General features: G+C 35.6%; 1 protein-coding gene across 2 annotated transcripts; it reads right to left on the bottom strand.

Moving 5' to 3' along the window:
- Positions 1-21,142: 21,142 nt before the first annotated feature.
- Positions 21,143-53,868, bottom strand: LOC149532562 (uncharacterized). Of its 2 annotated transcripts, none has more exons than XM_089806411.1 (3): positions 53,479-53,868; positions 50,971-51,025; positions 21,143-21,503 (listed from the first exon to the last, which is right to left on the bottom strand). In XM_089806411.1, the coding sequence occupies exons 1-3, from the start codon at positions 53,786-53,788 to the stop codon at positions 21,341-21,343; spliced, it is 528 nt and encodes a 175-aa protein (XP_089662537.1). In that variant the 5' UTR covers positions 53,789-53,868; the 3' UTR covers positions 21,143-21,340. The 2 variants fall into 2 exon arrangements, with proteins under 2 accessions (XP_089662537.1, XP_089662538.1); XM_089806412.1 differs by lacking the exon at positions 21,143-21,503 and adding an exon at positions 44,673-45,274.
- Between the last annotated feature and the right edge of the window lie 18,221 nt (positions 53,869-72,089).

Consider the following 72,089-nt stretch of genomic DNA (forward strand, 5'->3'; position numbering starts at 1 on the left):
AAGGAGATTTTTCTTTATTAAAGCAGTCAAAGGTATCGCACATCTTTATGGGAGATGATAAAAAAATGGAAGTTGAAGGGAAAGGAAATATGGAGATGAAAAATTGAGAGTTTAAAGATGTTCTCTATGTTTCCAACCTAAGTTATAATCTCCTCTCAATTTACCAAATCACTCACCTTGGAGAAGGTCATAAAGTTGAGTTCCTTCCTGAATCAGTAAAGGTGCACAGTCTAAAAGATGACTCATTAGTTGCAGTGGGGAAATTTAATCATGACAAAAGGTTGTATTCTTTCTCCCACTTTGTACCCAAGTCTCATTCACAAGATTTTTTGACTCAATCCAATTCACAATCCAATTATGGCATGAGCAGTTTGGTCATCTTGCCTTCCGCTATCTTTAGCAACTTTGCTCAAACAATATGGTCAAAGGTCTACCTACAATCAACTCTTCCCAAGGTGATTATTCAACAAGTTAAGTGGATATGCATCTAGAGGAGAAATTACATTAAGGGAAGTCTTCAAGAGCACCAATTGTTCTTTAGTTGGTTCACATGGTACTAGCAGGTCCTTTTGTAGTGACATCAGTCAGCCAAAGTCCCTACATACTTTCATTGATGACTTTTCATGATATACTTGGGTCTACTTTCTTCATCACAATAATAAGTGTTGGACAATTTTCTAGCCTTCAAGACTCAAGTTGAACAGAAATTAGAGAAAGCCATCAAAGTTCTAAGAATGGACAATGAAAGCCAATATGTGAACAAAAGACTTAAAGAAATTTGCAAACTTGAGGGTATTGATCTTTAGAATCCACCAGCATTTAGTCCACATAAGACAGATGTTGCAGCACGGAAGATACAAACTCTTAAGTCTATAGCAAGTTGCATGATACAATCCAAGTCTCTAGATCCATCACTTGAAGTCAAAGCAATCAGTAGACCCAATCACATACTTATTAGGTCTCATCATCCTACCTTAGATAGAAAGACTCCTTTTGAGGTATGGTATGGCAAAAAACTAGTTGTGACACACTTCAGAGTCTTTGGTTGTCTAGCATGGGCAAACATATCTTCCAAGGGATGTAAGGCACTACCACCTAGGTCTTGTACTTTCATCAGATACGAAGATGGTGTGAAGGCATAGAGCTTTATGGATCTTGAGACACATGAGATCTTTTTGGAGAAGGATGTACACTTTGAGGAAAGTTCACCTAGCTTATCCTCTAATCCTCTTCGCACTTCATACATTGTAGAAACTGATAGTGACACCAGGGATAGTGCTTCAACAAATTCAGATATGTGGGGTTCTATCAACAATTGCAATGAGAGGTCATGACATCAACATATTCCACATGCATACATTGCCATAGTGATAGGACTAGCATAGTAGGGTGCACCTATTCTTCCAACTCCAGCATCAAAGGATGACTACATAGCAGATATTTTAGGTTTGTTTGTGGAGTCATACATGGTGGATTTGGGGGACATCATTGATGATATACATCTTCTCTTTGATGGAGAAGATCCTTCTTCAATTGTTGTGAGGGCTCACTCTAACCCTCATGTGCATTCTCTACATGATTGATCTTCATAGGTTGATGTGATTGTGGATACTTACATGTACAATGGTTGCAGGAGGTCTCTTTATCAGTTGAGGAGATAATATGTTCTTTGGGATAGGTTCTACATTCTTACTTCACATGGATAGTTGAGCAGGTTTCAAAGACATCATCAATGATCAGGATTCTTTCCACACATAGCAGAAGCATCTCTTTTGTACCTATGGTATTGTTTCTTCCAAAGGGGAGGAACACTATTTAGCAGTTCTAGATTAGTTTCTACATCAGAGCAACTATCACTGTTCAACACTCTTCATTTGGGGGGGAGACTACCTTGTCTCTCTTCTTCTTCTCTCTTGTAAAGGGGACTTTTTCCTCTTTTGGGATAGTGTTCTTCTCACATTTCTTTATTGTATATACTTGATGTATGTCATCATGGGGGGTTTTGATTACTCCATCCATCTATGCATTTAATCTTTTCATCTTTCTTTTTGGGGGAGAGTTTTTCCCATGAGGTTTTCCCTCTTTCTTCACTTTATGAGAGATTGCATTTCATTATGTATATGGGTACCTAACATGGTCTAGTAGTCAGGACCCATCATGCATTTCATTATAGCTTTTGTAAGCTTAAGTGCATTCCCCTAAGTTACACTTAAGGGGGGGTGTTGGTGTAAATAATTATTTACTATTTGCACTTTACTTAAGTTTACTTAGGTTAATGCATTATTTTATTATATTCTATTATTTTATTTTATTTTGGGTGAGACACTTAGGATTTTGCGTACTCTTATGAGTTTTTATGTTGACAACATTGGAGTAAGCAACTCTAATTCAGCACATGGTGTCTAGAACATTGGAGTTTGCATAATTAACTGAGTTGTCATGTAGACAACACAGTTATTCGCACTCCTAACTTAGCACATGTTGTCTACAACATTATTTTACATGCTACACCTTTGTAGGCTTATCCTCTCATCATCGCACTTAATCATGTGCTTAATGGAGTATAACCCATATCTAGTGGACATGTGCCTAGTTGTATGACTTATCATGTTACTAACTTCTATGCATTCTAGAAGCTTTCCAGAGGCCTTTATATATAGGCACTCCTAGTGTACTTTCAATCAATATTGAATGAATATTATATTGTCATTTTGATCATACTCTCTTTGGTCTACTATTGTGCTTGTGTTTGAGTTCCTTGGTCTTGGGTGAATTCTACCCTAAGGAAAATTCTTATAGAAAGAAATATTGAAAACTTTTGGATTAGAAGATTTCAAACTAGTTCGCACACCTACGGTGATAGGACAAAAGTTGTCAAAGAATGATGATTCAGTTGATGTGAATCAAACATTGTACAGATCTATGATTGGAAAATTGCAATATGTGGTACATAGAAGACCTTCCATTGCATTATCTGTTGGGATTGTTGCAAGATTCTCTACTAATCCAAAGGAGAATCATTTGATGTTTGTTAAGAGAATTAGGAGATATCTGAAAGGAACATAAGACTATGGTCTATACTACAAGAAAAATAAAAAATTTGAGTTGAGAGCCTACACTAATGTTGATTGGGTTGGAAACATTGATGATAGAAAGAGCACAAGTGGAGAAGAGTTTTTCTTAGCAAAGAGGTTGGTTACCTAGACCAACAAGAAACAAAATTGCATACCTCAATCTAATCCGAAAGCTGAATATGTGGCTATTGCAGTAAATTGTACAAACATTGTATGGACCAAACAGCTACTCAAAGGTATGAAGGAAGAAATCATTGAACCTGTGGTACTTATTGTGATAATACAAGTGCTATAAATATATCAAAGAACCCTGTGATGCACAAAAATACTAAGCACATTGCAATTAAGTATCATTACTTAAGAGAGTTAGTTCAAGACAAAGAAATGAGGATGGAATATGTGAATACTAAAGAGATAATAGTTGATATCTTCAAAATAGATTTACCTAAGGATGCTCATGAGTATCTAAGAGGTAAAATAGGGGAGATAACCCTATCCAAAGCTACTTAAGAAGCATGAGAAGTGCCCTACATCAAATAAGATGAATGACATATGTTACAACTTGATACAATGGATCTTACTTTAGGAGCTACTTAAAGTAATCAAAGAGTTGGAATAGAAGATCAGTCACGTGAAAGGTAATAGAGGGAGAAACTCAAATTGTTAACCTCTGCATGTTGAGATGACAAGTCTTTGACATTTTTGTCAAAGAGGGAGGTAGTGTACCTGAGTTTTTGTAAAGAGGGAAGATATATGCCATATTGAGGGAGAAATGACAAATAAATGCATCTACCTATTAAGAGGGAGAAAGTACTGGGGGAGATATAAGAACAGAGCAGAGAGAGAGAGAGAGAGAGAGACCTAGATATTAGAAAGAGGGAGTGATAAGAGAAAGTTAGAAGGAGAAGCCTTGCAAGATGACAAATGAAGGGAGTCATAAGGAAGAGTTGATTATCTATTGATTAGAACATAATTTTGTAGTCTATACAAAATATGAAAGTTATTGATAGAGGGAGAGATTTTAATATAAGGAATTATTTTCTTTTTGGTATTGTTATTGGTATTAGTTTTCCATCAATGCCAAAGAGGGAGATTGTTGAGAAAAGATTGATAAAACTATGAGGATGTGTTTCAATCATTATTTTTTCACTGATGTCAAACTTGCTACTTGAAGGTAAGACAACTACTTAGTCAATTTGAGTATTATCATTTGTTTGATTGATGAAGAGGATTTGATCAAGTGAGATAACAAGAGCACCAAGAGGAAAGGTTGAGTAATGGTATGAAAAAGGATTACAAAAATTAGTTAATACATTGATAATATAGTGTATCATTTATCTACTTAAGGCTACAAAGGTTGGATACACTGATTAAGTCTAGAAGAACAAGTAAGAAGAATTGTGTCTGCCAAGCTTGACCAAATGCACAATAGGTGTCAAACAAAGTTGATACAAGCAGAGAAGAAAATCAGTTGGAGCCAAGAAAAGTGAAGATTCAATGTATACTAAGTAAACATAGTGTAAGTCAAGTACATTTTAGTTGATGTCAAGCATCAGTAAACTTTAGTGTTCACTAAGTAAACTAGTTCAGGTACTAATGTTCATGTTAAATCATAGATTTGAAGAATCTGAGCTAACTATTTTGTTTTCTTGAATTATGTGAAGTGTGTGGAAGATAACTATGATGAGTTGGTGGCACAAAATTCAAGGTAAACTATTTTGTGGAAAATTTAAGGAGTGTAGAAGTTTCTAGAGGAATCAAATGGAAAAGTGGGTGGATTCATTGTATCCTACCTAATCCTACCTAACCCTAAAATAGACAATTGTGATTAAGAAAAAAAAGATCTTAAATCTCTATTTATAAAGAGATCTAGTTAGAAGCAAAGTTTTTCATGTGCAAGAACCTAAGGAAAACAAGGAATCTAGGGTATTGCTTCATTAAGTAGCTGAACAGAAGAGACTACAATTGGCATGCAAAGCAAGGAGGCATAACAGTATGAATTCTTGAAGGGTGAACAAGATATTAGAGTTAAAGTGTGTGAAAGCCAAGTAGAATGGAGGATTGAAACAAAGATATGTTATCTCTGCAAGTGAGTTGTAATTTGTTATCAGATCAATCCTTGTTGTTACTTTCTAATCATTGTATCATTCTAGGATAAATCCTTTCGATTAAGGTTGACCTAGAAATTATTTGTAAATCCTTTAACCAGGTGACATTCCAAGTGAATGATCTAAAGTCCTCTAACAAGGCTCACTCCTAACAGGGTGATTGAAATCCTCTAACCAGGTCACATCTAATAGTGTGTATTGTAATATTTAATAGGGTTGGTCTTTCACAGGGCATCACTTGAGAAGTGTGAGAATTAGTAGCATATTACTGGTGATTTTTCCAAATTGGGTTTCCACGTAAATTCGTTGGCTCAAATGTGTTATTGAAGCTGTTATGTTTCATGTTTACATTTCTTCAAAATTGTTTTGACCTAGAACAGTATGCTACAAAGTTTAAGAGTTGTATGATCTAATGGATGCATGCATAATAAGGTTTTATGGATATGGGTCTACTAAGCATTGAAAAGTTTTATTTGTACATCTAGATCTTGATAATTGATTCAACCACCCTCCCACAACCCCTCTCAGTTATTCTAAAGAATTCCAACATATGTGTGCACCAAATGGAGATTAAAATTTTTAATAAAAATTTTAATAGATACCTCCAAAGGAACATTAAGAAAAGAAAATCATGTATAAAAATAAAACATTGACAAGAAGAACAATAATAGTAGTTCATGTTGGGAATTGACAAGTGGAAAATATACTTCTGAGAGGGGGGGTGAATCAGAAGTAGTAAACTTTAACCAATAAAAATTTTAACTTTAAAGAATTGCATGCATAAACATATATAAAGTAAATGCATCCACATAAACACTTGACACCAAATATGATTATCCAGAAACCCTCCAATGAGAAGGTAAAACTGGGGTGGGGATGACACCCACAACTCTTCACTACTATAGCAATAAAGTTCACCTATTAAGGTTACATATTTTGACCATTCTCATGATCTGCCCTGTGAAAGGCCTGCCCTATTAAAAGCTTACAAGAATTGTTAGATCCTACCCTATTAAAGAATTTTAACACTTTATCAAAAGTATACCTGGCTAAAGGATTTACAAACATTCACTTGGACTGTCACCATGTTAAAGGCTTTATACAATGGTTGTTAGACCAACCTATCTCCATAGGATTTCTTTTTGCTAATACAATTGTTAGAAAGTATAGTAGAATGTTTGACCTGATTAATTGCAATCTACTATTTTTGATTTTAGATCCTTGTTCCATCCTATCTGATCCTCACTGATCTCGTTTAAAACTGCTATGACCTTGATTCTCTGTTCTACTAATTGATTTTGCAATGATGTCCTTCTTCTAAGTCAATTCACCCCTTTCACTTCGTTCAAAATTTGCTAGCATTATCTCCTTGCATGCATTCTCTTTTCACACAATCTATCTCTCATTGAATTGTGGGGCTTCGACCTCCTTAAAAGGATTTCGTAACTTAGGGTTAGGTATGAATCTATGATTGAGATTCATTCATCTTTTCCACTCAAATCTTTCCATTTTTCTAATTGGTTACATGTTGATTGCATAGGAAATCAAATAAATTCATTCTTATCTTTTAATTCTTTGAGATTTATCCATATGTTAGCTCAAAAATGGTTTGCATCTTAGTTTGTGAAGGCACAAACTCTTATGTTGATTCTATGTTACTCAGCACTTACTAATTATTGATGCTCAACACATACTAAATTTTGTCTTTCTCAACGCTTGAACTTTACTTGGCATCTATTAGTCACTCAGCATCTGAAACTTGCTCGGCACTATCTGTTTGCTCGGCATCTAAATGACTTAGCACTTGTTGAATTTCTAGCTCGGCACATATTGTAACTTGGCATCTATATTATACTCAGCATCAACTTAAAAAATTTCTTAAGTGTGTTGACACTCAATTGTCAAAATCAATTTGAGATCAACAATCTCCCCCTTTGACATGAGTGTCAAAACCACTTAACTATACATAATGAAACTAATCTCCTCAAGCATAATATACATTCTGTTAGGCATATATACAAAACATCAAAAAAAATCAAAATTTTGTGAAGGACTATATACCTCAAAATTTTGTATCTCCCCCTAAGTTGATGTGTCATATCCTTGTAACCAAAATATCTCTAAATAGATTGATGTGCCTCAGCTAATACTCCTTGTCTTCAGTTCTGATACTCTTTATCTGATGTGTTCTATTATGCCCTATTTTGCTCTATTTGCTCTCCTCCTTTCTCTGTTTATTACTCCCCCTTTTATTTTAGCTCCCCCTTTCACATGTTCCCCTTGCAGTTTAAGTGTCCTTCTAGCTTTACAATTTCTCCTAATGTGCCTTTAATTTCTCCATTACTCCTTTTTTTAAGCTCTTTCTTTTTTAATTTCTCCCCCTTTTTGACACTTATGTCAAAGGGTCTCAAATACTGATTGAATATTTAACCAAGAATTTCTTGTTCACTTCCATTACAACTCTCAGCACAGCATCCCAGTTTTGTATTGCAACTTCTGGGGATTTATTTTGAATGGTTATCTCTGCTGCAAGGTGAACTAAGCCATCTAATGTGGAAAGCTTGGGATCTTTCTTTATCACATTTGCTGCATAGGCTAGTTCCTTTTGCAAAATTTCCATGTGAGGGGTTAGGGAGGCTTGTATTTGTACCAACTTGGCTCTTGTGTTAGCCTCTTCTACTATTAATATAGCTAGTTCCTTTTGAGTGTGAAGCGTTGTATTAAAGTGCTTCTCACTTTGAGCTGGATCTTTGGGTAGTTGTATGCTTCATATCTTTAAGTTCCTCTCCAAGCTCATGATTCTCTGGCTAGTTTCCTATGTGAAGATAGAATGATCACACAATTTTGAGTACAATGAGATATTCTCAAGTACTGTCTTCACCTTTTCAATTTTCTTGGCCAGTTTTACCTGTGATAGTGATATCTCACTAGATATTCTTTCATTTACCTTTGTTTGAAACTTCCTTTCTGAACATTCCATTAGCTTTGCATTAGTATCATGGTCTTCACTTTGCACCTGGTCCACTATGTTTGAAAGTTGCTCCAAAATGGGTTTTGTTTTATCAGGTTTTTGCAAGCTAAATGCATCTAGAAAGATGTCCTTTATTTCAATTAATGCTTGTCTCTGTTTATACTCATTCCTAAGTATCTCCTACTTCTTCTTCCTCTCTAGTGCCTCTTGCACTTCATTGATCTAATCAATGTTCATGGTTTCATAGTCATACATAGGAATGACTATTTCTTCATCTAGTGCAGGGTCTCCATAGTGAAGTACCCTTGCAACCTTTGTAGAGCTCAAGCCTAGTGTTGAAACTTGAAGTGGTATTGCTTCAATGCTCGGCTTTTGTGGCATTTTTGTTGGAGTCCCAGAGGTTGGTAGATTAACCAAAGTTTGAATTTCTAGTTGCTCCTTCTCCTTTTGGGTCTCCTTATCCTCCTATGATCTGTCTTTATCAATAACTATAATCTAAGGTGGTGCACCTTGCACTTGTGCAATAGGAATAGAAGTATCCATCTATCCTATTTGGTCCTTTGTTGGCTTCTTGGCAGTTGTAGTGACTTCGACTGTGCAGTCAACCTTAGCTGATGTATCTTGTATAGCTTGCTCTTTGGGTTGTCCACTTGTAGCTGTAGGGATGATAGAAGATGTTTCTTGTGTTGCCATCTTATCCCTAGACAATTCAGCTACTACTTTGCAACTCATCGACATTGACCAATGTTGGATTGTTGCATAATTGGGCTTGTAGAGTTGTCTGGTCAAGGATTTTTTTGAGATCCTCTACAGTCAATGGGTTTATATTCTAACCAGAATTGTCAGGAACATCCTTTACTTTTATTGTTTCTATAGGTGTAGAAGTGTCATTTAGAGGACTTGGAGTTGGCAATTGTGTGTCTTGCACACTCTATTCTGTTTGCTTCTCTTCAGTAGTTGCCATGTCATCCTTTTGTGTTTCCTTCTCCACTGTATCATCTCCCTTTTATTTTTCTCCTTCACCTTCCTTTTCATTTTCATCCTCTTCTCCATTGTTTCTCCCCTCAAAGGGATCTTGTTCTCCTTCTTTTACAATTGTGAGACCATAGATTAATTTCCACATTTGAGTGGACTTTTTCACAACATCCTCAATCTTATTTTGAAGAATACTAAATGCTCTATATTTGGGTACAAATTTTCTCCCATGCTTCTTATTTGCCTTGCTTATTTTCTCTTTTGTGAGTTCAAGCATTATGTGAGCCAATGTTGACTCTCTCATTTCTTTCTCCATGTTAAGGTAGTAATGCCATTTATTTTCAATAATAGAATACAACTCTTTGGGCATTGAATTTTCAATTTCAAGTGTAGTGTTCTTGAACTTTGCCATCATAGTGTAGACTAATTCTTCAACTATGTTATGTTCTTGTCTACTTGACTTATTAAAATCAATGCTTTTCAAGTCAGATAAGTCTACATTATCTCTAATATTATCACATATATTTTCTAAATCTGACTTGGTGGTGTGACTTACCACTCTAAATTGGTTAGTGTCTTTAGATTCAATCCTTTCCTCATTTGATTCAAGAGGTGCAACATATTTTCTTCTCAGCTTCTTCTTTGTTGGACCTTCCTGCTCAATAGCCTTCTTCTTCTCTTGCTCCTTAGCCTCCTTTTTTGTAGCTCTTTTACTTTTCCTTGTAGTAGGCTTAGTTGTCCTTGGCTTGGCTATCTTTTTACCTTTGGGCTGAGCTGTAGGTTATTTTTGAGTTTTTATTTTCTTTGCCTCTAGCTTGGCAGGTGCTTCCTCGGCTTGCTCTTCCTCCTCAACACCTTCTTCCTCTTTAGCATCTTCACCCATGCCTTGTGTCAAGGCAAGTTTCCCTTGGCCTTGTTCTTCTTCTTCTTTTTCTGTTGTCCCTTCACCAAATTTGGCCTTTATCTTTTTGGCCAGTTTATCCTTCTTCTTTAGGGTTGAAGCAATCTTCAACTCCATCTCTATCTTGGATTTCACAACATCAGAAGTGCCAAAGTGTTTTGCACTTTTATCAATGTCTTTTGCAACCAATGTTGTGATTGTTGTCGATGCCTCATCAATGTTAATTTCATATCCAAGTGGCCTTAGCCATCTTACCCTTGGTACTGCTACTTGGATATATCTATAATCAATGTCAACTAAGAAAAAAATGTCATTGATGTGTTGATCCTCTAGAGAAATTGGTATTCTAAGCCTTTGCTTCATAGACTTTTTAAAGTCCTCAAAATAGCTTGTCATTAAGGTTTCAAAATTGGCTCACATCTGTTCTATATACTCATTAATTTGTACTGCTATAGACCTATTTGTTTTCCAACTTATTTTACCAAAAGAGGGGAATTCATTCTAAACATAGAAAAATATGCATATCAAAACTGATCCAAACTTACACTGAGAACTCTTGGATCTCCTTATTGCTCCCAAATTCTCCATAATCTATTGCAGTTAATGTTCTGCTAGATCATATGTATGATCCTTATTGACAAGTTATTATCCCACATCAACTACAATGCATGGTACATTGTTTAGTTGGCTTGATTGGTAGAATTAATGGGATATAACCCTAATAGCAAATTCTACAAGTGGATCTCTTTGTCATGCCCCTTTTGTTCCACTTTGCCCCAGTGTACTTCTCTATGGCTTCTTTTGAATCACTCCTCAGGGTCTTTTTTCATTCTAGGGTTGGGTACCATGTTACCCTATGTATGATTCTCTTTGATAACTTTATGGATCCATCCTCCAATCATAGGCATCCTTCATGAATTCTACTCAACACTATTCTTATCCATTCAGTTTTGAAAACTACGAGGAAATCTAGGGCATGGGTTAAGCCCTTTCTTTCAACAATCTGGAATTCATCCTTTAATACCCCATTCTCACAAAGTTTATCATAGGCTTACCGAATCTCCATGTCAACTATTTCTCCAACTTTACAATTGTAACATTTTTTGACATCTTGCACCATAACAACCTTAGGTGGAATAATAGACAAAGTGCCAGCAGGGTCATTTTTGTAAGCGACTTCAAGAATTGGCCTAAAATCTGGTTGTTTGACTTCATTGCTGACCAACTGAACCTCAAATGATTCCTTATCCTTGGGATTCCTAGAGCTAGATGTCATTTCTGAAAACTAGGGTTTCAAGATATAGAAATTGTGTAATTGTGTAGCTTAGCACTTGAGTAAATACCTTAGATCAACAAAATAATGTTGAATCTTAATTGGAATCTTTGCAAAAGTGTCAATCTCTACTTGGAAATTGTTCCTATGCTCTTCTTTCTCTTGCTCTATGTTTGCAATGATGAGAAATGATCGAAAACTCAACCTTATACCCTTTATTACATAGCATTTAATGCTTAGTGCATATACAGCTGTCCACTTGGCTCCTTATGCAATTATGCTTTACTCGGCCTCCACTACTAACTCGACTTCTACTGACTTTGGCAGACAACTCGGCATATGCTAAGATTCCACTCGACATCTAAAGGAAACTTTCCTTACTCGACAACAATGTGAAAACTTTTGAAGATTTAACCTTGCATCTTTATTCATGTTGATGTATCTTTTTTAGTGCTAACTCGTTCTAGGAACTGATGTATGATAAAGCATTTAAATATCAGTTCCACATACCTTCTTGCTTAGTTTGATGAAGTATGACCACTTGACCCTTTAGTTGAAGTGATTCCTTCATTTGATATGTCACATCCATCTTTCTTCGTCCATGTCTTATTCATCTTTCCTCTAACATGCTCAACATCTACCTTGCCTTTTCCCTTGTTTGACTCTGAGTTAGGTGCCTTTGATCTTGTTGGATAGTGTTTGCTACTATGACCAATCTTCAAAAAACTAAAGCATATACTTTGGCTCAACCATCTACTGTAGCTTCCACCGAAATGTGTTCTTATGCAATTCTCAGGGATGTATCCATACTCTTGACAGTATTGACAGCTATGTATTGTGTTGTAATCCCAATTATAAGAATTTTCATGGCTTCTTCACTTGTTTGATGACCATGTAGACTTGGATTTGCATTCAAAGGCTTTATATCCAAACTTCTAACAATTGTAGCAGCATCCTTCAAATCTTGGTGCATGCATGGTTCTAGTTCTAGATTCATGTGCCTAATGACCTTGTTTGTTGCACTTGTAACAATATGTCATGTTCTTTGGCTTAGCATTCTGACTAGCATTCTTATTCCTGCAAACATTAGTTGTATGTCCTTTCTTACTACAATGATGACAAGTGGGTTTGGAATTCTTATCTTTGTCATTCCTTTGTTCAGCAGTCTTGGATGACTATCCTTCTTTAGTGCTTATGTATCCTAAGCCTGATGTGTCTTTATTGGATCTAGGAGATTTCAGTAGTTGCTCAAAGTACTTGATGGCTTCATTTGGCTTGTTGAAGCTTTCAGCAAACTCCTTCTCTCTTTTTAGGTCATTCTACAGTTACTCATTTTACAATTTCAATGTAGTTATTTCAATATCCTTGACATTCAACTCATGATGGGCATTCATCATTTGGCTCAAGGTATCCAACTGCATGTTTGAGATCCTAGACAACTCTGTTGATTTTTTCCAATTTGTTTGACAAAATTCTTTTATCTTCTTCAATCATGACCTTATCCTCAATGGCTTTCTTCTTTTTTTTAGTTACTTCACATAGCAGTATTGCTTGTGATTCTTGCTCCAATTTGAGATTTCTAATCTCTTCAGCTCTATTCTTGTCCATGAGATCTACAATTGCTGCATCAAACTCACATGAGTTACCGTCTGCAAATAACTTTGTGGTGTCAATCTCCTTGTATTGAGTGTCATTCTCAACTATGGAAATCTATTTCCTTCTCTTTAGCGAACTCCTCAAGGCATTTCTAGCTTCATCCAATTGTTGCAGTAGGAGGTGTATCTCAATCTCCTGATTCTCAATGGTTTTTTGCAACTTGTAGACTTCCATCTCAAGATCTTTTCTCCAAGCTATAAGACTTCTCCTAATGAGAGCTTACCTCTGATGCCAATTGTTGGGAATTAACACGTGGGAAATATACTTCTGAGAGGGGGGGTGAATCAAAAGTAATAAACTTTAACCAATAAAACTTTTAACTTTAAAACATTGCATGCATAAACATATGTAAAGTAAATGCATCCACATACACACTTGACACCAGATATGATTACCCAGAAACCCTTCAATGAGAAGGTAAAACTAGGGTGCGGATGACACCCACAACTCTTCACTACTACAGCAATAAAGTTCACCTGTTAAAATTGCATATTTTGACCATTCTCATGGCCTATCCTGTTAAAAGCTTAGAAGGATTGTTAGATCCTACCCTGTTAAGGATTTTAACACTCTATCAAAAGTGTACCTAGCTAAAGGATTTACAAACATTCACTTGGAATGTCACCCTGTTAAAGGCTTTATACAATGGTTGTTAGACCAACCTATCTCCGTAGGATTTCATTCTGCTAATACAATTGTTAGAAAGTATAGTAGAATGTTTGACCTAATTACTTGGAGTCTGCTATTGCTGATTTCAGATCCTTGTTTTGTCCAATCTGATCCTCACTAATCTGGTATGAAACTATTGTGACCTTGATTCTCTATTCTGCTAACTGATTCTGCAATGTTGTCCTCCTAAGTCAATTCACCCCTTTCACTTCCTTCACACTTCGCTAGCATTATCTCCTTGCATGCATTCTCTTTTTGCACACTCTATCTCTCACTGAATTGTGGGGCTTCGACCTCCTTAAAAGGATTTCGTAACTTAAGGTTAGGTATGAATCTACGATTGAGATTCATTCATCTTTCTCGCTCAAATCTTTCCATTTTTATGAATGGTTGCATGTTGATTGCATAGGAAATCAAATAGATAATTATCTTTTAATCCTTTGAGATTTATCCATATGTCAGCTCAAAAACGGTTTACATCTTAGTTTGTGAAGGCACAAACTCTTATGTTGATTATGTGTTACTTGGTACTTACTGATTACTGATGCTCAGCACATACTAAATTTTGTCTTGCTCAACATCTATTAGTCACTTGGCATCTGAAACTTGCTTGGCACTGTCTGTTTGCTCGGCATCTGAATGACCCCGCACTTGTTGAATTTCTGGCTCGGCACATATTGTAACTCAACATTTATATTATACTCGGCATCAACTTAGAAAATTTCTTAAGTGTGTTGACACTCAATTGTCAAAACCAATCTAAGATCAACAGTTCAATCCCTCTTATTTGGGATGAATCTACTCAAGCTTAATAAATAATAATAATTAATCAAAAACATATAATAAGTAATCTTATCTTTGGCCTCTTACCAATCAAAAAAATAGTAATTCAATCAATAAGCAAAAGCAACTTTAGTCAACATAGATAAAATTGTGCTAAACTTTAGTCAACATAGATAACATTGAGTAAAACACTCGCAGTGATTTGCATCATCCCTCATACGAAAACAAAAATGAGGTCATGTAATGGAACTTCTTCATTCATTTAAGAAGGTACCTCTAATTAAACCATATCTGAATCAAAGCGAACACATGGAGTAGACAAATAAAAAGTCTATCATATGAAGAAAAAAAAACATTTGATAATGTATATATCCCCATGTAAAGTAGGTCACTCAAAATATGTGTGCTAGAGAAGCAATCTTATATTTTAGGCTAGCACACACCCTCATGTTTAGTTTCATTCTTTGTTTGATAATTCTATGTTGTGAAAGCCCATAAATTATCTATGCATTCTTGTTGAGAAACAATGCACATGTATGAGACAATATAATAATCATGTGAATTAAAGATGTTATTATAGTCCTCTAAAGATTAAGCACCATGAAACATTAGAACTAACGACGAAGATGCTCTCTAGGAGAGAGAAAAGTACTCAATGATACTCTAAATGAGGTACTTTTTCTTGTTATCTGAGATATGGAAAGTGTGTTTGAGAGTGGTATCCATCTTGTGAGTAGAGTTTTTGAGATGCAAACAAAAGTGAAACTAGCATTCTATGCAAATGGGGTTGTAGTAATCATAGATTCTTACTCTTGCTCATCAGTTTAGACTTATGGTGTTATTAGTTGAAACTGATAGGAATATTATATTTTTGCCAAAATATATGAACTTTGACTCTTTACCTTATAAATAAGAATATGTTACCCCTTTTTTTTTACTTCAATTCAAGTTTTTATGCCCCATGACAAATGACTAGTATTGCCCAGAAGCCACCACAATTTGAATATCAAATTTGTATAATAGATTATCGAATCTCTATGTTAGAATATCGAATCTACATGTTGTAATGTTGCTAAAATTTGTTAGATTGGTAAATTGTAATCACTTTCCCTTTAAGGTTTTAATTATGGGAAATCAACTATGTCTGATTCCACTTTTGTGGCATAGTAGTATGTACTTGTATATTTGTTTGTTAAAAGCTATCCAAGAAATCTTTGGATACTGAATGTGCATAGTAATCTCAAGTAACTTTCTAGGATGCTCTCATTTCCCTTCAATTGGTATCAGAGCTCAGTTTTTTGAATTACATGTTGCTTATATGTGACGATTCACAGTGTTCTGGTTTTGGATATTTCTTTTGTTAAGATTTTTTAGCTTGCATTGCTTGAAGGAATTTGTTTTGAAGAAATTAGCTAATAATTAATTCTTTGATGAGTGGGAGTCTTGCGTATGGTTTAGGTTTTCAGGAGACAACTAACATTTCTTGAAGGATGGTGAAGTCGAACAAAATTTAGTTGGTCATGTTTAAATGACATTGATTTGGAGCTCTTCATTGATAGGTGAATAATTCATGATGCATGTGTATTGTAAGACATCTCTTTTGTTACTTGAAATACATAGAGGCTATGGAGTTGATCATTAGATTATCTAGAAACTCCTGGATAACCTATCTTTCTTGGATGCATGTACCAATGATGGTTGTGGACTTGGTCTGCAAGTGGACTTAGAGTTCTTGTACTATGTTTTCCTCTTGGATGCTTGTACTTACATGGCTTGGATTCTTGTTTGTTGGATCTGAGGGGTTTTTAGATTTTCCTTTAAAATCTATGATGATGCTCATTTGTGAAAATCCATAATTTTGGGTTCAATTGTTTGGTGCTTTTTAGACTTTTGAGTCTTCCAGATGAGAAGTGGATGTGGGTGTTTATGATTGTTCTTAAACAAAATATTTTTACAAGTTTTGCATGCTAAAATAAAAACTTGTGGTTTTTTGGGGATGTATTGAAGAGTTATTTTCTAAACTCTAGTTCTTTTAGGGTGTTACTAAATAAGATAGTTATAGTTTTGCATACATGCATGCTTTGTGCATGGTGAGAGTAGGTGGATTTCTTTCTCTTCATGGAAATGTCGGTACCTAACCAGTCACTCAACATGTTTGTGGTGATGCTTTTTTGGATCCCTAGACTATGGTGCTCGATGAGGACATAACTGGCAAAACAGAGTTGTATTTGATCTAGTGTTTGAGTCATTTTGTCTACATGATTACTCTCTTTGATCACATTTGTACATGTCACTAATGTGATAGTGGGTTTGCGTATTGCAATGATTGGATCTACAAGTTATGTAGTCAGGTGGGTAGGCCACCCATTTAATTGCAGTGGGATAACTTGGATGTGGACTGTTTATATCCACCAGATTTGATTCAGTGTTGGTACAGACTTGTTAGTTGGCCTTGTCTATGGTCACTTATGCATTGGTGTGGTTGCTTTGGGATAAGAGGATAAGTGATAAGTGAGTACTTGGATAGTCGGTTATGGTGTCCTATAGCATGGTGAATTTCCTTAGTTTGGAAATCTTGGTGTGGCTTGGTGTAATGTGCAAGCTTGGATGATTTTTAGATAAAGGAGATGGTGTGTCATATGCTTGGAGAGCTTGGTATCACATTTCAGTGAGAGCTTCAATAGTGACTGTATATTCATCACATGGTGATGGATGATCTTCTTTAGTGTTGCAGATGTTGGAGAATGCCTTAAATCTTATTGTTGCAAAAGGGTCTTTCACATTTGTCAATTCACTAGTTGGAGATGGTATCTTCATTTGATTAGAGATGTTGACATCTTTGGGATTCAAGAAGTCCTTGGTAAAGATGTGGTTTATGCTTTCATTTGATATGTTATCATGATGGCTTTTATATCATGGTTTTATCTCAATTACCAATTTAGAGTTGTGACATGATACAGTTGTTTGATATGATCACATGGAGCATGTTATCTCTTTGGAGGAGATAGTTTAGATCATGGTATCATGTTTATGTTCCTAATTTCAATGTTGGAGCTTTGACATTGATTTTGGTTTAGTTTCTCACCATTGAGTACTTTGATTATTTGTTTGATACTTCATAATAGTGTTATGCTGCAACAGTGGAGTTTCGCATAGAGTGATCAATTACAAATGCTCATGAATACTTGGAGACTTAGGTGAGGCTAGAGTTCTCTTGATATGAGAGACATGTTGAAATTTATACTCTTGATGAGATTTCAGCAGAAAGACGAAGGAGCCTACACCTTGGTTGGGCGTAAGTTCAATAGAGTCCTATGAGGAGATTGTTCTTGGATAAGTCACGATGACTTGCATATCTTGGAGGAGCATTCTCATCCCCTACTCTTGGTCTGCTTGGCATTTTATCACTTGAGAGGTATTGTCCAATGTTACTTTCAGGTGCTTTATATTTTCATTCATAGTCATGGATCTTGAGCTACAATTAGATGGTACTAGAGGATTCATTGTGAGAGATGGATAACATGGTTATCTCTTTGCGGTATTTTTTTTTCATTTATGATAGTAGGAGATGGTAGTCAGTTGATTTCTTGAAAATGAAATGGAGTTGTTTGATCTTCTTTGAGAGGCTTGCATCCATGTAGATTCATAATATCATGCTATGTTTGATCTCTTGAGGTTGAATGGTTTTGGATGTTGTGATAACTTTTCTCTTAGGGTTGTGAAGGAGATCATACTTTGCACAGTTGACATTTAGAAGTGTTTATGGAAGGATGTACTACATGCTTATGATTTGCAAATTCTCTTTGGTCTTATTTATCTTCTTGAATGTTTGTGTTCACATAACATTATTTTTTGAGATCTGTTGGAGCTAAGTGGTCATATGTTTTCACTTGTACTTACAGTATTTTTTGGTGATGACATGGTTCGTTTATCTCTTTTCTTTGTTGGATGTGAAAAACGAGGGAGTTGTGGAGATTGGATGAGAGAGATGTTTATTGCAACGTTTTTGCTATAAGATTTGCATATCTTGGTGGATGGTCCTTGGTACTACATAGTTACGCTTTCTTAGTGTTGTTATCAATCGACTCAATATACCTTTGATCTTTCAGATTTGACATTACCCATGCAATGGGAGTTCTTGTATGTGTTTGGTCTTCATCAACTGGTTTGCACATGGAACTTGAGGTTGTAGGTTATGGGTTGGTCATGTTGCTAGCATGATTTTTCTAATGGTGGATATTTTAGAGGTATGAATGATTGGATGGGTTGGCATTTGTTGTGGATGTTATTTTCCCATCCTGTGGGTTTATCAGTTGGATTGGAGCAATCAGTTTCGTTATTGTTTTGGCTGATGTTTTATCCTATTTTTAGAGGATTACTTTGCAGCGATGTTGTGCTAAGAAGTTGATGTTTTTTCTATGCTTTGTAGCTCATGAGCAAAGTGAAGTGGTGGCAATTATCTACAACCTTGGTGGCAATATTCTATAACCTTAGTTATCATTGGGATCTTATGCTTGTGCTTTTTGGACAAGTGTCTAGTAGAAACACGAGAGCATATGTTAAGAGTTATGCGGTTTCACTAATAGTTTGCGATGATATAATTTCATCAGTTCGACTCATTGTCAAGTGGGAGATTGTTGAATAAAGTTGACTCAACCTTATGATGCTTTACTTGATTTTTATTTATGCATTTTTGAAAGATGCTCAATGAGACCAAAACTTCCACAAGGATAGGCAAGGAGCAAAAAATAGAAAGTAGCTTTCTCTGTGCTTTATTTTTATGCAAGAGTTGTGCATAGAGGAAGTTTCTAATTAAGTTGTAGATACATAAAATATAGTCATTTTGAAAACTGCTTCTTTTTTATGAAAACTAGATAAATACAATGAGTTATTGAAGAGATGTATAAAAGATGAAAAGTTCTTTGCAACTAGAATGGAGCAAGACGTAAATCTCCATGTGAAGGCTGAAAATATATTGTTCTTGTAGCTTGCTACATTAGCTTATGGTTTGGGCGGATGGGGATTTTACGTGGAAAGGCTTTACTTTGTCTCATTCTTTCGGTTTCATGATTGTAAATAGAAAGTAGCTTTCTCTGTGCTTTATTTTTATGCAAGAGTTGTGCATAGAGGAAGTTTCTAATTAAGTTGTAGATACATAGAATATAGTCATTTTGAAAACTGCTTCTTTTTTATGAAAACTAGATAAATACAATGAGTTATTGAAGAGATGTATAAAAGATGAAAAGTTCTTTGCAACTAGAATGGAGCAAGATGTAAATCTCCATGTGAAGGCTGAAAATATATTGTTCTTGTAGCTTGTTACATTAGCTTATGGTTTGGCGGATGGGGATTTTACGTGGAAAGGTTTTACTTTGTCTCATTCTTTCGGTTTCATGATTGTAGAATATTGAATTTGTATGTTGTAATGCTGCTCAAATCTGTTTGATTGATAAATTATAATCGCTTTCCTTTAAGTGTGACAAATTCACTATATGTTTGATTCCACTTTTGTGGCATAGTAGTATGTGCTTGTATATTTGCTCATTAAAGGCTATTGAAGAAATCTTTGGATATTGGATATGCATACTGATCTCAGATAGCTTCTTTCTGGGATGTGCTAAATATGCTTTCTTCCCAATCTCAATTCCTGCGTGTCCTGTGTCAGACTTCTCAGCTACACCATTTGGAAAATAAATTATTATTACCAGCGTGAAAATAAAACTAGGCATCTTTTCATAGAACGATACCCTTGTTATTATATACACATGGAATGGAAAAGGAAAGCTTTGACCACATTTCGGGTCCACCAGCCATCAGACTCAACAAGATTGGCTCCAGAACCAGTGTGCCTTGGTGACTAAGCACCCCAAACACATTCAATGTTCACGCCACTTCAAAACCGTTTTCATAATCAACATTAGGTAAGAATTCACATTCCATGGTAAACAAAGTCGCAGCGTGCCACTTTCTCGTCAAAATCTCTTGCCAATAATTCAACCTCGTCGCTAACCACACCACCAATCTGTATATTTATTGCAATGTAAACCCATTGATAGCAAAAACCAGTATTAACATGCTTATTTCGATAAATAGATTACACCCTCAGTAACTAAACTATTCAGCTATAATGACAATTTTTGCCATTAATATTTAGCATGCAACAAAATGTAAATCCTGGGCTGTAAAATGAAAATAATCAACAAAACGAGCTGAGCACATCTACCAGAACTTAAATACATAAGAACACCTTCCACGGAAGTACAAGCACCAAAGCTCCAAGAGAGACTAATAGATATTTCAATCATAAGAACACCTTCCATGCAAGTACAAGCACCAATAGCTCCAAGAGAGACTAATAGATATTCAAATCAAAGGTCACTGCCTCCTGCATATAAAAATTTGTATAGCGACACTTGTCAACACAGAACTTCTATGGCTATCCCTAACATGTTAGATAAGATTCTCTTTCAGCCTTTGACAGAAACTGGTAGGGAAAAAAATACGTAGCTAATCAAATATTATTTAGGTAAAGTTAACTAACTAGGTCACAAACCAATGAAAGCAAGTCACAATGTAATAGCAATTTAGTACAATTTGTAAAGTTACCTAACTTGGTCATAAACCAATGAAAGCAAGTCACAATGTAACAGCAATTTAGTACAATTCGTAAGGAGACAACTTCTATACAATAACTTTGAAAAACTTCTAAGCAGACAACTTCTATACAATAACTTTCAAAAACTTGTATAGTTTTCATAGACTTCAAACATAGTTTATATGGTAAATAGACTGCAGTGAGTATTGCTTGCCAAGCGGAGTTATTAACAGTCTCTCAACATGGACATGTTGATAATTTTAAAAATTATCATTTTAAACGGTGCTTATTACATAGCAGCTGACAACACCAAACTATTGGCCTAAATAACTGCATCAAGCTGTGCCTGCTATTTGCTCGTTCTGATGGACCTCAGCTTGCCCATTTCTCTTGGCTCTTTTTGCCTCATAATCCTTAACAGCAGCCTTAATAGCATCCTCTGCAAGCATGCTACAATGCAACTTCACTGGTGGAAGAGATAGATGCTTTGCTATATCACTGGAAGCACAGACAAATCGGCATTAGTAATTACAAACCAAAAGCTTTTTAACTAATACTGTGCCTGTTCTGCAAGACACATCAACAATCTCTATCCTGCTACAACAGAAATAGACATTTTTACTAAGGATCCCAAAAAAAGCGGATGTTTAAAGTCATAAAAGATTTTGGCTTATTTAAACAAATCCATATTTTACATCATTATTCTCTCCGAATGAGAAATTTAGTTGTTGCTTATTGTCATACACTATAAATAGAAAATTATGACTTTATTTTGTTTATCCTCAGGCCAAATTGAATCTACTTTCAGATTATTAAGTGCTATATTTATCCCAGGGTCAAATTGAATCTAGTTTGAGGTGAAGAAATACTATAAATACCAAAGGGCAAATCCATTTTGGTGACTTGGCAACTCAGGTCCATAGTGAGTGCAGATGAAGCATAAAATAAAAAGTACACGAGGAAAATACTGGTATAGATAAAAATGCACTCACAAGAGCAGTTGTGTATAAGCAAGCTACTGATTGTTGGATAACCGGTGATTCAGCTATTAATAATATTGCACAAATAACAACAGGTGTTGCAGAGACAAAATACAAAGAGGTACACACATTAAGGAAATAGTTGAGAGCAAATATAGATACACAAACAGGCAGAGGAATTCACATAGGGATACAATAAGTGAGAATCTTAGACGATAGTGCTTCGTTGAAGCTGATTGTGCGTGTGAAGTGAAGTGAACCAACATTCTTAAAAAAATAGTTCTCCTTGGTAGATGTTGCAAAGACACGATAAATGGTGTAACAGATGTTCACAACAAGATTAAACTCTCAAAATGCAAACCTTGTTTTGTAATCTGGCAACCCGGGGTCATGGTGAATTATACATGAGCAGCACAAAAATAAGGTAAGAGTGACAGATGCATGTGTAGATAGAAAATGGAAAAAACAATTGAGTCAAATCAATAACTGACTAGCAGGCAACTAAAGGTTTTTAAAGTAATCTACAAAAGATTGCACCTACATAGAAGGCTAAATTGAACAAGAGATGAGAAATGGGCTGCATCACAAAGTCTACTGATGAATGGTGACCAAAAGGACAAGAGTCAAAGGAAAAAGCATATTGCAAAATATACACAAAACAACAAAGATGTTGTGTCCTGATTTACCACCTAGTGCTAGTTACATCTCTCAGCACTCATGGACATATAAGATCTCCCTACTTTAGGGGAAATATTTTCAACTGATGAGGTAATCTATCTTTTCTATGATTAGCGTAGCATGTATATTTATTTTCAGAGCTGATCTTCTAATAAATTTGGAAATTTGGCATAGTAGTTTTGACTTATATCAATTGAGCAACAGAAAATCACTGGATGCATACAGAATAAAATCGGTGTAAGTGCTAACAGTATAAGAAAAAACCACAGTGTACTAAACACTAATTCTAGAAAAAAAAATCATACAATAAAATTTGCAGCAGGATGAAAAATAAAAATAGAAAAAGCTTTTGAAAAAATAGTATTACTAATACTAAAGTCCTCTGAAAAGCGAATTCTATATCATATGGTGAAGCCTTGAAGAAACCTTGAAGCACATCAATTTTTACAATTCTGAGAGCTTTAGGCAAAGCCAAGATTTACATGCTTCAAGCAGGAGAAACCGTAGCCCTGAGACTTTAATCTGCACCAAATAAATGACCTCAAAAATAAGCTTTTAAAATCCTATATACAAATTGAGGGGTGAAAGTTGCAAGGGAAACACGAGGCAGCGAGTGAAGAATTCAAAAGCAAACATAATAATCTCTAAAATCCACAAAAGCATTTTCTCATTCAATAGACTACTACAAATACCTTATAAATCTCACATTTCCTTTGTTCTGTGCACCAACTTTTAGCTTATTGAAATTGGCAGATGAAAAGATGCTAGTTTTTTGCATGTCCTCTTTATAAATGTAAATCTAGATTAAATTTCTATCAGATTTAGAGTAATGGATATCATTTATATTTCAGAATTGAGTGATTACTAATCTTTGATTTGTTATATGCAGATAATCAGAAAATATGTATCTTGATATTACACCAAATGTGGAAGTGATGCAAGTTCAATATTTACAAATACTGAATATTTTCAAGTCTGATATGATTCTGATAATGCTCAATCTGGTCTAGATAAAACATTTATGAATTTCAATTTTATCTAGGCAGATCGTTTCAAGTATATCTTATTTTGAATGGACATGTCCTTGAATGGACATGACAAGACCATTCAGGAAATGTCATCTAATATGCACCGATTCATTGCAAAGGAGAGATCCGATCATTTAATCGGGATTAGTCAAGACTTCATTTTTAACTAAATAATATATATTTGACATGGAGAGATGATCAGACTTAATCTGATTCAATATTATCTACAATCAATCATAAAGATAGAACATGACATACTCATAGTTGATCTGTATGAACAGATTTGACAATATACTTGGAATTTCAATTATGATCTGATACGTGAATGCTGAATAAATTTTCAAACTGTGTAATTTTTCAATCAATCTCAGTGTGTCTCAATTTGACCCAACAAAGTACCATCAGTGATTCTGCATAAAACTCGTATTGCATTGGCCCTGTACATAAGACCATAGCTATCATACTTTTTAACACTCCCTCTTAGCTAAGGGAAATAAAGATTTAACCAAGTATATACATCACAATAGGCTCATCTATTGTGAAAAGAGATATCACATAACTTGTGATATCCGAGGATATAATATGTTAAAGAATATAAAGTCACATGACATTCTTCTTATATATATCCATATCATGGTATGTGCACTGACATCACGTCTCATGATGTCTATCACAACAAATCATGGTATCTCACAAAGAACATAATGATCTACAACTGATATCAAGTATTATTATATCTATCAAAATGCTCAAAAGATACTATCATGTCATGTCCACGAATATCAAGTCACACAATATTCACCATGATAGAGAACTAATAGTTGTAGTCGTCACCTTACAATGTTAGATACAAGTATTCGTCCTCTAAAAGATCGTCACCTTTCTATAATGTACATAGGGGGGCTCATAAAGTTATAGAAGCCCACACACAACAAAAAGATTTTACACATTAAACATCCTATATATATAGAGTACAAATAAACAACTTGAGATTCAATCCCAATAGCTTACATTTCAACCATACCAAGTTTCTTCCTGAAGTGTTCAACTCTAACTCTCGAGAGGCTTGGTGAGAATGTCTATTGTTTGATCACTTGTACTAATATAGTCCAACTAGATCACATCCTTTCCACCATGTCTCTCACATAATGGTAAAGAATCTCTATATGCTTTAATCGAACACAAAATACTTGATTCACTAAAAACTTAATACAACTCCGATTATCGTAGTGGATAGTAGTAGGTTTCAGGGATTCGCCAAATAATCCCACAATCAAATTCCAAAGTCATCATGCTTCTCTTGCTCCCATAGAGGCTACAATGTTTTCAACTTCTATTGAACTTTGTACCATTGAAAACTATTTCTTGCTTATCCAAGAGATCATGGCTGATCCCAAACTGAAACAACATAAAGATGTGCTCTTCTAATCAATTACACTTCCAACCCAATCTGAATTAGAGTATCCATGTAGATCTAGGTCAACATTTTCATATTTAAGACCGTGTCCAATAGTACCTTGAAGACACCTCAATGTATGCTTTGCAATAACAAGGTGTATCTCTCGTGGTTCGCACATAAACTAGCTCAGGGTATTCATTGCATAACAAAAATATCTGGTCTAGTGTTAACCAGGTACATTAATGATCCAATTATTTTATAAATAGTAGGATCTGCAAATCTAGATTATGTTCCTACTTCTTTCAACTTATGGAATTTGTTTCCATGGGTGCAGACATCAATCTACAATTTAGCATCCCAAATCTCTTTAGAATATCAATAGTATATTTTCCTTGAATCAAAAGAATACCATCAAATTTATGCCAAACTTCCAATCCAAGGAAATAATGTAAAATGTCGAAGTCCTTCATATTGAATTCTGACACCAGGTCCTTACATTGGACAATAAGATGATCTTCCTCTATAATTAGTAGATCATCAACATATAGGATTAGTATTAACATATCACCTTTAATAACTTTCAAATAGAAATTTGGGCCTGCATCATTCTTTCAAAACCCTAGTCCCATAAGATAGTTGTCAATCCTTTCATACCATGCTCTGGAGCCTATTTAAGTGCATATAAGGCTTTCTTCAATTTGCACATATGTGAAACTGCATTATGAATCACAAAATCTTTGGGTTGTTCTACATAGACTTCTTCAATAGTCTCATTCAAGAATGCAATTTTCACATCCATTTAGTGGATTTTCCACCCTTTAGCTGCTACAATAGCTATGACTGCTCTAATAGAAGTATATCGGACAACAGGTGCAAACGTCTCTTCATAATTAATACCTTCCTTCTGTGAGAACTCTCTCACAACAAAACATGCTTTGTATTTCTCTATACTACCATCTGCAACATGTTTAATTTTGAAGAGCCCTTTAGAAGAGACAACATGTTTCTCTTTAGATCTAGGTACTATATCCCATACGTCATTTTTAAAATGGTTTGATACTCTTGTGTCATGGCATCTTTCCATACTTGATGCTTGAGAGCCTCTGTTACACTAGTAAGCTCTAAGTTAATGATTTCAATCATAAAAGGAACATTACTTGAGAATTTGTTGGGTCTCTTACTTTCTCTGAAGGTTTTGTTGATGTCAGTTTTGTATCACTACATAACATATAGCAATTGAACACTTGATATGGAATATCAAACACTCAACCCTCTCTTGAAAAGTAAATACTCATGAAGAACATGAGAAAACTCCAAGGTTCCTTGCACCTGTGGATACTAACTCAGTTATATTAATGTGATTTGTTGGTTAATCACGTAGGCGGGATTACATTATTCATTCAAAAGATAACTTGGTGGTGCTTCGCTTTGCTTGACTTGTTCCTTTTCTGATTGATAACTTTCACTTTTCAACTACTCCTACCACTAATTGCTTATTGCTCCACTACTACTCCTATGAATGAAGAAAGCGCTACCTCCATTGGTGCAATGATTCTAAGGGATACTCTTAGGATTTTCGCACTAACACCTATCTTCCAACCCAACTTGAAGTACAAGCGGAAAAATGAAATGCAAGTAGAACCTTGGGAGCGATTGGACTAGATTACCACAAAAGGCTTCCTAACAAACCGCTAGGATGCTTGTGGCCTAGTATATAGATCCCTATCAAACATTCACTAACATCAACATAGAACTAGTCATCCACTTCTACTCTAACAACATGAAATGAAATCCTACTTTAATTTGAGAAATGAGAAGAAACATACAAATACACCAAAATGATCATGTATATCCACCATGCAAGCCACAACAATGAATAAAGAACAATTTTGATAGTATTTTGGCAACAATTCTCCAATATAACTCTCCTTGCAAATGAGAACAAAATGTCCTTATATAGAGGCTCAAAATTACGAGTGGCCAAGATTAAACCTTACAAACCCTAATTAGGATTACCATCATTCAACCAATTACATGAGGGCACCAACTTTTTGGGCCAATGAGAAAATTACAACAATTCAACCAATGAGAATATAGGACACTTGGCATGATTTGATAGCATGCACCAGAAATTGCCGCCTCATCAACCTTATCTTATAAATTTATTTAATCTTTGAGATGAGGTGAAGCCTTGGATGCTTGAGCTCATCCTTAGAACTTCATCATCACCACTTGAACTTGCTTGTACCTGATGTCCTGACCTTGAAAGGGTGAGGTCTCCATGCACTTGGAGTAATCTTGCCTTGGCCTCGATGGCTTGCCCAGACGTGAACATCCTTGCAATTTGAGAGTCTTGAACTTGGCCACCACCTTGAAATCGAACTTGATCTCTTTCAACCTTTTGTCTCGCTTTCCTCCTTCATTATCCTTGCCTCCCTTAACCTTCCTAGTCTTTTCTAACCTTCCTATTCGAATTTGGTTTGCATGAGTAGCTAAGCCTTGCCTAGCCTCAAATATTTTCAAATAATTTCCTCCAAATTTGCTCTTCCTTGAAATTCACTCTTCTTTGAGATTCACTTTTCAATTTTCACCGCCTCTAAATCAAATAAAAGAGGTAGGACCCCATATGGAATTGTTTTTTACTTTGCACTGTCCTAAGTTGCAAGTCTAAATTTTCACTTATAATTCTAGCCCAATCAAATTTTTCTCTTTCCATTTTCAATTTCATCAATAAAATAGTATATCCAGTTCTCGAATTGCATACCTTGAGCCATGCCCATGATCTGGTTGAGAAGCACAATAAGGTCGCCATACTTCGACTTGAAATCTGATTGAGTGAACTTTAAAAGCCTGGTAACTCCCCTCTTGCCTTCGTGTAACCAATTCTGCCTTAGATGAATGAAGTAAGCATCCTAATTATCATGAAAGAACTTGGCCGACTGATCCATCATTACCACTATCATGCCTTTCAACCATACCATGTTCACTGTTGCGATTGTTGGTGTCACTCACTCGCCTCACTTTCAAAAAGAAGGTGGTCTTTGGCATTATGTCTTCCTTGTCGTTTTTTATATTTGTTCCCTTTGGGTTCTTGCTTGTACTAACATCCACCATCCTAAACACTTATTTCTACCTCTTCGTTCTAGATGATATGGACTACACTTATCAATCTCTAAACTTTTTCCGATCAATGGAATCTAGCGTATTTCTGCCTCTCCAAATCCTATCTCTGAACTTATCAATCTCCAAACTTCAATCCTAGGGGTGGGACTACCACTTATTTCTACCTCTTCGTTATCTTACGATGGACTACACTTATATCTCCCAACTCAATCCTAGGATGGTCTAGCTTATATTTGCCTATTCAAGTGTCCTATCATGAAATATACATTTATATCTCTCAATTTCAATCCTAGGGTGGTCTAGCTTATTTTTGCCTCTTCAAGTGTCCTATCATAAAATCTACTCTTATATCTCCTATCAATAGAGATGATGAAATGGTGGATGAATTTCACCTCTAAAGATAAACGAAAATCTTACCCTAAGTCTACCTTCTACCAACAATCGGGGCCTCTTCAAGTTCAAATCTGATCTCAGAAAATTTAGTCCTTGCTAATAATGAAATCTCTAGTGAAAATCAGAATTCACCAACCTTGTCTCTCTTGAAAATTCTCGAATATGCAAAATCAGATCTCATACAAATTCTGCCCCCTTGTGAAATTTGCCCAGCTCTACAAAAATCAGACTTTCCAAGACAACCTTGCTGCCCTTTAACCAATTTCAGATCTTCAAAATCGCCCAACTAGAGCAGAAAATCATTGCCCTAAGAAGAAAATGCAATCCCCCTAAGCAAAAATCGCCAACCTCCAAAATTCTGCCCTCAAAAAATTGCAGCTTTGTTGCAAATTCAGGTCTGCACTTTAAAACTCTGCCATACTGCAAATTTCGGCCAACTAGGGCAGAAAATTGCCCCCTAAAAATCAGAATTGCTGCCAAAAATCGGAAAATCGGACCTCACAATCAATCATGCTCCCCCTCCAAACAAATTCACTGCTCCACATAATGGAAGAAGTTGGAATGAGAAATGAAGAGGTGCCTTTTATACCAAACTTTTGCCTCCTTAAATAGGGCCTACCTACATTGGAGGGAAATAAAATTAATTAAGAGGTTTAAATTAGCCAAATCTGAAATTATCATAAGCCCTAAAATTGAAATTTAAAAAAAAAAGTCATGTAGGCCTCTAATATAGCTTTTAAATTTACCTTGAATTTCACACCTCTTAGGCCTTAAAATACATTCAACACACAAAGGGGGCCAAATTAAATTTCCAAATAACAAACACTCAGCCCAAAAAGATGATTTTAATTTCAATTTCACTTCTAAAATTTTGAAATCCCCCTCTAGGCAATTTAATATCAACTTAATCAAATTTTGCACTTCAATCCAATTTCATTTTTTTGCTATACAATTTCAATTTGCAATTAAAATAAATCCTTATTTGGCAATTCAATTTCATTCAAAATTCAATTCCACCATAAAAAAATACTTTTCACCATCAAAATTTTTTTACGATTTTCAAAACAACTAAGTCCACAAATTCATTTTGAAAATGCTCAAGCTTATACAATTATATCAAATTTTAAAAAATCCATCTAAGTCCAAAATTAGCAAATTTGTCCTGCCAGATATTATTTTAACCATAGATGGAAAACTCGCAGATTAGTCGGCGAGTTTTAAAAACTTGCCGAGTATTTAAGCTGGGCGAGTAAATCCCAAAAAAACTCGCAGTTGGAAAAACTCGGCAGTGAGGCAAAAACTCGCTGATTACTTGGCGATTACTCGTCAAAAATTTACTGGCCCACGGCCTGTGACAGCTAAAATGGGCAAAAAGTGATTTGTATAGTTTAGCACCTATACACTGTATGCTTATTTGTTGGGGTTAGCACCAAGAAGCCCTGATTGTAAAGTTGAGTCATTCTTCACTCAGAATAGAAGTCGTTCAGTGAAGGAGGCATTGTACTTTGCACTCACTATTCCCTTATTCTCTTGTGTCTAAAAGTTTGAAGAAATGTTTTTTTTAAGGTATTTTTGTCCTGAATCTACCACATACCATCTAGTGTTCCTCACGAAGCCTAACTCTTTCATAATATAAATAACATCATTTAATGCACCTACAAGAGGTCTCATTCTTTCACAGCTGTAATGGTTTCAAAACCCCATGCTTTGTACCCAGTTGTAAATGTGGTATCATAAATACCCATCTGCCCACTGGATCATGGTCAGTGAAGAGGGACCCGCTGCAACTAAAGTTGGTTTTTATAGATATTATGCAAATTAAGGAATTTGGCCTAATTTTGTACTTGATCAAAGCTCAGTGTTGGTTTTAATAAATACATGCTTTAAACTTAAGCAATAAATTCTGCCAAACCTTTAAGTTAGGTGTTACATCATTAGAAAAGACACAGGCTTCATTGCTCATAAATTCTTCTTCCTTGTGATTGGTGACTTTGCAATCTACAGGGTGCAAAGTCCCCAACATGTAGCGTACTCACCAATCTACCACTAATTAACTTGGGTTCTCTAAACTATGCTCGTTTCTTTTTTATTGTCTTTAATTAACTTATTAGATGCATCTTCTCATTAAATTTTGCAAAATAAATGTATTTTTAATAAAATTTCAGCGGTTTTTTAGGTTTCCGAGTTTTTCCCGAGTTTTTTTTTTAAATCGCCGAGTTTTTTCCGATTAAACTTTTGGGAGGCTTGGCGAGTTGTTGCCTTTGGCGAGTTTTCCAACTATGATTTTAACCATTGGAAAAATGTTGTTGTTGAATTTTGATTGGCCTAAGGACAAAAATACATATTCCGGAAAATCAAGTTTAACACCAGGTGAAAATAAATTGAATCCCTCCTAGAGACCAAGACGTCCAAGGTGTAAAATTACCAATTTGAAACCTCTAGACAACTTTGAAAACTCACCAAGGCAAACAAAGACTTACAACACCCGCAAAAATTGCCAAGGCTTGCTCGAAAAAAGGGGGTCCCCAAAGTTTTGGGGCAATGGTGTGAAAACCTCACAACAAGTTTGTTCTGATCCTAGTGGGCAGCCTTCGCTAGCACCTCGTGTTTTTGGTGCAATGGTTCGTACCATGTGGTATCAGACCCTCCACCCAAGTTCAAGTCTCAGAGCGGGTGGCAACACCGACATTGCAATGTTCGTCTAGGGCTCATACGGCCAAGGGAGGGCCCACTATATGGGCGCACATCCAGCCCAAAGTTTGGATTGCGGAGCATGGTGGGATGTTATGATCCTAATGGGCGACTTTCACTAGCACCTCGAGGTTTTGGTGCAACAGTTCGTACCAAGGTTCCTATGGGTGTTGCAAAATTTTCAGCTTCCTCAATCATCCTTCTAGCTCAAAGTGGTCTCTTTTTGTTGTTGTTACTGGAATTCTCTTCTTGATACTCCCTCTAAACTTCATGATCAATTTGTTTTCGTTTAAGGTTTCTTCTAATAACTCCCTCTGAAACTCAGAAATAGGATCATCCTCCATATTCTTAAGTGAATCCTGAATTTCTATTTTAGTAGAACTCTTTGCCCTCTTAAAGGCAATGTCATCCTCAAACATGACATCTTTGCTCAGTTCTATTTGTCTTTATCCAAATATGTATATTTGTATGCCTTTGACATTTCACTATAGCCTACAAAAACTCCTTTCTTTCTAAAAAGCTCTAGCTTTGACCTCTTCTCTTTAGGCACATGGATGTAAACAGAGCAACCAAATATTCTTAGGTGACTTATGCCAAGTTTTGCACCGGTAAAAACCTCTTCGGAGGTTTTGTTATCAAGGTGTGAATGGGTATATTTATTTTGAATTTAAGTTGTTCTAGATGCTTCTGCCCAAAATGAGGTTTCTATGACTTGGTCATATAACATTGCTCTGGCAGCCTCTACAATAGTTATGTTTTTCCTCTCAACAACAACATTGTATTGTGGATTATAGGGTACAATAAAAATCCCTCTTAATCCCAGCATTGACACAAAATTCCTTAAAAGTTTCTAAGGTGTATTCTTTCTCATTATTAGTTCTTAGTATTTTATTTTTATTTTTTAAAGAGCTTTTTGTTAAGGCTTTGAACTCCTTGAACCTTCTAAAGATTTCTTCTAACTCATTACTCTTAAGGAAATGTATTCAGGTCTTTCTGGAAAGGTCACCCAGAAAAATTACATAATATAGGAATCTTCCCATGGAGGGTATAGACATGGGTCCACATTAGTCAAAGTGGACTAATTCTAATATATTTTTTGTTCTACTTAGACTATTTTGAAAAGTTTCTTTTTTTCCCCCAAGACACACCCTTTACATGCCAAAGTATGAGTTTGATTTAGTTTGGGTAGTCTAGTTACCAATTTTTCCATTGAAGTTAGAGCACGAAAATGAATATGTCTCAATCTTTGATGCCAAATCTCATTTGAGTCGGAAGTTTCATGGATGAGCACTTGATTTGTCTCAGTACAAAGTTTGTATAAATATCCTTGTCTTATTATGATTTGAGCTTTCTTTATGGTGGTGTTCTTTGGCGATGCTATAAAGGTAACCCTATATCCATTGTTTTCAAGGGTAGATTTGGATACTAAATTTCTCTAAACTCCTAGTACATATAGTACTCCAATTAGTTGGATAGAGGTCCCTAATTTCAATTTGATGGTGCAAATTTCAATCCCTTTTATTGGATGTGCATAATCATCCCCAATTGTTACTTCATCAAATCCTATGATGTGCCTTGATGAGCCACTATCAATTACCCAAGTGTTAAGTTTGTTTGACACTTGAATTGATATTGTTTGAGCAGAGAACAAATTTCTCAGAATCTTGTTTAATATTTGTTTTTGCAACCTTAGCAAATGATGCTTGTTTCTTTGTTTTGTCGGGACATGTTACTACGTAGTGTCCATATTGATCACATCTGAAACACTAGATTTGAGAAACATCTTTCCTCTACTTGGATGAACCCTTTCCATTAAAATTTCTTTTTCAACTTCTTGCAAACAGTCGGATCTTAATCTATCAAATCTTGGGAGTTTTGATCTTGCACTTATTCCTTGAACAAATGACGCCCGTGAATTTGGTAAGGCCACCTAAGGCTATTAGTATTAACTCTTTGCCATCAATTTTATATCCCACTGTTGATAGTTGATCCCTTTTAGCTCAGTGATTCTCATAAGTATGCATTGATGGATTCTTCTTTTTTCATGCTTATATGGTTAATTTTTCCTTCTTAGAGAAGGGTTTTTCCAGTGTTATTTATTTCAAATGTACTTTCAAGGATCTGAACATGAGGTATGCAGTCTCATGTTTTGACAATATAGGTACTATATGATCCTTAACTACAACTAGTATAAATTTCATGGCCTTTTCCCTCACTGCATCTACTGTAAGTTTCATGGCCTTTTCATTGTTCACAATCTATTGAGTTTTCTTTGGTTCATTCTCAGGTTCTCTTCTTTTCTTTTACAAATGAGTCTAACGTATTATCTTTATGTATCATCATAATTCTAAGTTCAATGATGTGAAGTTGTTTGCACCTTCGAAACAATCCTCAAGTCTGATTACACTTGACATTCTGAAGAGTGATATATGATTGTAATATCATATGAGGGAGTAATTTGATATCTCAAATTTAATCGGATCTTCCTTAGCAAGGCTCTGATATCATGTAAATGTAGATTAAAATTCTATCAGATTTAGAGCAATGGATATCTTTTATATTTCAGAATTTAATGATTACTAATCTCTGATTTGTTATATGCAGATTTAAATCAAAAAATATGGATCTTGATATTAAACCAAATGTAGAAGTGATGCAAATTCAATATTTACAAATACTGAATATTTTCAAGTCTGATATTATGAATTTTAATGCATCTAGGCAAATCGTTTCAAGTGTATATATATATATATATATATATATATATATATATAATTTTGAATGAGCATGTCACTAAATGGACATGTCTCCACACAATAAAGACAAGTCCATTCAGGACATGTTTTCTAATATGCATTGATTCATGGATTAGTCAAGACTTCATTCTTACCAAATAATATATATATGAGATAGCTGAATATAGAGTAATCGGACTTAATCTGATTCAATATTATCTGCAATCAATCATAAAGATAGAACATGAACTACTCGGTGTTAATCTGTACAAACAGATTTGACAATATACTTGGAATTTCATTTATGATCTAGTGTGTGAATGATGAGTAATTTTTCAATCTCTATATGTGTGTGTGTGTGTGTGTGAGTAATTTTTCAAGTCTGATATTATGAATTTCAATGTATCTAGGCAGATCGTTTCAAGTATATATATATATATATAATTTTGAATGAGCAAGTCACTAAATGGACATGTCTCCACACAATAAAGACAAGTCCATTCAGGACATGTTCTCTAATATGCATCGATTCATGGATTAGTCAAGACTTCATTCTTACTAAATAATATATATATGAGATAGCTGAATATAGAGTAATCGGACTTAATCTGATTCAATATTATCTGCAATCAATCATAAAGATAGAACATGGACTACTCAGTGTTAATCTGTACAAACAGACTTGACAATATACTTGGAATTTCAATTATGATCTAGTGTGTGAATGATGAGTAATTTTTCAATCTCTATATGTGTGTGTGTGTGTGCATGTATATATATGTGTGTGTGTGTGATCCGATATATATATATATATAGGTCAGTGCATAGAGTATATACTGATGTATTTATATGTATGCATATCAATATCAGTCATATATCTGACCATAGCTATATTACTTTAACAATAAATGTTTTTAGTCAAATGCTTTAAAGAAATAAAATCTAAACCAACATAGAGGAAAGCTTTCTCAAAATAACAGAGGAATTCAATATGAATGAGGACCATTGACTTCAGTTACGATCCCAATAATGTTAAAACTTTGGGCACTGAAGATAGCTTATTAAATCTTTTAGAAGGGCAGGTGGCTTGTACATGACAGAGTATCGGCCATTCAACTTGCCTTGAAACAACTGAAAAAAGCAGAGATAACAATGCAAAAAGCTTTGGGTCAAAGCCAACTGAAAACAATGCTGTATCAAGTTTCTGATAGGACTGTCAAGGTTGTGTTTTCAAAGTTTTAGAGTTTGTGAAGAACAGGAAAGTGCTAGCTGTTGAAACTTGATATAGCTTTCATCAGAAGGGTTAGTGTTTGTCCATTTCTGACATCTCATAAATCTCTGAAGCAAGATTAAAAGAAGGCACTTAGCTTCTAGTGAGATTGAAAAGTCAATGCTGTCCTTCAAAGCTTGTGTGTTGGAAAAATATTCCAAATGATGCATCAATAAGAGTTCAAAAACAAGCATCAGTCATGTGTACCACCAAGACCTATAATAAAAGCAGTCAATGTGGGCCACCAAAACCTAAAATGTCTCATTGCCTCCCGTTCCAAAGATTGGAAGCCCAGAGGGCTCTATTGAGGCAAGCATCTTCATCACTTGGCCCTTGGCAAGTTGACCTCTCTTTTTAAGCTCTCGAGTTTGGTAGAAATAACAACTAGATGTTAGATAAATTTAGACTGACGGTCCCCTTCAGATATCTTAATCCAAAAACAGCCAAAATGGTATAACTAAGAAGCTTTCTCTTGTTTACTAAACATTTTATTGCTCCTTGCTACAATATAGGTGGATAAGATAAACGAGATAAATTAGTCTGATCTCTAAGATACCATAATAAACATTTTTCCTATTCAACCTTTTTCCATGCATCCATGTAAATGATGCACCCTGCTATTACTCAGCAAACTGTTTAATCAAGCCTCTAGACAAACTGCAGATGCAGAAAATCAAAACAGAAATTCTATTTAATCTTCTCTTGTTTAACAGCCTATCGGGCATTGCCAATAATGTTTCAACTGCTATCTTCCTCAACTAAAAACTCATACTTGTTAACATATTACAGAACCAGGGAAAAAATAATCAAATCACAGCATGCGTTTGAAGAGGTTTTGATTAAATTGTTAACTGTGTTCTCACTGTAGAGACAAAGATTAAAAATTCCCCAAAGTAACATCTAAACTGAAATACTAAGTGGCAGCTCTCTTGAGCTCCAATTTGGCTTTTAGTAGTAAATTACCAGATATAAATTTATAATCTAAGTGTCAACTCTTAACGAGCTAGGTATCATATTGCTTGAACACAACTTAGAATTATTATCAACGAGCTTGAATGCTCTTTTGAGCTATATATTTGTAAATTATTAAATAAAAAAAATTGAAAAACACTAAATATAAAATACCCCATGGTAATTGGTGCCTTTGGTTGACCACATTTTCAAACCACTATCATATCACTGTTTTCTTCTGAATATATTTGAATATTAGCTCATGAAGAGGACCAACACTATGAAGGATCATATCTCAACTTCATCAAAATTTTACAATTTAAGGCATTCGTAAAAAAAAATACAAGAATGAGAACAAATGACCTAATTTTTTTAAATGGCAGATTTTTAAAGCAACAACACATGCAAGAGAGCTAGAGGATGTTGACGATTTCGCAAAAGTGATATGTTAGGGTTGTCATTTATGGCAACATATAACCACTTTGAGAAGGCGAAATGAAAGAAGTCTGAAGGCATAATAATTAAGAAAATTGTCTAAGTACATATCAGCAGAACAGTGTACAGTTAGCCTATTTTGTCTACCGCAGTTCATGGGAGGCACTTGGGAATGTGTGCGCTTACAAAAGGGAAGAACATAGTGTATATGACACGTGGGTAAAAGCATTAAAAGGTCTGGCTATGTACAGACAGTGTTATTGCAGATTTACCAGTAACAGTTTAACAAGACAGAACAAAGATTAAGCCAGGATAGAGGCATTTTGGGTAAGGAATTGTTTGGGTTTTACCAAAACACACACTTGACAATGTTGGGACGACATCCTAGATGTTAAGCCCCACATGGAAAAAGTTAAATCGGAAGATTTAGCAAAGTATCAAGCAGCAAGGCCAACAAAGCAAAGAACTTGGTATAAAGGAAGAAAATTTTGGTTTAGAGAAGTGTGGCATTGCATTGTAATGTTTGAATGCACAATCTTTATGATCAGTAGAGATGCGAATTTGATGCTTGTCCAGAGAAGAACTATTGTATGATCCAATATGAAGAAGGAACCAAAAGGACAGATCAGATATTAAAGATATCGGCACTGTGTAAAGGTTTTGTATCCATCTCTACTAATAGCATTGCAAAACTATATTTGCATGTTTGAGCAGTGGGCTCTTCTTGCATACTATTGTATTGTAATACCAACTCCTAACAAGGACAGGTACACCATACGGATGTAATAGACTCCTAATAGAGTCAGAATCTTTCACAAGATGCTTATGATTAGTGGATCATTTTGGTGGTACCATCCCCACAAGGGTTTCCCTATTTAACAAATAATGGTGTTATAATTTGCATTTGTTATGGTTATGTTTACTTTTTAGTTTGATCACATATGCAAGTTAAAGATTGTTAATAATATTCACAGTCAGGCAAAAGTTTTGTGGAACACTGTCCCAATCCCCGTGCCCCCCCACCCCCGCCCCCCCACAATAATTAAACACACTCATTATACACATGCTGCATGCCAGTTATAAGAAACAGGGCTTTTTATGGTTGCCCACAGGGTTTATGTGTGTGCATAAGAAAACAGGACAAGTAGTTTGTATTCGATTTAACTTGTATAACAAATTGTTACAAATATGGAAAATCTTATCTTATCCAAGATGAATGCTTGTTAAGAGTGATAAAAATGGGGCTTCGTAGGAGGAAGACTGGCCAACAATTGCTTAGCAGTATAAGCATAAAGAAATGCCATGCATGCAAGGTCCGTTCTCACTACAGTTGCAAACATCATAAGTCTAGGGTGCTACCATCACTCCTAGCCCAAGAAGACAGTGCAGATCTTACTCATGAAACCCATACAGCAAGTTGAGCAAGTATGTCCTTTAAGCGCCAAGGAATGCGATATTAAAAACATGAGCTATCCTAGTGGGTTACTACCCAATGAATAGCCCTTTATCCTGCCTGTGTTCGCCCCTGTCTGATCTGTGCATTTTGAAGATAATTTGGGACAGGGCACATATGATTGTGGTGCATGTTGGGGTCACAAGGCTAGGAAATATTTGTTGTGAAAAGTGGCCAAGATTTTGATGGATAAAGAACCAGGTTATGCACAACTGCACGGTGCATCAAAAGGCTGGACAAAAAAACACTGTCAAGAAGATAAAATACCGAGAAATAATTAGACATGTTTATAACTATGTAGGATGGAGTGCCACTCTTATTTAAGACAAGCAAAGAAGACAACGATCAGCAGACACAGTTAATAAAATTTCATCAGAAATGTTGACCAATAAAGGCCTTCAGCAATAAGCTAAAGCAATTCTGTAAAAACACAAAGATCATTGCGTAGCATACACAAAACCAATTCAGGAGACAATGCATTTGAAAGGTGCAATAGAGTTAATGGAATAGTGTTCCCCAGCTACAGATTCCTGGGAGTTTTAAACTATTACCCAATTTAGGAATGTTTGTCAAACTTTTGATACAGAACTGACAAATCCTACCCCTTCCAAAAAAAAGTGAAATGTTGTGATGTCCTAGGATAGCCATTGTCTCAAGGTGCCCCACCCATCCAAGTGATGCCAGGCAGTCATCAATACTGTTTAAAGTTACAAAGAAAGAGCCAGAGACTTCAAAGATGGCTCCCACAACCGCCCTCAATTCGTATAGCTTCAATTTTAAGGCTGTTAAAGCATTTCAAAGAAGCGCAGCTTCCCAGTTCACAAACGTTGCTTCTCAATCTCTAACTGCCGTTGCTTTCATTTATTTATGAGCATGGTCAAACTTATCCCCTGATAAGAATAGGGGAATAGATTTAAATAGAGTTGACAAAACATTAAAGTTTTTAACCTAACAAGTCGATTGGCAGATAGATGTCATTGTTGTAAAGCTCTAGCCTTGGCATGTAGTTGGTGAAAACATTTCATATGATTTATTTGATTGATGAGCACTGTCATGCTTGCAGTCCTTCAATTATGCATATAGATCATGTAAATCAGAACCTAAATAGTGTCTACTAAAGACAATCATTAGTGTGAGGCTTTCACAAAGCTTGTCTACATTAAATCTAACTAAACATTTTATTGGTGTAGAAACTGAAATTGTAAGTATAATAGATTTTAATGAAAATATGTTTTCCTTTCGCAGAATTTTAACCAGTCATTTCCATGTATTATGGGAGAACATTTCTCCATATGTGGAATTGAAGTAATGGAATGGCATTAAGAAGTTAGCACATTGTATATACTATATACCGTAAATTTTAGCTTCTAGGATTATTTTTTATTGGCTACTTTAATTGCCTTCCACCACCATACCCAAAATGTAATTTTAAAAAACATATCAAATACCCTATTTCCCCATCCCTGAAATATGAACATCAACTTAAAGCTATAAACTAGAAGGTAAAATATGATTTCAAGGAACGATTACTTTTTTGATAAACAAATAAAGCAAGGTCACCGGGAGATGGGGAGACTTTGAGGTCTCCGGTACTGGTACTGGTACCAGTACGGCAATTTTTCAAATAGGAGACGAGGGTACTTGGAGACGGCAAATTTTTTTATTTTTAAATTTTTTTAATAGTTTAAAGAGTCTAATACTAAAAGTAAATACAAAATTTGAAAATAGCAAGGTCACCGAGAGACGGGGAGACTTTGAGGTCTCCGGTACTGGTACTGGTACCGGTACGGCAATTTTTCAAATAGGAGACGGGGGTACTTGGAGACGGCAAATTTTTTTATTTTTAAATTTTTTTAATAGTTTAAAGAGTCTAATACTAAAAGTAAATACAAAATTGAAAATAGTAATACTGAAAGACTAAAGTAAATAATAATAGTAATGTCACATTAAAAATTAAAATAGACTCATAGAGTCAAAGATTTCAAAACTCACGTGATCACAATATTGTATCTCATAGACATATTTTTTTTTCGAATATTGCATATGATCACCATCATATCAGATTGATAATCGCTGAGATTATTATTACATATTCAAATTTTAAATTCAAAAAAGTATAGTTTGATGCTGAATCGTTGATATGCAAACAAAAATGAACACTTTGTACAGTAAACAAAAAACAGAAATATATCTAGTATTAGTATGTCGATGGTACTATCATCTACTCCACAAGGTTGTGATCATCCATCTCAAGGTCTTCAGCTATCATACTCTCCAAAAATATTTTAAATGATTTAATCATTTAAATTGTTGACTAAAAATAATTTTTTTAAAGTGTTTCTAATGTTTTTAAAGTTATTAATTTATTAAATAAAATATTTTAAATGATTTAATCATTTAAATTGTCAGTGGTCTTAATTTTTGTATTAAAAACATTAAAATGAGGGCTAAAATATATAAAATTATTTAATATTATATTTTACATATATATTTTACTAGGAGACTTCGGGGAGACTTCACTTTTTGGATTAGGAGACGGGGAGACTTCAGGAGACTTAGTCACGAAGTCTCCAACCTTTTTTGAGGTCTCCGGAGATGCGAAAAGTCTCCGAGACGTGTCTCGGTCTCCAAGACGCGACTTTTAGGGGGGAGACGGGTCTCCCGGTAACCATGAAATAAAGCAATGTCCCATACTGATAATAAATCATAAACTATGACAATATCAAACTTTGATAGCTGCAGATTTCAGGCCTTCCTCAACCGTAAGCCTACTGGATTGCTAAAAGATAGGCGCCATAGAAATGGCGCGATAGAAAGATGTCTCAATTTTATCACTTCTCTAAAGGTAGCACTGGGGGATACACTAAACAGTGAATTGAACTGAGGATGTAATCTAAAATGGCATCCTCCCGATCTGAGAATGCCGCCCAAGTACTAAAGTTGCCTCCAATGCCTATGAGCTGGAAGACTGCACAGTATTGTTAAGTAACCTACAAATCCCCCCATGAAACAAATGCAACACCTAGGTACTTGAGTATGATAAATTGATCTGGTTCAAACCCGCCCCCTGTGAGCTGGACCCAACAACCCTATTACTAGGTGTTTCAGCTTTATCACATCTCTAAGGCCTATTTGGTTGCTAAAATTGAACAGAAATTGGCGTTACCTAATTCCTAAAATTTCTAATCTGCAGTTTGGATGCGCCAAATCCAAATTAACATTTAGGTTTCATATTCCCATTTACCCCCAAAACCTGGATTTCAATCTTCCACCTCAATAGGTGGAATTGGAAAATCAATTCCAATTCCACTAAAATAAGAATTGGGAGATAAAATAAAATGTAAATTTTTTGAAGTCCGCCTTATCTCTAGGCCTATTTCATCTTTTTGGGTTTCATTTTTGTCAAATTCAAGGGTCTGAGGATTGCCAAAGATTTCTGATTTTTTGGGGATGTTATGTTACTAGATCTGGGAACCAGTGAGCTTGAACAAGAATTGACAGGCTGTTATTGAACAGAGAACATGACTGGTTTACCTTAAATTAGTTGATGCTATGAAAGCACCTGTTGACGAACTTGACCCAATGAGGCAATGAGAAGCGACAGAGGTGCAATGTGGGAGCGTGTCCAATTGATGGCACCATCAGTGGATGCAGAAATAAACCACTTCCAGTTCCAAGGAATGTGATCCCATGGATTGCCATGATTATTGATATACATTAAATAGATTCATTGAAATCAATGAAATGATTGTGTAAATCTGGATTCGACCTCTGCCAGTGTGTATTCCCTACTACACGCTAGACTCAGAAGCACGCAATGGAGCGTGAGAAGTTTGACAGAATGCCTTAAAGAGATGACACCCAGTAACAGGGCTGCCATGATTGTAGGATGCTCACAATATGGATATATTAAAAATATTTTAAACAATTTTAAACAAATGCACTAGCAGAACTAAAAGTTGCACCCGAAATGAGTGTTAAAAAAGTCTATATGGGATGGGGAATTTTGTCAAATGTTATAGCTGCAAAAATTTTAAGTGCAAACTGAGGAATCATAGGAAACATAGAGAAAACAAGAAATGAAATTGCAGATTCCTTGCTAGCAATTCAAGCATACTGATTTTTTCTTTCCTTGTCCAGGAAAAGCAAGCATGATGATATAGGAGAGGAAGTAGAGAGTACTGTAAAACTACACACATACAACTTTCCAAAATACAGAGTAAGCATGATGATATAGGAGAGGAAATAGAGTGCACTGTAAAACTACACACATACACCTTTCCAAAATACAGAGTATTAAACGTCCTGCAATAATGTGCATTGATCTCAATCCATGGAATCATTGTACTATTTGCAAATTAATGTGATATTTTTTATTTTTGTTTTTTTGGGGGGGTGGTTATTAATTGTCCTTTCTACCACAGTATTAATCACAATAAATAAATCACATTTAAATCATGTAACATAAGCCACATTTAGATCACGTAACAAAAATAACATTTAAATCAAATTAAAAAATTATCTTTAAAAAAGACTTTAAGAGTTTTAACCCACATAAAAATCAGATTTCAATCATATTAAAAACCACATTAAACATAAAATTAAATGAGATTAAGAAATAAGATTTAAATAATAATAAAAATATATTTAAATCACACTTCAGTCATGTTAAAAATTTAAAAAATTACAATATGTGTAATCAGGTGGTATTCCACTTCCAGAAATATGGAACCAAACACAGAAAATGTATCTTCTCACTATGAATTCTAAGTGAACTAAACAATCCCAAACATATTCCAAAAACTGGTTTCCAGATTTGAAATTCCAGAATTGTTTGAATTCCGGATTTGAGCAATTCTGGCTTTACCTAGTTACAGTAACCAAACAGTGTGTAAAGGTAGCTCTAGGGGATACACTAAACAGTGCATTGAACTGACGATGCAATCTGATATGAAATCCCTGCAACCTGAGAATGCCGCCCAAGTACTGAGTTGCATCCAATGCCTATGAGTTGGAAGACTCCACAGTGCTGTCAAATAACCTCTGAACCCTTGACGAAACAAAAGCAACACCTAGAATATCACATTACAATTGCTTATGATGAATTGATCTGGTCCGAACCAGCCCCCTGTGGGTCAGACCCTGTCCAGACCAACAGGTGGACCAGACCAGAACCACAGACCAGTTCCAACCATGGCTGTTCAGGGGAAATAGGGGGCGAACTGGACATCTTATTATTTATTATGTTGTGGTTGAAAAGCTCACTAAATATGCTCACTTTTGTTGATGTCTTTCCAGTTTTAAGCAACACAAGTTGCCGGTCTGTTTTTTGAACAAAGTGTTTCGACTTCATAGTGTACCAAAAAGATTTGAAAGTGATAGAGGTCACATATTCATCAGTATTTTTTGGCAAGAATTGATGAATCTCGATGGAACAGAACTCAATCATAGCACTAGCTATCATCCTCAAATAGATGGTCAAACAGAAATTAACAAATGGCTAGAAATTAGGTTCCAGGTCCTTGTAAAACCTGGGTGTGTTTGGTTAATGTTTGGTTAAAACTTGCAGTTTCAGGTCCTTGTAAAACCTGGTTTTTTGTGTTTTTTGCTTTACTCAAAGTTTTAGGTCCTTGTAAAACCTGGCTGGTTCTTAATGCTGATCTTTAGCTTTTGTTAAAGGGTTTCGGGTCCCTTCAAAACCTGTTTTTACCTTAATCTAAAACAAATGGCTAGAAATGGTTAGAAGGCTACTTGAGAAACGATGTTTCAGAGCAGTGTACCAAAAAGAATTGTAAGTGATAGAGATCACATATTCATTGGCATTTTTTGGCAAGAATTGATTAATCTCAATGGAACAGAACTCAATCATAGCACTAGCTATCATCCTCAATAGATGGTCAAACAGAAATTAACAAATGGCTAGAAATGGCTAGAAGGCTAATTGAGATTTAAATGTTGTTTCAGAGCACCAAAAGGCATGGGTAAGGAGGTTACATGTGGCTAAATTCTATTGGGACACTAGGTATCACATGAGCACAGGTCGACCCCCTTCAAATCTTTGTATGGTTATGAATGTTCTACAGTTGTGGACTTGGTATTTTCTGATTCTAGAGCTCCAAAAGCTCTGGAGTGAACTAAAAGAAAAACATTTTCATTATCAACATTAGGTGGAAATTCACATCCCAAACAAAGTCGCACCATACCACTTTCCCATCACAATCTCTAGGCAAAATTTCAACCTCATCGCTAACCAAACCACCAAAGGCATAACTCTCGAAAATTTATTGGAGTGTAAACCATTAGTAACAAAAACCGGTACAAACATGCTTATTTTGATAGATAGATTACTCCTACAGTAACTAACAATATTAACTGTAATGACAATTTTTTCGATTACCATCTAACATGCAACAAAATGGAATCCTACGCTGTAAAATGAAAATAATGAACAAAAAGAGCTGATCACATCTACCAGAACTTAGATATGTTCCATGTAAGTACAAGCACCTATAGCTCCAAGAAAGACTAATAGATATCAAAATCAAAGGTCACTTCCTGGTGCATATAAAATTAGTAGAGCAACACTAGTCAACACAGAAGTTCTATGGCTATCCCTAACATGATAGAAAAGATTATCTTTCAGGGTGATGTCTATGCCGGCATCAAAACAGCAGTTTTTTCTGTTTTTAATAATTAAATTTAAATTTACAATGCAGTTCAAAATTAATTTTTTGTTTTATTATTAAAAACAGGAAACTGCCATTTTGATGCTGAAATAGACATTGGCCTCTTTCAGCCTTTGTTAGATAAGATTCCCTTCTATGGCTATCCTAATGTTACATAAGATTCTCTTTAATCAAATATTATTTAGATAAGTTGCCTAACTTTGCTAATTTTGAAAATTGTCATTTTATACAGTGCTTATTGCATAGCAGCTGACGACACCAAACTATTGGCCGAAATAACTGTATCAAGCTGTCCCTGCTATTTCCCCGTTCTGTTGGACCTCAGCTTGCCCATTCCTCTTGGCTCTTCTTGCCTTAAAATCCATAACAGCAGCCTTAATAGCATCCTCTGCAAGCATGCTACAATGCAACTTAACTGGTGGAAGAGATAGATGCTTTGCTATATCACTGGAAGCACAGACAAATCAGCATTAGCAATTACAAACCAAAAGTTTTTTAACTAATACTGTGCATGATCTGCAAGACACATCGACAATCTCTACTCCGTCACAACAGAAAGAGCAATTTTTACAAAGGATCCCAAAAAATAAATACGGATGTTTAAAGCCATAAAAGATTTTGGCTTGTTTAAACAAATCCATATTTTACATCATTCTTCTCTCCGAGTGAGAAATTTAGTTGTTGCCTATTGTCATACACTATAAATAGAAAATTATGATTTTATTTTGTTTTTATTTATCCTTGGGCCAAACTGAATCTACTTTGAGATGAAGAAGTGCTATATTTATCCCAGGCCAAATTGAATCTGGTTTGAGATGAAGAAACACTATAAGCACCGGAGGGCAAATCCATTTTGGTGACTTGGCAACTCAGGTGCATAGCAAGTGCACATGAAGCATAAAATAAAAAGTACACAAGGAAGATGCTGGCATAGATAAACATGCACTCACAAGAGCAGTTGTGGATAAGCAAGCTACCGATTGTTGCATAACTGGTGATTCAGCTATTAATAAGATTGCAAAAATAACAACAGGTGTTGCAGAGTCAAAATACAAAGAGGCCCACACGTTAAGGAGACAGTTAAGTGCAAATATAGATACACAAACAGGCAGAGCAATGCACAGAGTGAGAATCTTAGAAGATGGTCCTTCATTGAGGCTTCTCATGGAAGATTGTGCATGTGACGTGAACCAACATTCTTAAATAAATTATCGTGTCCTTGGTAGATGTTGCAAAGACACGATAAATGGTGTAACAGATGTTCACAACAAGATTAAACTCTCAAAATGCAAACCTTATTTTGTGATCTGGCAACCCAGGGTCATGGTGAATACAAGAGGAGCAGAAAAATAAGATAAGTGTGAGAGATGCACATGTATATAGAAAATGGAAGAAAAGGGAAGGAATATTCAGTTTGCACAGTAACAATAAAAGAAATATGCCGATCACCATCGAGAGTTCTTCTGTGACAGGCAACATGGTATTTTTGCAACCTTGTAGACAATCCCCATTCCAGGTAGTATAGCACAAAGCCTAAACAAAAGTTTTATGAGCCTTCCAAGGTAATAAAACAAATTGGTGAAGCAGCATATGAGATGGAGCTTCCATCTACAAGCAAAATCGACAATGTGTTTCATGTGTCATGATCAAAAGAGCTCTTAGACAGGAAGTGATTCAATCCATGGAATGACCTCCTATGTGTTAAATTTAAAACCAGAATACTAGAAATGCAATAATCAGAAACTTTAAAACACAAGACAAACTAACACAGGATATTTATCCTCGGAAAACCCTCCAGCCAGGCTCAAAAATAGTTCCTTTATTAAAAATCAAGAGATTCAATATAAAGTTCCGCAAGCTTATACAGAACAATGACTTCTTCAACAGTCTATTATCACATAGCAATTGCTAGTAGAATATCCTTATAGGATTAGATATTTTAAGCATATACACTTCTCTTTTGAATCACAAATCACCAAGGTTGCACGGGTACGTGGGTACGGGAACGGGTACGGGTACGCATATTTTTCAAAATAGGGGACGGGGGTACGTGTGTATGCCTATTTTTTCTATATAATTAATATTTTATAGAAAATATAAAAATCAAAATATATGTCATGGGTCATGACATTGAGCATTCAAAACAAGAAATTTGAAATATATATATATGCTATTGCTGAATGTTTAATGTTTAAAGTATTGTTCATAATAGGGGACAGAGGTACTTGGGTATGTCAAACTTATTTAAAAATTATACCTTTATATTTATAAAACATCTGAAATTATGAGTCATGACAATGGTTTTTCAAAACAAGAACAGTGATAAAGTTTGCAAATGTAATGTATTGTTTTCAGTTTCAGATTTGCTATATGTTTGAAATAATAATACATGATAAATGCTTAAGTGCATAACAAAGAAGGCAGACTTTAAACATGAACAAAAGGATCCTAAATCATATAACAATGACACATTGTAAATGATAAACTTATGACTTGAACAGTGATAAAGTTTATTGTTAATGAGTATCAAAGTTTCAAACTGATTTGGTATTGAATTACATTTGATAAACAACAAGCTAATACAAAAATAAACAACCAAAAAAAAATCAGAATCTTAATCAAGGTCCTTAGCTATGATGCTCTCCACCGAGTACCCGGTACGTGGGATACGTGTACCCGGTACTTAGGTACGTGGGTACTCGGTGGGTACGAGTACCAGGGGTGTGGGTACGAGTACCCATGCAACCTTGCAAATCACACATAAAAAACTGATGATTCTATAATAACACAGAACGTTATATCGCTGACCAATAAACATCCATTGCACGACACAGCAATGTATCACCAAATCGATTCAACCACTTCAGACGATACCCACTAGTCTTTTTCACCTGCTAAACACAACACAAAACTAGCTGCTCATTTTACAATGATATCACCCAACTTACACTTGAAACAACACCAGCATCCAACATCTGCCAATGCTCGACACCGCCCAGAAAGATTAAACTAAAGGTAGACAAAGAGATACCACATGAGGCATGATAAACACTTGGCAGCAGTTACATCCCATGATGATTTTTATGCCATCATCCATGCAGTCTCAATCTTTATTTGACCTCTAGCAAGATAAAATAACATCCGAAGATAAAGGAAGACGAACACAACTGTTGCCAGCGGGCACAGTAAACTCAACAGGGCATAATACACAATGATACTTCATTATCAATAGTGACAATTATGAAAGAGCCGTTTCACCTTCATAGTCTACAAAGATCCAAATACAACGATCACCATGATGAGAAGATGAACAATAGAGGCAAATGATCTGGCAATAATAAGCTAGCCTTTCCACACAGTCACAATGACAAAAGTAATACGCAAGAAAACAGAGGTGGTCAAGCTCAAAGCAACGAGAAAAGAACCGCATAATGAAAGAACCGAACAGCAAGGCTCACAAATGTAACAGAAGAAAGAAGCAACCATTCCAATTGGACTTCAGAGCAATAGATCAACAAAGGAGATAACATGCCCCTCACAAGTACAGACAATGTCTCCTGTTGCTACCAAACATTCTGGAAACAATCTTGCAACACAAAAGAAACTGAGAAGAGAAGCAATTTTTAATATTTCATCAAGTGGAAAAACTAGTATTTAGGGGACGTGGGAAGGAGAGGACAATCTTAACCATCCTGATCCACAAATGCTTCAGAACAGGTAATTTTGGGTGAGGACTGTAATGTTAAAGTTGTCCTTTCCTTGGAATACCCCAGAGGAAGAGGACTTGGAGCATCATTGAGTAAGTGTTTAGAGTCTTCAATTTTCTCCCTATTCTATTCTTCAGTTGAGGCACATCTATTTATGCAACTTAAGTGATCTTAACTTGTAGACACATTTTTTTACACAACTTAAGTGATCCTTAGCTTAAAGACTTGTTATTTCAGCTTTGGTGCATAATCAGTTAAGGGGCATGTGATTTAACTAATTTTTCATTTTTCATTTTTCATTTTTCACACACAAATGGGCAAAAGAGGGTGTTGGAAGGGAAGGAGCTTATTGGCTCAGTTGTTGAGGGTCTATTTTGAGCACTGGAGAGGACTTGCAACGAATCTCTGACTGAGATTAGATCATTCTTTTGGGAGTCATATAACATGTTAGCGTTCTCTCAGTGCTCATTATGCGATTATACTTTTCACTATTGCTGCTGCAATATCTTGGCTTGAGGCTTGAAACCCTTCAGTCAATGTGCTTTGGAGGAAGGGCTTTGGTCTTTGATTCCCGAGCACCTAATTTTTATTATTTAATGACTATTGTGGAGGAGAAGTTCAGAGATATCAGAATCACATTCCTATTTTTATCAGTTTTACTGTTTTAGAGACCATTTCGGAGGAGCAACTCAGAGATATCAGAATCACATCTGGACAATTTACAGCAAAAATCTAACATCTCCCTCAGCATCCTTGGCTAACATCAACAAGAGCAAGGGTGACATCATTGTCAGACCGGACACATCTTCTAAGGGTTCTGCAAGGGCGGCTAGGCTTTTGAAGGCATTTTTTGAGGTAATTGGGCATCAACCTATATACTGCTGGTTACATTCATCTCAGAATATAATATAATATTAAAAAATAAAATAGTAGAGATGAAAGTTGTTCCTGAAATTTCTAGAAAGTTTTAGTATTCTTCTATAACTTTTTTATATTCAAGAATTTATATAAAATCATAGAAAAATCTGAAAAATATTCTCAAGCATAGATTTGAGTTTTCTGGAGGGCTTTCTATTTGTGAAAAAAATATCTGAATTTTCTAATGTATATTTGTGGAGATATTGTAGTTTTCCCATTATCCCTATTTGGGGATCTTACACTGACACAAATTTTTGAGCTGCCAATTTGCTGTCTGAGTTTCTCAAAATATAGGATAGAGGACATAATGAAATGTAAAGGCATTAGAAAGATAAGATAAACATGTGCCCAATAAACAAAATGCAGACAAAACGGAATAGATACTTGTCTACCAAGAGTTATCATGCCTAAGCTACATATTCTGTGAACCGAGAGAATCTTTTACCCTAGTTATTGGGGTAGATTTCACAACATCACTGATCCAAGAATTGTGGACACTCGACATCATCATGAAATGTACAGATACAAAGAAGCATCAAATCAAGCTTACAATGTCAGCCTCATACCATCCTCATTAATATTTCTATTGATCAGGTGTCACTGTTAATATTTGCATCAAGACATGGATAGTTAAGTTTAACCTTTATGCTATAAATAACTGAACATGGAAGGTTGGCCCTAAGTATTCACCAAACTCACTGTCATCTGGAAGAACAGATGATGAAACAATAAATTGCAATCTCTAGTATTTCAATTGCCATATACAACTGTTACATCCAACCCCAGTCATTATAACTATTTGCACAGGACTTCTCAAAATCGACATAAAGTTTCTTTTAAAAATAACGAACTTAACAACCCACTTCCATAAATGCAAAAAAGTATAAAATCAGAAACCCACAGGCACAAAACTCAAATCGGAGTAAAGATTCTAAAAACAGCAACCCACAACTGCAAGGTGATTAAGATTTTAGGCTGGGATCAAATGTAAAATGATTATACAAGCTTTTTGTGTAAAGTCTATAGAATTGTCTCTTGACAAACCATAAAAGATGGAACATTCTGATTGTTTAACCAAAGACATACAGTCGAACTACTGCAGTCAAGCATTTCACTGAATAATGGATGAATAGAAATCAACAAAAATATGTCACAGAAGCTGCTATCCACTTTGTAATGAATAAAAAGAATTAATTTCCTGAATGGCCCAAATTGCAAATGATGTAAATTATCATTAAAGCGAAATGATTCAATGATTATATAACACACAATAACAACTGTTCAATTGTAAAAAGATGTGAACAATTAGTCCCAGTCGCTATTTCCATTTTACATCAAATCTTCTATAAAGGCAGGAGACCAGAGCATACTGGTAACATTATTAGAAGAAATTCTACAGTAATAACTCCTACAAAAGGAAAAATTTTATAATGTAAATTGTAACAGAGAATCAACATAACTTCTGCAGCAAAGACCAAGAAATATAGAACGAAAAAAATCTGAATATTACTAACTGACCTGTTTTTGATAGACACAGCTTCTTCCATCTTCTTCCCTTTTATCCATTCACTTGCTGACAATGACCAAATCAAGTATATCATAAGCAAATGATCTGAGGTATATCGATGAGTATAGGGAGATTGAAGTAAAAGAGTAAATTGGGAAAAAGAATCATATCACTACAAGTCAAAAATGGCTGATTATATTTACAAGTCAGTGCAGTTTCAAACTAGTAATACAGTACTAATCATTTGAACTTTTGAACTAAATTATATTTCAACTCAAATTCCACATTTAATTTTTATAAACATCCAAAGAGGTACCTCAGCTGTAAATCCTTAAGCATTTTAAACTACCATAGGCTTCCACCTTTTCAATAGATAAAATAAACTTTCACTAAGCCACTACAGAACTACGTTTGCAGTCTATGCTGGGTCAGGGAAGAGGCTTCAAAGTTAGAGATTCACTGTCTCTCTTGGAACCAAGGTACGATACCAGCTTGGTCATGCCATCTAGAACAGGGGGTCTTAACTAAAAACCATCTAATCTAATCTAGCAGCTAACACATCATTCAGAGTATCCAAACACAAAATAGAAGCTACAAAGCAAACCCCAATAAAATACTAAAGCCCCTCTTGTGGATTTGAAGTTGCTTACAGAATTACACAGTCCTACAAATAATGACAACAATTCTTGAAGCCTATCTCTACCATCACTTCAGGCTTCTTCAAAGGCCATTCAGTGTTTCTTTTGGAACCAAGGTATGATGCCAGCTTGGTGGTGCAATCTAGAACAGGGAGTCTTAACTAAAAAGCACCTAATCTAATCTAGCAGCCAACACATCATTCACAGTATCCGAACACAAAATAGAAGCTACAAAGAAAACCAAAATAAATTACTAAAGTCCCTCTTGTGGATTTGAACTTGCTTACAGAGTTACACTGTCCTACAAATACTACAAACCTATCTCTACCATCACTTCAGGCTTCTTCAAAGGCAGAGATTCACTGTTTCTTTTGGAACCAAGGTATGATGCCAGCTTGATGATGCAATCCAGAACAGGGAGTCTTAACTAAAGACCGCCTAATCTACTCTAGCAGCCAACACCTCATTCACAGTATCCAAACACAAAATAGAAGCAACAAAACAAACCACAATAAATTACTAAAGCCCCTCTTGTGGATTTGAATTTTGAACTTGCTTACAGAATTACACTGTCCTACAAATAACTACTACAATTCTTGAAGCCTGTCTCTACCATCACTTCAGACTCTCATAGCCTTAATCTCATCGCAATCCCCTTCTTGATCTTGAGGGATCTACACACTTTTCTTTACTATGCTAAACAGTCTCATTTATTTTCCCTTTCTATTCCAACTTCATCTAAGGTCCAGTCCTCCCCTCATGCTAGGGATCAATACACACCAGGTAGATAATAATATATAAATATTAATTCCCTGGCCAAGAAATTATTTCAAATCCTGTTGCCATCCAATAAAAATATTAGCCACACGTCCAAAAGTAACCATGCCTCCAAAACTGAAAGAATTGATCCAACGAAACGAAACAAACAACCAAAAAGAGTTACCCAAAGTCACGTTACAGCTAAAGAAGAGCCTGGAAGCCAAGGAAATGGCCAGCCATAGTAAGCAGAAAATAGAACAGGCACTAGAAAGAAGAAAACGCAACCCACCAAACAAGGAAAAAGGCTCTAAGCCAACAGAATCCATAGCAACTCAACGTTCTAACCGCCTAAAGAAGAGAAAACAACCACCCACCAAACATAAAAGGAACCAGATGTTGTTTGCTAACAGTGGTTGATGACTGACAATTTTATGATGTTGAAAGCGTTGCTGAGGCAACAAACTAATGAAGATTTCTACAGATCGAGAAAGGTAGAACAAGAAGACTTTCTTGTATTTGGATTCTACGATCATAAATTAGTATAATTGTTATCTCCATCTTGATGTTGGGCTATTTTCTGAAAATATTTCCCAGATTATACCTTCTGTCTCTTGTATTTTATGATCTAATGTCAATCTTTTGTTGTTTCATATTATTTTGCCGGATGAATTTGTGAAGGTCAAGCTTAACTCTCTAAATTGGTTCACATATTATAAGTTCACGACAACATTGCCCGTTTGAAGATTAATTTGCATCGCTGCTGTGTCTATTGTAAGAAGAGCAATTGCCATGATTGCCAGGGTTTTTTAAAATAAAAATAAAAAAATTTCCAACTTTGGGGTTTCACTTCCTATGACGTCAATTCAAAACACCTTCAATTTGATGTCAGTCTACAGAATGCCAGCCTCGTGACCCTGAGACTCGACCTTGGGATAATTGCCCAGGGATTTTCCGAACAGAAAAAATAAACCCTTACACATGCCAGCTAAACACACACAAAAACATAAAGCTAATTGTGCCCTCCTTAAATTTCTCATCGTATGATGTCATAGGAGGTCTGTAAATCACATAAAATGAAAACAATGAAAATGAATTGACAATGGAGGGCATTGTTGTACATACCAAGAGAGGAGGAGGCAATAGCAGAGCCACAACCAAAGGTTTTGAAGCAAGCATCTGTCACTTCCCCTGTTTTCTCATCCACTTTAATCTGCAATTTCATGACATCCCCACAGGCGGGAGCACCCACCAAGCCTGTGCCTACGTCTGGATCATTTTTGTCGAAAGATCCCACGTTGCGGGGATTATTGTAATGATCGACCACTCTCTCGTGGTATACTCGAACGCCGGCAGCCAGAGGTCCTCCGCTCAATGCCCCTTCACCGCCTCCACGAACAATCCTTCCCACGTTACGAACAACGCTGCTCAACATGATTGATGATTTGCCAATCACAGATTACAAAATATAATGGGCTGCCAAAGAAACTTAATAGAGTGCTAGAAATGCAGGATTATGTCAAATGCACAAAGGGTGTATTTATAGAGCAACGAACGGACTGAACTCTAGCGATAAAACATACAGGTCGGGCTTTTGACGCTAAAAAATAACATGGACACGTGGTAGACTTTGTAGTAAACATGAACACGAAATGACCTAATTAATATGATCGTGTGGGGTCAATACAGGGCAACCTTCTAGAACTTTTTTTAATTTTATTTGTAATTGAAGAAGATTTGAACTCAACACCATTTAGGTGCTTACAACATGGCAACCTTCTAGATGCGTAACAAAGTTCATACATTAGGAAATTTTTTATTATTATGCAATTAGACATTTTTATTAGATCAAATATGTTAAAGAATTTTCTGAATCTATAATAAATATGCATAAGTTTGAAAAAATCTTTAACATGATTGGCCTAATAAAAATGTCTAATTGCATTTGGAACTAATAATAATTAGCTGATAGGCTACTTCTCTGGGGATCCTTCATCAGGAAGTGTCTTGTTTAGTCTGACAAATGGTTCACCTTGGGATTTAGACCTGTAGAGGCTTGACATGAAGCTTCTTAGATTGTCTTCCCGACAACTCTTTCAGCGACAACAAATGCACGAGCCAACAAGTTGTTTCAGTTTTTACTATTGTTGCTATGATAATAGGGCTTTTGCTATTGTGAAGCCATGTGACATATCTTGCTTAAAATTTAGTTAAACAAGTACCCAAGCACAAATTACCCATGATTCTCTCAAGAGTAGATGAAATAAGAGCAGGATGGCCTTAACGACCATAGATCTCTCCAGTATCGACCTCACCAAGTCAGCATCTTTGTTAAGATAGGTGTTTTATTGTTCATAGTTTTAGTTATCCATTTCATACTATTACATAAATTGATATACTTGAGCTTGTTGCAAGCTTGCTTAGATAGTGGGTTTTTATATTTGATAAATCATTGCGTCTCCCAAGAGCTTTTTGATGACCTATTCCATCAGTCCCGCAAATCTTTTGAGCTTCCATTGGAAGAAAAGATGAAAGTATTGAGGGACCAAAATTTCAGAGGGTACACATCGTTGGAAGACAAGAAGCTTGACCCTTCCAAACAAACTGAAGGTTTGTTGGTTGTTTAGCTTTTTATTAGGTACCAAATTGAGGCATTGATTGAATGATTTAAGGCTAGAATTGTGTAGATAACGGTTCAATCAAATAAAGATTGGCTATTGAAGCTTGAACTTTTTAATTTAGGTATGTCTCTGAAGTTTCCAAACAAATTGGAAGCTTTCTTGGCAATTGCTCGCTTTCTTCTTTTACTAGTTTGTTACATTTAACAATCTTTTTATTTTTGCAAACGTGGCTTTTAGGAACTCAAATTTTATAATGCATCTTGATTCAAAATATTATTCTTAACATTGCCTACAGATGGCATGGAGGCGAGATATATGTGAATGCTCTATTTGGCAAACACGACTGAGGCATAGGGGCATTAAGACCATGTATGAGGGTACTATTGGAAGAAATTTTAAGGTGAAACTCAATTCTTGTTGTAGATTTCCTGCTTGTAGAAAATTTTGAAAAGAAAGGCAAGATCCCTTACTTGGAATTATGTAAGTTCGACAACATAGAGTCCAAGGTGATCAAATAGAAGATAGTTGTGATTTCTTCACCAAGATTATATACATGAGCAGTAGCAATTCCATTGCTTCAGAATATATATTTTAAGATTTCCATACAATACTATGAAAAATTGAAGAGTTGTTTTGAAGAATTCCTTTAAAATTAACTATTGGCAAATAATTTCTCCAGAGCTTGTAAATATCCTTTGGGTTTTGCAAAAACTATAGGGGCTTGAATATGGGTACAAAGCAAAACAATGGGAAGCTTCGGCCAACATCACTGCCTAAGCAACCTTTGGAGGAGGACAAGTTTTTTCTACTCTGTATTAATGCTACTATAAACTAGTTCACATGAACAGGGATAGGAGGCAAGGGCTCGCAAAAATGCATAAAAATTAAATAAGGCACTGGGCTAGATAGAATACTAGGAAACTCTAGAAAGAAAATCAGAAAACACTAAAAAGCACAATCCACATATTGTGTGTAGTCATAAATCCATTTTATCTCGCAAAGGATGAAGAGTTATGGGGACCTTAATACATTATGTATGTCCTCTTTTGTAGTGTAGTGTAATAATAAATAACAATGATAAATTAAATATAATATAATTAAAATTTAATTAATTCTAATGCATGGTTGAAAGGCTACGACACCCTCAAACATGAGATGTAAAAGGGAGATGATTTCATTTATCGGGGACATTCATGGATCATCATCACTAAATGAATCAACAATATGCAATAAAAGAAACAATCGATTCAAAAATAAATTATTATTCTCAAAGGCAGGTATGAGAGGTGGTGACTCATTTCTTGTAAAGGGTAGTAACTCCCTCAAGAAATAGATATAAGGGGCGAATCATTTCATTGAAAGAATTATGGAATAAATCATCTGTTCATAAAGGAAACAAGAATTCAATCAATCAATTAGATATATAACATTATGTGACTTTGCGAGTAAAAATTATGTTTTCAAGAGTAGTGATGGTGTGAGCAAGGGTGTGACTCTTCCATAAAGAATGTGTGTCTATGTGTGAGAAGATCATTTGAAGCAAACTGCAATATGGCATCATCCTTTAGTGCATCAAGAAATCAAGCAATCTATCAATCAACAAACATCAAATCGACAAAGATAAACACAATCAAATTATCATCAATAATCGATTCATCTTGAACTCAACAAATCAATTGGAGCATAAATCACCTTAGAAATTGTAGTCATCATATAGACCTTATACATGGGGATCTTTAGGGCCACATATACATGAAGCAACTACAAGGATTCGTCTATAATTCTTCATTGGTTTAAGCAATGATCTGAATGGATCGATTCCATGTGAATAATTATTGAACTCACATAGTCGTGATCAAGTCAAACAAATTTGAATAGAGAAATTAATATAGACATATGAATAGTAGTAGTATAAATCTACAAAGAAATAGAGTTGGAAAAGCATATTGGTGTTATACATATGTGAGTAAGTTTCTTAGATTCTTATGTGGGTGTAGCACATCTACAACAAGTACATGCCTCCAAAATTGGAATGCAAAAATGATCAAATTGTGTTTTGGTCGCTTATGACTGTAGAACTTTCTTACAGGTTTTAACAAGCTCTATTTCTTATTAGTGTCAAGGAGTAGTTTGGAAGGGGAAGAGGAAATCCTAATTGTCTAGTGTAGAATTCTTCTCCATATGTTGTATCAATCATTCTAAATTGTGTGAAGATAGAACAATTGTATTGCATCATCAATTTTATGAGTAAAACATGTTGTAAGCCATTTGTGTGAAGAAGGAATGTTGATGAAATAACATCAGTTGGATTATATCTAATTGACATAATTACACACACACACACACACACACACACACACACACACACACACACACACACACACACACACACACACACACACACACACACACACACACACACACACACACACACACACACACACACACACACACACACACACACACACACACACACACACATATAATAATAACATGTTCAGACTAGCAAATGGTTCACCCCAGGATTTACATCGGCAGAGGCTCAACATGGAGCCGCTTGGACTATCTTTTGGCAAATGGTTCACCCTGGGATTTAGATCGGCAGAGGCTCAACATAGAGCTACCTAGATTGTCTTTCGGCTAGTTCTTCCAACAGCCACATAGGCACAAGTTGTTTAGCTTTTTAGTGTTATTGCGATGGTAATATGATTTTTACTATATCCAGCCATGTAACATATGTTGTTGCCACTGAGGTGGAAGGGGTAACATAGCTTCTATTAGAATGTAAAGTCTACTGATATAATTGAGAGGGGGGGGGGGAGGGGGATGGTGAATCAGTTATCATTACATACTTAACCATGTGAGTAATATAAACTGAAACCACAACAAGATACTCATGCACAATTAACACCATATATGTTAACTAGGGAAACCCTGGTGGGGATGATACCCACAAGATGATGTACTAATATATATATTCCTTGTTAAAGGATAGACATTGTTAGGAGTCTGTTACAACATTCAGTACATATGAGTCCCTATTAGGAGATTCCAACCCTATTACGAGTTGTGCCAATCCTATTAGGAGTTGTGGAAGATAGCTGGACCCGCTACCCAAACAACTTCAAGGTTAATGTTAGAATCTGAAAAGATTAATAACCCAGAAAACTAGTGCAAAGAGTAAATATCTAAACTATGAATGCAAATGATACAAAATCAAAATAGCATCATAGAGTTAGTCTCCAAGAGAGTAATGCAAATGCTGGAAGCAAAATAGCATTAAGAGGATGCAAATACAAGCCAGGTAGCATGCTTATATAGGCTAGGAAGAGGGAGGAGGTGGCAACACCAACCAATGAGGAGCAGCCATCTATTGGACTAAAGATAGCAAAGTGTCTTCCCAAGATAGCTAATGGATGCTCACAAGTAGGAAGGTGACACCTCACAACCATTCACCTAATAAGACATGCTTTATTAACCTAAGCGAGATTATTAAAAGAGTAGGAAAAACCTAGCAAAATAGAAAAAATAAAAAACTACACTAACACCCCCCCATAAGCGAAGCTTAGGTGGATGTAGAAATGGGTCCCGGCAACGAGGCCATGTTAGGTACCCAAGTACAATGCAAGAAGATGCAACCTCTGAAAGTGGGAAAAGAGAGAAAACCACAAGGGAAAAACCCTCCCCCAAAAAGAGGTAAGAACCTAGTGAAGAACTGAAGAAGTCTCCCACTAGGGAAATTGTCCCCTAAAATAGGAACAAGGAGTGATCATGAAGAAGCAGCATCACTGAAGCATGAAGAACCGCAAAACTCTGTCAAAATGCTGATCTGTAGAACCCCCATGGAAATAGAAGGCACGCACCATCAACCAAAGGAACCTCCATGGAAATAGAAGGCACGAACCATCAACCAAAGGAACCTCCATGGAAATAGAAGGCACGAACCATCAACCAAAGGAACCTCCATGGAAATAGAAGGCACGAACCATCAACCAAAGGAACCTCCATGGAAATAGAAGGCACGAACCATCAACCAAAGAAGCATAGAACAACAATATAACCTCCCCTTAAGGTAGGTGAGGTGACAGGCAGCTGAAAAGATGGGCCAAAAATCTCCTACAACACAGGAGCCAAACTCATCGAGAGTGAGGTACTAACACAAATAAAGGCATGTGTCGTCGACACTGCATGAGGAATTAGAGAAAGAGAGCCTATAAGCAGCAAACAACTATCCCCCCATGGCACTTTATATAATAGTGCGAGTACAACGAATCACAATGATGAAAAGGATCCCAAATCGCAAGAGTGGCACTTTATCTCAGTGCGTTGCATAAAGATGCTTACAATGAATATCAACAATGATCAAAAAAAATATAAGGCTGAAACAACAGAAGGTAAAGCCCAACATGAAGCAACTGAAGCAACAAAATCGATCTCCGGACCTGAAACAAACAGAATATCCACCAGAATGCTAAAATGCAAAAGACTGAATAGGATGTGTCTAGAACAACAACCAACATCACTAGAAAGAGCACAGAAAGAGATTTCCAACAATATAAAGAAGTCCAAAATCGGAGATCGGAAGCTCAAGATACGCCTCCCGGAGCGCAAAATAGAACATCCGACTTTGATTGCCATAATAGGCAACCAAATTGTATCAAAACTCAAAAAAAAACCTATACCGGTATCTCTGTCTCAGAACCAGCTTTTCGACGCTTCTTTCGGATCGGAAAAATACCTCCATATGCAAAAGTTATGGCCAAAAAACCACAAGTAGGTCTTGATTTCAATGCATTACAAACCCTCATGAAGAGCATATGTTAAAAGTGAAACTTGGGCACAATAATCAAGGAAACGAATAGCACCACTGCGATCTACTCAAAAAATCATACACTTTCAAAAAAAGAATCGCCTCGATATGAGGTCGTATGAGAAAGTTATGATCCTCCGAAGTTTCCAAAACAAGAACTGTGCATAGTCACGGCTGAGAATCTGCAATTTCTGAAGAATTCATGCATGAAAATAAAAAAATAACTCCAATAGTGGATAGAGCACAAAAAAATAGCCAAGTTCATAACAAGAATCATCAAAATCGGAGTCCGTATGAGCAAGAACGAGACATTTGAAAACTGCATTCAAATCTGCGGCTGCCAACGGAGAGGGGTATGGCTGTAGCTTTGCATGCTCGATTCTAAAAAATATACAGCTTGCATGCAAAATCTAAAAGATACCCAAATGGTTTTTCGGGGCTGCGAACAAAACCCAGAAAGCGTTTTTCTTGCTGATGAACAGAAAATGTTGCTGTAGTGTAAATCAGACGCCTTTAACATAAAAAAAGGCTCCAAAAATCAGAAAACGACCCTAGCAACCAAAATTTGACATGCAAATGCTGGATCAGTTTCTCAAGTCCATCAATGGCATGCTGGAACCTGTAAAACTGATTGAAAACTCCAAATATGCAAGTTGGTTGTCAAATTTGAGATTGAAACCCCAGAGAAAAATTGTTTTTGTCAAAACTTTTCTGATTCTCAAGATCATTCAAAGATGCAAGAGAAGAGCATACTTCGTTTTTCAAAAAACTAGAATAAATTTTATTTGCCCCCCCCGAATCTCTCAAATAAGGAAACTAAAATCTACTCTTGCACATAGAAAAGCTCTGATACCATGTTAGAATCTGAAAAGATTAATAACCCAGAAAACTAGTGCAAAGAGTAAATATCTAAACTATGAATGCAAATGATACAAAATCAAAATAGCATCATAGAGTTAGTCTCCAAGAGAGTAATGCAAATGCTGGAAGCAAAATAGCATTAAGAGGATGCAAAAATAAGAGATGCAAATACAAGCCAGGTAGCATGCTTATATAGGCTAGGAAGAGGGAGGAGGTGGCAACACCAACCAATGAGGAGCAGCCATCTATTGGACTAAAGATAGCAAAGTGTCTTCCCAAGATAGCTAATGGATGCTCACAAGTAGGAAGGTGACACCTCACAACCATTCACCTAATAAGACATGCTTTATTAACCTAAGCGAGATTATTAAAAGAGTAGGAAAAACCTAGCAAAATAGAAAAAATAAAAAACTACACTAACAGTTAAGATCAAAGAACCCATTGTCCAAATGATCTTTGTATTATTCCTTGCAGAATAATAGAACTGAAATGTACTTCTTCCTCTATCTCTATCTTGTCAACTAGACTTCTACTCTTTCAAATATTGTAACCAGATCTCATACTATGCATCCAATGATCCCTTGGATCACTTACACACATTCAGTAAGCATTCTGCCCCTTCTCAAGCTACGCACCAATACTTTGCATTCCACTTGATCCTCTCTCTTCAAGTCTCTTTATAAACAAGAAAACAACTTTCCTTTATACCATATCTTTATAATAATTCCTTGAGCCGGCCTTGAGGCTTTCTCAATTAATTAAAATAAGATAATTAATTAATTCACAATTACAACAATAGTTGGCTCATAGTCTGTACAAAACTCCACACGTGTGAAACCATATCTTGTGCACACACTAGCATCACCACATGATCGTCCTCTATCACTATTAATAGCACATAGCCTTCATTACATCTTAGATGAAAGAGAGTGATAGATTATTAGAACTTTTTTCTCCAATGCTTTGTTTATGCATTGCTTCTAGTAAAATAGGTGTAACTTCCGTACAACATCAAATCAAACTTAGTCCTTTGAACCACATCATCTAGACAACCTTAGGAACATGTCCTCCACTACACATCATCTAAAACTTCCTCAACTCTTGCACATACTAAGAATTTTGACTGTTATTCTTCCAGTCTTAGTAGAATTACTGTTGTGTTGACATCAATGACAAATATAGTCATGAGTGCAACATATCAATACTCTTCAATGCTTAGGATACTCCCCCAATGTAGTATCATCAACATTCATGCTAACAATCTCCCCCTTTGGCATTGATGGAAACATAGATGAAAAACATCTAAGTTCCAAGAATACCAAACTGTATTATGCTTTTGTCTTCTTCATAAATTGTCTTCATCAATCTGAGATCTTTCTGGAACTTTGCATTGTTCTTCTTCTTCTTTTAGGATCAACAATAATTGTTCATAGTAAACAACTTCCAATACTCTATGGTTGCATCTACGCACTTGCACATCCTTCTACACACTAACATGAATCTCTCTAAATCTCCTTAAAGAGACAACTCTCCCCTATTACCATCTCAATAGGTGCTTCTCTTCTTATGTACATTCACTCAATGTGTTTTTCATGTACATTCTCTCCCCCATTGACATCAATGTCAAAGGTTTCAATCATAATACCAATTGTTAATCAACTGATTAAATCATCAACCAACTTGTGCATCCAAAGACACTATTAAATACCAAATACCTAGAGTTCTTCATGACTCAGTACATATTAGATACTCCCCCATACAAGAAGCATCAACATTCAGTCCAGTCTGACCATAATGCTCTATACCACTAAACTGATGCATTCCTTGCATCAACTACTCTGAAATAGGTAGGGGCATAACCCCTAGCATACCTCTCAAGTACTCAAAAGTATCTTTAGGTAATGACAATCTGATCTTTAGTGCTTACATACTCCAACCTTATTTCTTTCTTTGTTGCCTTTTCTCTCAAAACATGATACTTTATAGATATGTGCTTAGTCTTAGAATGCAATATTAGATTCTTAGACATACTTACTATACTTGTTGTTATCACATTAAATGGTATTAGGCTCTGTGAACTCAATTCCAATATCCTTTAACATTTTTTTCATCCACATAAATTGATTATAGTTATTTGTTGTTGCAACATACTCTACCTTAGTCATACTCTGAGATATACAATCTTGTTTCTTGCTCAACCAAGAAACCAATCTTCCTCTGAGAATGAATGCTCCAACACTAGTGCTCTTTCTGTCAGCTACACTGCCTGACCAATCTGCATCAGTATATGTGCACAAGGTGAAATCACTTGATCTATCATACCATATTCCATAGTAAGATGTACCTTTCAAATATGAATATCCTCTTTACTACTGCATAATGATACTCTTTTGGATCAACTTGGAATCTTTCCACAATCCCAATTGCATTTGCTATATTTGGTCTAGTGCGAGTCAAATATTACAATCCTCCAATCATAGATCTATACTTCTTCTGTTCAATTGTAGGTGTCTCATCCTTACTGGATAACTTGTGACCAATTATCATGGGTGTACCAATAGGTTTGTATTTTTCCAAACCAAATCTTTTCAACAAATCTTTCAAATACTTATTTTTTGAAATAAATATCCCATCTTTATTCTATGTAATCTGCAATCCTAGGAAAAACTCCATTTCTCCTATCATGCTCATTTCAAATTCATTTTTCATCTCTTCAGCAAAATCATCACTTTCTTCATCATTTCCTCCAAATATTATGTCATCCACAAATATTACAATGATAAATAGACCATCATTAGTTTTCCTCAAATACAAATTACCATCTATTGTACCTTTTACAAATCCAAGCTTTGATAAATAACTATCCAACCTTGCATACTAGGTTCTAGGTGCTTACTTCAGACCATACAGTGCTTTCTTTAGTTTGCATACAAAAACTTTATCTTCTGTCAAAGGGAATCCATCAGGTTCCTCAATGTAGACTTCTTCTTTAAGTTCTCCATTAAGAAAAGCTAACTTGACATCCATTTGATAAACCTTGAAATTCTTGCTTGTTGCATAAGCCAAGAACATTCTTATTGCTTCCATTCTTTCCATAGGTGCATAGGTTTCTTCATAATCTATGTCTTCTTGTTGTGAGTAACCTTTACAAACAAGTCTAGCCTTGTTTCTCACAACTTCTCCTTGCTCATTCATCTCATTTCTGAATACCCATCTGGTTCCTATCACATTCTTGTCTTTAGGTCTAGAAACTAATTCCCATGTTTCATTCTTAGCAATTTGATCTAGTTCTTCTTTCGTAGCTTGCATCCAATGATCATCCTTACATGCTTCATCTATGCTCCTAGGTTCCACTTGAGAAATTAGACACAATTACTCATTTACTCTATTTCTTGTCATCACACCTTTATCCTTGCTCTCAATTATCTACTCTAGAGGGTGATTCTTTGTCGTGTTTCTACTGGAAGTAGGAGTTGACATCTCAACTTTGATCTCTTCCCTAGGTTTAGATCTTTATTCTTCTCTATGCTCAACAGATACTTCACTCTACAAATTATTGTTAGTCTCAAAAAGAACTTCAATATTCAGTCTAACAATTCCAAAATTATCCTCTTCTTCATCAAAATTGTAATCTACCATTTTCTCTTTAGTACCAAACTTTTCATCAATCCTTACATTTGTGCACTCAACTATTGTCTTAGTTCTATAGTTGAAACATCTATATGCTTTGTTTTTCAATGAATAACTAAGAAAGATACCTTCATCACTTCTAAGATCAAACTTACCAATATCATCATCTCTCTTTATGTAGCACTTACTTCCAAAAATTCTAAAATACTTGACTGATGGTGAGTGACCAAACCATAACTCATAAGGTGTCTTGCTCATACTTTTTCTAATATGTACTCTATTCAGAGTAGATACTGCAGGGATAACTACTTCTCTCCAAAATGTCTTTGAGACATCATTCTCAAATAACATTGCTCGTGTTGCTTCAGGTATTGACTTGTTCCTTCTTTCAACAATCCCATTATGTTCAGGTGTTTTAGGTCAAGATAAGTGTCTTTTGATTCCATTCTCTTCAAAGAACATGTTGAACTCTCTAGAAGTGAACTCTCCTCCTCTATTTGATCTTAAACACTTAATCTTAACACCAGAGTTATTTTCAACTCTATTCTTGAATATCTTAAATTTCTCAAAAGCTTTAGATTCTCTTTAAGAAATGCTACCCACATCATTCTAGTGAAATCATAAAGTACCTTTCACCATAGAATCCTCTGGTTCTTGCAGGGCCACTTAGATCTGTGTGAACAATCTCCAATTTTTCTATAGTAGAGAATTTCTTGCCACGAAAAGACACTTTCCTCTACATAGCCAAAATTCATTCCTTATAGACAACATTAGTAGGCTTAATAATCTTAGACAGATCTCTCACTACAAATGTATTGCTAACTTTCACAATATTATCAAAGTTCATATGACAAAACCTTCTATGCCATAACCAATTGTTATCAACCTTTGCAACAAACATGTTATTTCAGTAGGATTCAACTAAAATACATTACCTCTTGATTTGGTTTTAGTACCAATCAACTTACCATCTTTGTCTTTGATAATGCAAGTCTTTTATGTGAACTGTAATAGATATCCCTTGTCTACCAATTGTCCAACACTTAACAAATTATGTTTCAAACCATCAACAAAGTAAACATCATCAATGTTAGTTTTATGATCAAGAGTAATAGATCTAATCCTTGTAATATGACAAGTTGCATTGTTACCGACTCTAACAATACCTCCATCATGATTTCTGAACTTAACAAATTTGTTCATATCACCAGTCATGTGATGTGAACATCCACTATTAATTATCCAATCTGATTTCTCCTCAACTTGGGTAACTAGATCTCTTTCTTCTCTAATTTCTGCATCAAGGTTATCTTCCTTAATAGCCATAAATCCTAATTCATCATCACTTTCACTCTGATACTTTTCATCATATTCTTCATCCTCATTAGCATATAAGCAATTTCTACCCTTATCTCTTCTAGGCTTAAATTTTCCTATGAACTTTTACTCCTTTTTAGGGCATCTAGATGCAAAATGACCATATTCATCATGAGTCCAACACTTAAAGATTTTCTTACCATCTTTTTATCTTCTTACTAGAAGAGTTATTCATTCTTCAATCTTCTTATCTTCTTCAAATCTGCTACTACTAGCAAAATCTCCTCTTACACTTGTACTTTTTGACAAATTAGGTCGAATATGCATAGCACTGAAGGTTATCTCAACTCTGGCTAATTCCCCAGACTGTCTCATTTCTACTTCTACAGATTCTAATCTTCCAAGCAAAGTTTCCTTTGTGAAATCTTTGGTGCAGGCATTACTAGCTGAATCATCCAAGTTGTTTACTTGAATGATGGTGATAGACTTTTCAAGATCTTCCATATAACCTCATCATTGTGTTTAGTTCCACTAAGAAATCAAATACCTATAATAATTTATGATATTCTTCCTATATAATTTCTGATGGACTCATCTTCCATCATCTTAGCATCTTGAAATGTGTAAATCCAACTTTGTAATTTTATTCTCTTTGCATGATCATCCCCTTGAAAAGTAACTTCCAATGCTTTCCAATTTTCATGAGAATTTTGAAATGTCTTTACCTGATTGGATTCATTCTTTGGAAGAGCTGATAGTAGGGCTTCTCTAGCTCTCATGTTACACATGTATAAATCTCTTTCTCCCTCACTGCATTCCTCTAGCTTTGATTCTTCAAGAATTGCCTTCTTAGTTTTCGTCAAAAGCCAATATCCTGGACCTATGCACAATATGTGAATCTTCATCTTTTCCTTCCAATTATCATAGTTGGCCCCATCGAATCTCAAACTATCTTTCCTAAATAGATTCGTCACTGATCTCCCAAAGTTGTTAAGCCTTATCTTCAAGGACCTAATGCTTTGATACCAATTGTTAGAATATACAATTCACTAATATAACTGAGAAGGGGGGAGGGTGAATTAGTTATACAACTATCATTACAAACATTAACCTTAAACAAACTTAACCATGTGAGTGATATAAACTAAAATGACAACAAGATACTCATGCACAATTAACACTAGATATGTTAACTAGGGAAACTCTTGATCGGAGGGAAAACCCTGATGGGGATGGTACCCTTGTTAGAGGATAGACCCTGTTAGGAGTATGTTACAACATTCAGTACATATGAGTCCCTGTTAGGAGATTCCAACCCTGTTAGGAATTGTGCCAACCCTATTAGGAGTTGTGGAAGGACCCACTACCCAAACGATTTCAAGGTTAAGATCAAAGAATCCACTGTCCAAATGATCTTTGTATTGTTGCTTGTAGAATAATAGAACTAAAATGTATTTATTCCTTTGTCTTTGTCCCATCAACTGAACTTTTTCTCCTTCAAATCTTGTAACCATATCTCATACTGCACATCCAATAATCCCTTGGATAGCTTACACGCATTCAATAAGCATAATGCTCCTTCTCGAGCTACGCACTAATACTTCACATTCCACTTGATCCTCTCTCTTCAAGTCTCTTTACAAACAAGAAAACAACTTTCCTTTATACCATATCTTCATAATAATTCCTTGAGTCGGCCTTGAGGATTTCTCAATTAATTAAAATAAGATAATTAATTAATTCCCAATTACAACAACACTGTCGACTCACAGTCTATACAAAACTTTACACATGTGAAACCACATCTTGTGCATAGACTGGAGTCACCACACAATTGTCCTCTATCCATTGTTAACCGTGCATCACCTTCATTACATCTTAGATGAAAGATAATGATAGATTATTAGAACTTTGTTCTCTAATGCTCTATTTTTGCATTGCTTCTAGTAAAACAGGTGCAACTTTCATACAACATCAAATCAAACTTAGTCCTTTGAACCACATCATCTAGACAACCTCAGGAACATGTCCTCCACTACATCATCTAAAACTTCCTCAGCTCCTACGCATACTAAGATTTCTGACTGTTATTCTTCCAGTCTTAACATAATTACTATTGTGTTGACATCAATGACAAATACAATCATGAATGCAACATATCAATACTCTTCAATGCTTAGGATACTCCCCCAATATAGTATCATCAACATTCATGCTAATAGCTTCGATGACCAACATTGTAGTGGGTGTTGATGAGGCACTATGAATGTGTTTGGTGGAGTCATGGAGGTGATATCAAACACATTGTAAGACCGATCAACGTAGGTTTGTGGGGGCTCTAATTAGGGATGAGATGAAATGGGGGAATATGTTGTGAAGGGAGATGAGCCTTATAGATAATGGATTTTACAACTTTTTTAATGAAATTTTTCTTCTTTTTAGTCATTTCGTCAAGAACATTTTACAAATGTTTTTGGAGTGTTCTAATTTTCAAATTTTTTTCGTATTTTTGCAAAACTATAACAACACTATATAGGAACTGCAGGACTCAAGCATAGAACCACTTGAAATGTTGGATATTTACAAGCTCATGGAGTGGATCTCCCTCTGAAGTGGCAATTTGATATGCCCCAGAACCATATTTGGCTGTAATGATAAACAAACCAAGCCAATTAGCTTCAAATTTTCCTTTCTTTTCATGGTTCTGGAGGTTCCTCATGTTATGTTGTAAAACTAAGTCACCCACCTCGAACTCCTGAGGCCTAAATTTCTTTTGAAACTGAAGCTAAAGGTGATTTTGATACACATGAAGGTGGTTTAGGGCATTGAGGTGTCTCTCATCAAGGAGTTGCAGCTCTTGCAAGCGAGAAACTTGGTATTCTTCTTTGGACATCATATTCTTGAGAGAGATTCTGAGAGAAGGGAGCTTAATTTCGATGGGTAAGACAAATTTAGAACCATAAACAAGGGAAAATGGAGTGGCTCCTATGGGGTACGGATGAAGGTGTGGTAGGCCCAAAGGGCAGGAGTGATTTGGAGGTGGTAGTCATGACTAGCTGCATCAATGGTTTTCTTTAGGATTTTCAAAATGGTTTTATTGGTTGCTTCAGCTTGGCCATTGCCTTGGGAGAAGTACTTGGTGGAAAAATGTTGGGTGATTTCGAATTTCCTACACAATGTGACAACTTCCTGATTTTTGAAAGGAGTTTCATTATTAGTCATGATGTCTTGAGATATACCGAAACAATAGATAATGTAGTTCAAGATGAACTTTGAAACCTATTTTTTTGGTGGTATAGGTTAATGGGATAGCCTCGACCCACTTTGTGAAGTACTCAGTGGTGGCAATAATATACTTGTGGCCATTTGTAGAATTTGGATATATTTGACCAACAAGATCAAATCCTCAACGGGAAAAGGGCCATGGTGTGATGGTGGGTTGAAGGTCTTGGGCAGGAGCGTGTATCAAATCTCCATGTTGCTGACAAGGAACACATCTTTTTCACAAAATGATAGGCATCCACTTCCATAGTAGGCCAATAGTAATCCATTATGAGGAGCTTTTTTGCTTACATAAGGCCATTGGAACGGGAACCAAAAATTCCTTGGTGAACCTCTTCTAACATTGTTTGGGCTTCATTTGAACTAAAACATTGGAGGAGGGTTCCATCGAAGTGTTTTCAAAAAAGTGTATCACCTAGTATAGTATATTAGGTAGTGTGATGGATGAAGGTTTTGCTTTGGTTCATGGAAAGAGCTAAGGGGATTGTTTTGTGACGAAGGTAGGCAAAAATGTTGGAGTACCATGGTGACTTAGGACTGACAATCTCACACACCAACTCTGATTTGGGTTGCTCATAAGTAGGAAGAAAAAGGTTCTCAACAAGAAATTCACACTTAGGACTATACTCAGGCATGGCGATCATGGAGGTAATGGTGGCCATGGCATCTGCTACTTTGTTATTAGTCCTTGGTATCTGTTGAAAGGCTATCTCAATGAAGTGTTGTTTAAGATCTTCAACTATCTAACGATATGGTAACAAATTTTTATCCTTTGTTTGGTATTCATCTGTGACTTGTTTAATGACTAATCAAGAGTCTCCAAAGACAAGAAGGCTCTTAATATTCCATTTGATAGCTTGATGGAGCCCTATTACTAATCCTTCATACTCAACTATGTTGTTTGTGCAAGGGAATGAAATTTTATAAGACTTAGAAATAAGGTCTCCTTATAGTGTAATAAACAAAATTCATACCCCCGATCCCTTTTGTGTGAAGGAACCATCAAAAAATAGCTTCCATTGTGTACTAGGGGTAATTATCATAATTGTGTCATCTAAAAAATTTGCTATGATAGGATGATCTCCTTGAAGAGGAACTTCAGCAAGCTTGTCTACAATTACCTGTCCCTTAATGGCCTTGCGGTCCTTATATACAATGTCAAATTCACTTAAAATAAAGATCCATTTTGCAACTTGACCAGTGAGGGAAGTTTTTAATAGCAAATACTTGAGTGGGTCTATCTTGGCAATGAGATGTGTAGTGTGATTAAGCATATAATGGCGTAGTTTTTGTGTGCAAAAGACTACTGACAAACAAACTCTCTCAATAGTAGTGTAGTTCAACTCATAGCCAACTAATGTGCAACTGAGGTAGTATATGGCTTGCTCATTACCTTTGTCATCTAGTTGTGCCAAAAGAGCACCTTAGGCAACCGAAGTGGCAAAAATGTATAGAATCAATGGTCATCCTACAATTGGTGGGACTAGAATTGGTGGATTAGCCAAGTATACCTTAACTTGCTCAAATGCTTTTTGACATAGGCAATCCCATTGAAACTTAGTATCTTTTCACATCAAATATTGGAGTGGATGAACCTTATCTACTAACTAGGATACAAATTGTCTGATGGACTATAACCTTCCTTGAAAACTGTGGAGTTGTTTCAATGTAGTAAGTGGAGGCATTTCCATGATGGCTTTCACTTTGGCAGGATCTACCTCAGCGCCTCTTCTTGATACTACATAACCTAACAACTTGCCTAATCTGACCCCAAAAACACACTTGGATTTAGGTGCACTTTATATTTCTCCAACCTTTCAAAAATGGTGGTGAGCACATCAATGTGGGAATTACATGTCTTAGATTTTCCTAAAATGTCATCAACATAGTCCTCCATTATGACATGTAGAAGATCATGGAAGATTGTAGTCATTATGCATTGATAGGTGGCACCAAAATTTTTCAAGCCAAAAGGCATGACTTGGTAACAAAAGGTTCCCCATGGGGTAGTAAATGTTGTTTTATGTTGATCTTCTTCTACAATTTTGATCTGATTATAGCAAGAGAAACCATCCATTAAAGACAACATTTCATGTCCGATAGTCAAATCCACTATGATGTCTATGTGAGGAAGTGGAAAATCATCCTCAGGACATGCAAGATTTAAATCTTGAAGATCTGAATAGATGTAGTTTCCCCTAGATGCTTTCCCTATAGGAATAGTGTTGGAAACCCACTCGAGATAGTCAATAGGTCAAATGAATTTTACTCTAGCATTTTTTGTAGCTCTACTTTGACCAAAAGTGCTACCTTAGGATGCATCTTGTGAAACTTTTGTTTCATAGGTTTAATTTTTGTATCTACTATTAAGTGATGCACAACCAAATCTATGTCTAAACTAGGGATGTCTTTGTATGTCCATGCAAAATTGATTTTGCCTTTTTGTAGGGACTCAATCATCACTTTTTGTTCTTCAGGACTTAAGGTAGCTGCAATGTAGGTGATTTGTGGATTATCTACTATGCCTAGGTTAACTAGAATTGTGTCCTTATTCAATATAGATGAATTTTCTGGTGGTAAAGATTTGAATGGCAAGTCAGTCTCTCCCTTTTTTGGCACCTCTAAGAGGTATTCACCAGAAGATGCATCCTTTATTTTGTCTTTTTCTTCATCCAAAAGTGCTCCAAAAGAGTTTTCACTAGAGGATGTTTCTTCTATTTTTCTATTTTTATTGTCTTTTTCACTTTTGCGACTAAGAGAGTTGACTTGGCTACCAAAGTAGGATTCCTCATTGTATTGGATCTCATGTTTGTAATCTTAGAGATTCTTAAGGCCAAAGAGTGCCATCACTACTTCATTAGAGTTACAAATATCAAGAGCTGGTAGTGTGTCTTGAAGGTCCCAATCTATCATGTTAGGGTTGGTAAGGGGTAAGTCATTGGATGAAAGGTCGTCTATGGTAATGGCATGGACATAATTATCTAGGTCATCCTCAATGTATTGGAAGGGTACTTTGAAGAATTCCTCCTCTTCAGTCTCAGAATTAGGTTCAACTGTACAATAGTTGTCAACAAAGGACACCTTGGGTTTAATGGAGCCCAAACCATGTCCTTTAGGATAGCTATTAGCCTCAAGGAGTTGTTTGATTCCATCTTCTTTAGGTCTAAGGCCAATATCATGATATCTCATGTTTTCAATGATGGGAGGAGTCTTGA

The sequence above is a fragment of the Cupressus sempervirens genome, chromosome 10 (assembly GCF_028749045.1).
Source record: "Cupressus sempervirens isolate cs-2001-9-10 chromosome 10, ASM2874904v1, whole genome shotgun sequence".
Lineage (NCBI taxonomy): Eukaryota > Viridiplantae > Streptophyta > Pinopsida > Cupressales > Cupressaceae > Cupressus > Cupressus sempervirens.

Bases quoted from the DNA above. Each gene is read 5' to 3' on its own strand.
- LOC149532562 (XM_089806411.1), bottom strand. From the start codon at position 53,788: ATGTTGAGCAGCGTTGTTCGTAACGTGGGAAGGATTGTTCGTGGAGGC. The intron at 51,026-53,478 runs GTATGTACAACA...GGTCATTGTCAG, and splicing joins TATTGCCTCCTCCTCTCTTG to CAAGTGAATGGATAAAAGGG. The intron at 21,504-50,970 runs GTCAGTTAGTAA...CTGTGCTTCCAG, and splicing joins GCTGTGTCTATCAAAAACAG to TGATATAGCAAAGCATCTAT.